Source organism: Balaenoptera musculus, chromosome 16 (assembly GCF_009873245.2).
Source record: "Balaenoptera musculus isolate JJ_BM4_2016_0621 chromosome 16, mBalMus1.pri.v3, whole genome shotgun sequence".
NCBI lineage: Eukaryota > Metazoa > Chordata > Mammalia > Artiodactyla > Balaenopteridae > Balaenoptera > Balaenoptera musculus.
In genome coordinates this window covers 55,577,277-55,648,239 of record NC_045800.1, presented here as the reverse complement: position 1 = coordinate 55,648,239, position 70,963 = coordinate 55,577,277, and the positions used below count along the sequence as shown (strand labels likewise).

Sequence of the window (70,963 nt, the reverse complement as noted above, 5' to 3'; positions counted from 1 at the left end):
CCCATTTACCACTGCAACAAAAAGAATAAAATACCTAGGAAAAAACCTACCTAAGGAGACAAAAAACCTGTATGCAGAAAACTATAAGACACTGATGAAAGAAATTACAGATGATACCAACAGATGGAGAGATATAGCATGTTCTTGGATTGGAAGAATCAACATTGTGAAAATGACTATACTACCCAAAGCAATCTACAGATTCAATGCAATCCCTATCAAACTACCAATGGCATTTTTCACAGAACTAGAACAAAAATTTTCACAATTTGTATGGAAACACAAAAGACCCTGAATAACCAAAGCAATCTTGAGAAGAAAAACAGAGCTGGATGAATCAGGCTCCCAGACTTCAGATTATACTACAAAGCTACAGCAATCAAGACAGTATGGTACTGGCACAAAAACAGAAATATAGATCAATGGAACAGGATAGAAAGACCAGAGATAAACCCATGCACATATGGTCACCTTATTTTTGATAAAGGAGGCAAGAATATACAACGGAGAAAAGTCAGCCTCTTCAATAAGTGGTGCTGGGAAAACTGGACAGCTACATGTAAAAGAATGAAATTAGAACACTCCCTAACACCATACACAAAAATAAACTCAAAATGGATTAAAAACCTAAATGTAAGGCCAGACAGAATAAAACTCTTAGAGGAAAACATAGGCAGAACAGTCTATGACATAAATCACAGCAAGATCCTTTTTGACCCACCTCCTAGAGAAATGGAAATAAGAACAAACATAAACAAATGGGACCTAATGAACCTTAAAACATTTGCACAACAAAGGAAAACATAATCAAGATGAAAAGACAACCCTGAGAATGGGAGAAAATATTTGCAAATGAAGCAACTGGCAAAGGATCAATCTCCAAAATTTACAAGCAGCTCATGCAACTCAATATCAAAAAAACAAACAACCCAATCCAAAAATGGGCAGAAGAGCTAAATAGACATACCTCCAAAGAGGATATACAAATTGCCAACAAACACATGAAAGAATGCTCAACATCACTAATCATTAGAGAAATGCAAATCAAAACTACAATGAGGTATCACCTCACACCAGTCAGAATGGTCATCATCAAAAAATCTACAAACAATAAATGCTGGAGAGGGTGGGGAGAAAAGGGAACCCTCTTGCACTGTTGGTGGGAATGTAAATTGATACAGCCACTATGGAGAACAATATGGAGGTTCCTTAAAAAACTAAAAATAGAACTACCATACGACCCAGCAATCCCACTACTGGGCATATACCCTGAGAAAACCATAATTCAAAAAGAGTCATGTACCACAATGTTCATTGCAGCTCTATTTATAATAGCCAGGACATGGAAGCAGCCTAAGTGTCCATTGACAGATGAATGGATAAAGAAGATGTGGCACATATATACAATGGAATACTACTCAGCCATAAAAAGAAATGAAATTGATTTATTTGTAGTGATGTGGATGGACCTAGAGTCTGTCATACAGAGTGAAGTAAGTCAGGAAGAGAAGAACAAATACTGTATGCTAACATATATATATTATATATATATATATATAAAATCTAAAAACAAAAAGGTTCTGTAGAACCTAGGGGCAGGACAGGAATAAAGACACAGACATAGAGAATGGACTTGAGGACAGGAGGAAGGGTAAGGGTAAGCTGGGACGAAGTGAGAGAGTGGCATGGACATATATACACTACCAAAAGTAAAATAGATAGTGCAAAGCAGCTGTAGAGCACAAGGAGATCAGCTCGGTGCTTTGTGATCACCTAGAGGGGTGGGATAGGGAGGGTGGGAGGGAGATGCACGAGGGAGGGGATATGAGCATATATGTATACATATAGCTGATTCACTTTGTTATACAGCAGAAACTAACAACATTGTAAAGCAATTATACTCCAATAAAGATGTTTAAAAAATTATACCAATTATATTTTCTGACCACAATGGTTGGAAACTAGAAATCAACAACAAGAGGAAAGCTGGAAAATCTACAAATATGTGGAAACTAAACACCACCTTTCTGAACAACCAATGGGCCAAAGAAGAAATCAAAAGGGAAATAAAAAATTATCTCCAAACAAATGAAAATGGAAACACACATATTGAATCCTAGGGGGTGTGGCAAAATCAGTTCTGAAAGGGAAGTTTTAGAGATAACTGCAAATATTAAGAAATTAGAAAGATCTCAAATAAACAAGCTAACTTTACACCTCAAGGAACTAGAAAAGAACAAATTAAGCTCAAAGTTAGTAGAAGGAAGGAAATAATAAAGATCAGAGCAGAAGTAAATGAAATAAAGACCAGAAAAACAGTAGAAAGGGTCAACAAAACAAAGATCTGGTCTTTCAAAAACATTTAAAAAAATCAATAAACATTTAGTTAAAGAAAAAAACGACTAAACTTATAAATGGAAGAGAAGACATTACAACTGACACTATAGAAATACTTAGGATCAAAAGAGGCTATAAACAATTATATGCCAACAAATTAGATAACCTAGAATAAGTGAATAAATCCCTAGAAACACACAACCTACCAAGACTGAATCACGGGGCGGAGGAGAAGATGGCGGAAGAGTAAGATACGGAGATCACCTTCCTCCCCACAGATACATCAGAAATACATCTACATGTGGAACTGCTCCTATAGAACACCTACTGAACGCTGGCAGAAGATCTCAGACCTCCCAAAAGGCAAGAAACTCCCCACGTACCCGGGTGGGGCAAAAGAAAAAAGAAAAAACAGAGACAAAAGAATAGGGACAGGACCTGCACCAGTGAGAGGGAGCCATGAAGGAGGAAAGGTTTCCACACACTAGGAAGCCCCTTCACAGGCGGAGACTGTGGGTGGTGGAGCGAGGAGCTTCGGTGCCACGGAGTAGAGCGCAGCAACGGGTGCGGAGGGCAAAGCAGAGAGATTCCCGCACGGAGGATCGGTGCCGACCAGCATTCACCAGCCTGAGAGGCTTGTCTGCTCACCCACCGGGTTGGGCGGGGGGCTGGGAGCTGAGACTCGGGCTTCGGTCGGATTGCAGGAAGAGGACTGGGGTGGGCTGTGTGAACACAGCCTGAAGGGGGCTAGTGCACCACGGCTAGACGGGAGAGAGTCCAGGAAAAAGTCTGGACCTGCCAAAGAGGCAAGAGACTTTTTCTTCCCTCTTTGTCTCCTGGTGCGCGAGGAGAGGTGATTAAGAGCGCTGCTTAAAGGAGCTCCAGAGACCCACAGCTATCAGCACGGACCCCAGAGACTGGCATGAGACGCTAAGGCTGCTGCTGCAGCACCAAGAAGCCTGTGTGCACGCACAGGTCACTATCCACACCGCCCCTGCCGGGAGCCTGTGCAGCCCGCCACTGCCAGGGTCCCGAGATCCAGGGACAACTTCCCCGGGAGAACACACGGCGCGCATCAGGCTGGTACAACGTCATGCTGGCCTCTGCCGCCGCAGGCTTGCCCCGCATCCGTACCCCTCCCTCCCCCCGGTCTGAGTGAGCCAGAGCCCCTGAATCAGCTGCTCCTTTAACCCCGTCCTGTGTGAGCGAAGAACAGACGCCCTCAGGTGACCTACACACAGAGGCGGGGCCAAATCCAAAGCTGAACCCCGGGAGTTGTGCGAACAAACAAGAGAAAGGGAAATGTCTCCCAGCAGCCTCAGAAGCAGCGGATTAAATCTCCACAATCAACTTGATGTACCCTGCATCTGTGGAATACCTGAATAGACAACGAATCATCCCAAATTGAGGAGGTGGACTTTGGGAGCAAGATATATTATTTTTTCCCCTTTTCCTCTTTTTGTGAGTTTGTATGTGTATGCTTCTGTGAGAGATTTTGTCTGTATAGCTTTGCTTTCACCATTTGTCCTAGGATTCTGTCCATCCGTTCTTTTTTCTTTTTTTTTTTTACTTTAAAAATTTTTTTTCATAATAATTATTTTTTATTTTAATAACTTTATTTTATTTTATCTTACTTTATTTTATTTTATCCTCTTTCTTTCTATTTTTTCTCCCTTTTATTCTGAGCCATGTGGATGAAAGGCTCTTGGTGCTCCAGCCAGGAGTCAGTGCTGTGCCTCTGAGGTGGGAGAGCCAAATTCAGGACACTGGTGCACAAAAGACCTCCCAGCTCCACATAATATCAAATGGTGAAAATCTCCCAGAGATCTCCATCTCAACACAAAGACCCAGCTTCACTCAACGACCAGCAAGCTACAGTGCTGGACACCCTATGCCAAACAACTAGCAAGACAGGAACACAGCCCCATCCATTAGCAGAGAGGCTGCCTAAAATCATAATAAGGCCACAGACACCCCAAAACACACCACCAGACGTGGACGTGCCCACCAGAAAGACAAGATCCAGCCTCATCTACCAGAACACAGGCACTAGTCCCCTCCACCAGGAAGCCTACACAACCCACTGAACCAACCTTAGCCACTGGGGACAGACACCAAAAACAACGGGAACTACGAACCTGCAGCCTGCGAAAAGGAGACCCCAAAAACAGTAAGGTAAGCAAAATGAGAAGACAGAAAAACACACAACAGATGAAGGAGAAAGGTAAAACCCCACCAGACCTAACAAATGAAGAGGAAATAGACAGTCTACCTGAAAAAGAATTCAGAGTAATGATAGTAAAGATGACCCAAAATCTTGGAAATAGAATAGAGAAAATGCAAGAAACATTTAACAAGGACCTAGAAGAACTAAAGAGGAAACAAGCAATGATGAACAACACAATAAATGAAATTCAAAATACTCTAGAAGGGATCAATAGCAGAATAACTGAGACAGAAGAACGGATAAGTGACCTGGAAGATAAAATAGTGGAAATAACTACTGCAGAGCAGAATAAAGAAAAAAGAATGAAAAGAACTGAGGACAGTCTCAGAGACCTCTGAGACAACATTAAACGCACCAACATTCGAATTATAGGGGTCCCAGAGGAAGAAGAGAAAAAGAAAGGGACTGAGAAAATAGTTGAAGAGATTATAGTTGAAAACTTCCCTAATATGGGAAAGGAAACAGTTAATGAAGTCCAGGAAGCACAGAGAGTCCCATACAGGATAAATCCAAGGAGAAACATGCCAAGACACATATTAATCAAACTATCAAAAATTAAATACAAAGAAAACATATTAAAAGCAGCAAGGGAAAAACAACAAATAACACACAAGGGAATCCCCACAAGGTTAACAGCTGATCTTTCAGCAGAAACTCTGCAAGCCAGAAGGGAGTGGCAGGACATATTTAAAGTGACAAAGGAGAAAAACCTACAACCAAGATTACTCTACCCAGCAAAGATCTCATTCAGATTTGATGGAGAAATTAAAACCTTTACAGACAAGCAAAAGCTGAGAGAGTTCAGCACCACCAAACCAACTTTACAACAAATGCTAAAGGAACTTCTCTAGGCAAGAAATACAAGAGAAGGAAAAGACAATAACAAACCCAAAACAATTAAGAAAATGGGAAGAGGAACATACATATCGATAATTACCTTAAATGTAAATGGATTAAGTGCTCCCACCAAAAGACACAGACTGGCTGAAAGGATACAAAAACAAGACCCGTATATATGCTGTCTACAAGAGACCCACTTCAGACCTAGGGACACATACAGACTGAAAGTGAGAGGATGGAAAAAGATATTCCATGCAAATGGAAATCAAAAGAAAGCTGGAGTAGCAATTCTCATATCAGACAAAATAGACTTTAAAATAAAGACTATTACAAGAGACAAAGAAGGACACTACATAATGATCAAGGGATCGATCCAAGAAGAAAATATAACAATTGTAAATATTTATGCACCCAACATAGGAGCACCTCAATACATAAGGCAAATACTAACAGCCATAAAAGGGGAAATCGAGAGTAACACAATCATAGTAGGGGACTTTAACACCCCACTTTCACCAATGGACAGACCATCCAAACTGAAAATAAATAAGGAAACACAAGCTTTAAATGATACATTAAAGAAGATGGACTTAATTGATATTTATAGGACATTCCATCCAAAAACAACAGAATACACATTTTTCTCAAGTACTCATGGAACATTCTCCAGGATAGATCATATCTTGGGTCACAAATCAAGCCTTGGTAAATTTAAGAAAATTGAAATCGTATCAAGTATCTTTTCTGACCACCACGCTATGAGACTAGATATCAATTACAGGAAAACATCTGTAAAAAATACAAACAGGACAGACTCTGGGAGGGCTCACACCAAGGAGTATTTCCCAGAACTTCTGCTGCCAGTGTTCTTGTCACCACGGTGAAACAGAGCCACCCCCCGCCTCTGCAGAAGACCTTCCAACACTAGCAGTGTCTTCCTGTCAATGACTGTCCAGCAGCTAGTTGTGATTCTGGTGTTCTCGCAAGAGGGAGTCACAGCAACAATCAGCTCTACCCACCACCAGAGCCTCCCATCAAGCCTCTCAGATAGCCTCAACTACCAGAGGGCAGACAGCAGAAGCAAGAAAAACTACAATCCTGCAGTCTGTGGAATAAAAACCACATTCACAAAAAGATAGACAAGATGAAAAAGTAGAGGGCTATATACCAGATGAAGGAACAAGATAAAACCCCCGAAAAACAACTAAATGAAGTGGAGATAGGCAACCTTCCAGAAAAAGAATTCAGAATAATGATAACGAAGATGATCCAGGACCTCGGAATAAGAGTGGAGGCAAAGATCGAGAATATGCAAGAAATGATTAACAAAGACCTAGAAGAATTAAAGAACAAACAAACAGAGATGACCAATACATTAACTGAAATGAAAACTACACTAGAAGGAATCAATAGCAGAATAACTGAGGCAGAAGAACGGATAAGTGACCTGGAAGGCAGAATGGTGGAATTCATTGCTGCAGAACAGACTAAAGAAAAAAGAATGAAAAGAAATGAAGACAGCCTAAGAGACCTCTGGGACAACATTAAATGCAACAACATTCGCATTATAGGGGTCCCAGAAGGAGAAGAGAGAGAGAAAGGACCAGAGAAAATATTTGAAGAGATTATAGTCGAAAACTTCCCTAACATGGGAAAGGAAATAGCCACCCAAGTCCAGGAAATGCAGAGAGTCCCATACAGGATAAAGCCAAGGAGAAACATGCCAAGACACATAGTAATCAAACTGGCAAAAATTAAAGACAAAGAAAAATTATTGAAAGCAACAAGGGAAAAATGACAAATAACATACAAGGGAACTCCCATAAGGTTAACAGCTGATTTCTCAGCAGAAACTCTACAAGCCAGAAGGGAGTGGCATGATATACTTAAAGTGATGAAAGGGAAGAACCTACAACCAAGATTACTCTACCTGGCAAGGATCTCATTTAGATTTGATGGAGAAATCAAAAGCTTTACAGACAAGCAAAAGCTAAGAGAATTCAGCACCACCAAACCAGCTCTACAACAAATGCTAAAGGAACTTCTCTAAGTGGGAAACACAAGAGAAGAAAAGGACCTACAAAAACAAACCCAAAACAATTAAGAAAATGGTCATAGGAACATACATATCGATAATTACCTTAAACATGAATGGATTAAATGCTCCAACCAAAAGACACAGGCTTGCTGAAGATACAAAAACAAGACCCATATATATGCTGTTTACAAGAGACCCACTATAGACCTAGGGACACATACAGACTGAAAGTGAAGGGATGGAAAAAGATATTCCATGCAAATGAAAATCAAAAGAAAGCTGGAATAGCTATACTCATATCAGATAAAATAGACTTTAAATAAAGAATGTTACAAGAGACAAGGAAGGACACTACATAATGATCAAGGGATCGATCCAAGAAGAAGATATAACAATTATAAATATATATGCACCCAACATAGGAGCACCTAAATACATAAGGCAACTGCTAACAGCTATAAAACAGGAAATTGACAGTAACACAATAATAGTGGGGGACTTTAACACCTCACTTACACCAATGGACAGATCATCCAAAATGAAAATAAATAAGGAAACAGAAGTGTTAAATGACACAATAGACCAGATAGATTTAATTGATATTTATAGGACATTCCATCCAAAAACAGCAGATTACACTTTCTTCTCAAGTGTGCACGAAACATTCTCCAGGATAGATCACATCTTGGGTCACAAATCAAGCCTCAGTAAATTTAAGAAAATTGAAATCATATCAAGCATCTTTTCTGACCACAATGCTATGAGATTAGAAATGAATTACAGGGAAAAAACCGTAAAAAACAGAAACACATGGAGGCTAAACAATACGTTACTAAATAACCAAGAGATCATTGAAGAAATCAAAGAGGAAATCAAAAAATACCTAGAGACAAATAACGATGAAAACACGACAATCCAAAACCTATGGGATGCAGCAAAAGCAGTTCTAAGAGGGAAGTTTATAGCTATACAAGCCTACCTAAAGAAACAAGAAAAATCTCAAGTAAACAATCTAACCTTACACCTAAAGCAACTAGAGAAAGAAGAACAAACAAAACCCCAAAGTTAGCAGAAGGAAAGAAATCATAAAGATCAGAGCGGAAATAAATGAAATAGAAACAAAGAAAACAATAGCAAAGATCAATAACACTGAAAGCTGGTTCTTTGAGAAGATAAACAAAATTGATAAACCATTAACCAGACTCATCAAGAAAAAGAGGGAGAGGACTCAAATCAATAAAATCAGAAATGAAAAAGGAGAAGTTACAACAGACACCGCAGAAATACAAAGCATCCTAAGAGACTACTACAAGCAACTCTATGCCAATAAAATGGACAACCTGGAAGAAATGGACAAATTCTTAGAAAGGTATAACCTTCCAAGACTGAACCAGGAAGAAATAGAAAATATGAACAGACCAATCACAAGTAATGAAATTGAAACTGTGATTAAAAATCTCCCAACAAAAAAAAGTCCAGGACCAGATGGCTTCACAGGTGAATTCTATCAAACATTTAGAGAAGAGCTAACACCCATCCTTCTCAAACTCTTCCCAAAAATTGCAGAGGAAGGAACACTCCCAAACTCATTCTATAAGGCCACCATCACCCGGATACCAAAACCAGACAAAGATACTACAAAAAAAGAAAATTACAGACCAATATCACTGATGAATATAGATGCAAAAATCCTCAACAAAATACTAGCAAACAGAATCCAACAACACATTAAAAGGATCATACACCACGATCAAGTGGGATTTATCCCAGGGATGCAAGGATTCTTCAATATAAGCAAATCAATCAATGTGATACACCTTATTAACAAATTGAAGAAGAAAAACCATATGATCATCTCAATAGATGCAGAAAAATCCTTTGACAAAATGCAACACCCATTTATGATAAAAATTCTCCAGAAAGTGGGCATAGAGGGAAGCTACCTCAACATAAGAAAGGCCATATACGACAAACCCACAGCTAACATCATTCTCAACGGTGAAAAACTGAAAGCATTTCCTCTAAGATCAGGAACGAGACAAGGATGTCCACTCTCACCACTATTATTCAACATAGTTTTGGAAGTCCTAGCCATGGCAATCAGAGAAGAAAAAGAAATAAAAAGAATACAAATTGGAAAAGAAGAAGTAAAACTGTCACTGTTTGCAGATGACATGATACTATACATAGAGAATCCTAAAACTGCCACCAGAAAACTACTAGAGCTAATTAATGAATTTGGTAAAGTTGCAGGATACAAAATTATTGCACAGAAATCTCTTGCATTCCTATACACTAATGATGAAAATCTGAAAGAGAAATTAAGGAAACACTCCCATTTACCATTGCAACAAAAAGAATAAAATACCTAGGAATAAACCTACCTAGGGAGACAAAAGACCTGTATGCAGAAAACTATAAGACACTGATGAAAGAAATTAAAGATGATACCAACAGATGGAGAGATATACCATGTTCTTGGATTGGAAGAATCAACATTGTGAAAATGACTATACTACCCAAAGCAATCTACAGATTCAATGCAATCCCTATCAAATTACCAAGGGCATTTTTTACGGAACTAGAACAAATCATCTTAAAATTTGTATGGAGACACAAAAGACCCCAAATAGCCAAAGCAGTCTTGAGGGAAAAAAACGGAGCTGGAGGAATCAGACTCCCTGACTTCAGACTATACTACAAAGCTACAGTAATCAAGACAATATGGTACTGGCACAAAAACAGAAACATAGATCAATGGAACAAGATAGAAAGCCCAGAGATAAACCCACGCACCTATGGTCAACTAATCTATGACAAAGGAGGCAAAGATATACAATGGAGAAAAGACAGTCTCTTCAATAAGTGGTGCTGGGAAAACTGGACAGCTACATGTAAAAGAATGAAATTAGAATAGTCCCTAACACCATACACAAAAATAAACTAAAAATGGATTCGAAACCTAAATGTAAGACCGGACACTATAAAAGTCTTAGAGGAAAACATAGGAAGAACACTCTTTGACATAAATCACAGCAAGATCTTTTTTGATCCACCTCCTAGAGTAAAGGAAATAAAAACAAAAATAAACAAATGGGACCTAATGAAACTTAAAAGCTTTTGCACAGCAAAGGAAACCATAAACAAGACGAAAAGACAACCTTCAGAATGGGAGAAAATATTTGCAAACAAATCAACGGACAAAGGATTAATCTCCAAAATATATAAACAGCTCATTCAGCTCAATATTAAAGAAACAAACAACCCAATCCAAAAATGGGCAGAAGACCTAAATAGACATTTCTCCAAAGAAGACATACAGACGGCCACGAAGCACATGAAAAGATGCTCAACATCACTAATTATTAGAGAAATGCAAATCAAAACTACAGTGAGGTATCACCTCACACCAGTTAGAATGGGCATCATCAGAAAATCTACAAACAACAAATGCTGGAGAGAGTGTGGAGAAAAGGGAACCCTCTTGGACTGCTGGTGGGAATGTAAATTGATACAGCCACTATGGAGAACAATATGGAGGTTCCTTAAAAAACTAAAAATAGAATTACCATATGACCCAGCAATCCCACTACTGGGCATATACCCAGAGAAAACCGTAATTCAAAAAGACACATGCACCCCAATGTTCATTGCAGCACTATTTACAATAGCCAGGTCATGGAAGCAACCTAAATGCCCATCGACAGACGAGTGGATAAAGAAGATGTGGTACATATATACAATGGAATATTACTCAGCCATAAAAAGGAACGAAATTGAGTCATTTGTTGAGACGTGGATGGATCTAGAGGCTGTCCTACAGAGTGAAGTAAGTCAGAAAGAGAAAAACAAATATCGTATATTAACGCATGTATGTGGAACCTAGAAAAATGGTACAGATGTACCGGGTTGTGGGGCAGAAGTTGAGACACAGATGTAGAGAACAAACGTATGGACACCAAGGGGGCAAAACTGCAGTGGGGTGGGGATGGTGGTGTGCTGAATTGGGCGATTGGGATTGACATGTATACAGTGATGTGTATAAAATTGATGACTGATTAAAAAAAAATACAAACACATGGAGGCTAAAAATACACTACTTAATAACCAAGAGATCACTGAAGAAATCAAAGGGAAATCAAAAAATACCTAGAAACAAATGACAATGAAAACACGATGACCCAAAAGCTATGGGATACAGCAAAAGCAGTTCTAAGAATGAAGTTTATAGCAATACAATCCTACCTTAAGAAACAGGAAACATCTCAAATAAACAACCTAACCTTGCACCTAAAGCAATTAGAGAAAGAAGAACAAAAAAACCCCAAAGTTAGCCGAAGGAAAGAAATCATAAAGATCAGACCAGAAATAAATGAAAAAGAAATGAAGGAAATGATAGCAAAGATCAATAAAACTAAAAGCTGGTTTTTTGAGAAGATAAACAAAATTGATAAACCATTAGCCAGACGACTCATCAAGAAAAAAAGAGAGAAGACTCAAATCAATAGAATTAGAAATGAAAAAGGAGAAGTAACAACTGACACTGCAGAAATACAAATGATCATGAGAGATTACTACAAGCAACTCTATGCCAATAAAATGGACAACCTGGAAGAAATGGACAAATTCTTGGAAATGCTCAACCTTCCGAGACTGAACCAGGAAGAAATAGAAAATATGAACAGACCAATCACAAGCACTGAAATTGAAACTGTGATTAAAAATCTTCCAACAAAAAAGCCCAGGACCAGATGGCTTCACAGGCGAATTCTATCAAACATTTTGAGAAGAGCTAACACCTATCCTTCTCAAACTCTTCCAAAATATAGCAGAGAGAGGAACACTCCCAAACTCATTCTACAAGGCCACCATCACCCTGATACCAAAACCAGACAAAGATGTCACAAAGAAAGAAAGCTACAGGCCAATATCACTGATGAACATAGATGCAAAAATCCTCAACAAAATCCTAGCAAACAGAATCGAACAGCACATTAAAAGGATCATACACCACGATCAAGTGGGGTTTATTCCAGGAATGCAAGGATTCTTCAATATATGCAATCAATCAACGTGATACACCATATTAACAAATTGAAGGAGAAAAACCATATGATCATCTCAATAGATGCAGAGAAAGCTTTTGACAAAATTCAACAGCCATTTATGATAAAAACCCTGAAGAAAGTAGGCATAATGGGAATTTCCTCGACATAATAAAGGCCATATATGACAAACCCACAGCCAACATCATCCTCAATGGTGAAAAACTGAAACCATTTCCACTAAGATCAGGAGCAAGACAAGGTGGCCCACACTCACCACTATTATTCAACATAGTTTTGGAAGTTTTAACCACAGCAATCAGAGAAGAAAAAGAAATAAAAGGAATCCAAATCAGAAAAGAAGTAGTAAAGCTGTCACTGTTTGCAGATGACAAGATACTATACATAGAGAATCCTAAAGATGCTACCAGAAAACTACTAGAGCTAATCAATGAATTTGGTAAAGTAGCAGGATACAAAATTAATGCACAGAAATCTCTGGCATTCTTATACACTAATGATGAAAAATCTGAAAGTGAAATTAAGAAAACACTCCCGTTTACCATTGCAACAAAAAGAATAAAATATCTAGGAATAAACCTACCTAAGGAGACAAAAGACCTGTATGCAGAAAATTATAAGACACTGATGAAAGAAATTAAAGATGATACAAATAGATGGAGAGATATACCATGTTCTTGGATTGGAAGAATCAACATTGTGAAGATGATTCTACTACCCAAAGCAATCTACAGATTCAATGCAATCCCTATCAAACTACCAATGGCATTTTTCACAGAACTAGAACAAAAATTTTCACAATTTGTATGGAAACACAAAAGACCTCGAATAGCCAAAGCAATCTTGAGAACGAAAAATGGAGCTGGAGGAATCAGACTCCCTGACTTCAGAGTATACTACAAACCTACAGTAGTCAAGACAGTATGATACCGGCACAAAAACAGAAATATAGATCAATGGAACAGGATAGAAAGTCCAGAGATAAACCCACACACTTATGGTCACCTTATCTTTGATAAAGGAGGCAATAATATACAGTGGAGAAAAGACAGCCTCTTCAATAAGTGGTGCTGGGAAAACTGGACAGCTACATGTAAAAGAAAGAAATTAGAACACTCCCTAACACCATACACAAAAATAAACTCAAAATGGATTAAAGACCTAAGTGTAAGGCCAGACACTATCAAACTCTTAGAGGAAAACAGGCAGAACACTCTATGACATAAATCACAGCAGGATCCTTTTTGACCCACCTCCTAGAGAAATGGAAATAAAAACAAAAATAAACAAATGGGACCTAATGAACCTTAAAAGCTTTTGCACAGCAAAGGAAACCATAAACAAGACCAAAAGACAACCCTCAGAATGGGAGAAAATATTTGCAAATGAAGCAACTGACAAAGGATTAATCTCCAAAATTTACAAGCAGCTCATGCAGCTCAATAACATAAAAACAAACAACCCAATCCAAAAATGGGCAGAAGAACTAAATAGACATTTCTCCAAAGAAGATATACAGGTTGCCAACAGACACATGAAGGAATGCTCAACATCATTAATCATTAGAGAAATGCAAATCAAAACTACAATGAGATATCATCTCACACCAGTCAGAAAGGCCATCATCAAAAAATCTAGAAACAATAAATGCTGGAGAGGGTGTGGACAAAAGGGAACCCTCTTGCACTGTTGGTGGGAATGTAAATTGATACAGCCACTATGGAGAACAGTATGAAGCTTCCTTAAAAAACTGAAAATAGAATTACCACACGACCCAGCAATCCCACTACTGGGCATATACCCTGAGAAAACCATAATTCAAAAAGAGTCATGTACCAAAATGTTCATTGCAGCTCTATTTACAATAGCCAGGACATGGAAGCAACCAAAGTGTCCATTGACAGATGAATGGATAAAGAAGATGTGGCACATATATACAATGGAATATTACTCAGCCATAAAAAGAAATGAAATTGAGTTATTTGTAGTGAGATGGATGAACCTAGATTCTGTCATGCAGAGTGAAGTCAGAAAGAGAAAAACAAATACCGCATGCTAACACATATATATGGAATCTAAGAAGAAAAAAAGTCATGAAGATCCCAGGGGTAAGACAGGAATAAAGACACAGACCTACTAGAGAATGGACTTAAGGATATGGGGAGGGGGAAGGGTAAGCTGTGACAAAGTGAGAGAGTGGCATGGACATATATACACTACCAAACGTAAAATAGATAGCTAGTGGGAAGCAGCCGCATAGCATAGGGAGATCAGCTCGGTGGTTTGTGACCACCTAGAGGGGTAGGATAAGGAGGGTGTGAGGGAAAGAGATGCAAGAGGGAAGAGATATGGGAACATATGTATATGTATAACTGATTCACTTTGTTATAAAGCAGAACTAACACACCATTGTAAAGCAATTATACGCCAATAAAGATGTTAAAATAAAAAGACTGAATCAGGAGGAAATAGAAAATTTAAACAGACCAGTAATAAGAAATTGAAACAGTAATTTTAAAAAACCCAACACAGAAAACCCCAGGACCAGATGGCTTCACTGATGAATTCTACCAAACATTTAAAGAATTAATGCCAAATCTTCTCAAACTGTTCCAAATGATTGAAGAGAAGGGAATACTTCCAAACATATTCCACAAGGCCAGCATTACCCTGATACCAAAGCCAGATAAGGACAGTAGAAGGAAAGAAAACTATAGACCAATATCCCTGATGAATATAGATGCAAAGAATATTAGTAAACCAAATTCAAGAACACATTAAAAGGATTATACATGATGAGCAAGGGAGATTTATCCCTGGGATGCAAGGATGGTTCAATATATGCATATCAATAAATATGATACATCCCATTAATAGAATGAAAGATAAAAATTACGTGATCACCTCAATAGATGCAGGAAAAGCATTTGACAGAATATAACATCCTTTCATGATAAAATCCCTTAACCTACTGTGTATAGGAGAAACACACCTCAACGTAATAAAGGCCAAATATGACAAACCCACAGGTAACAATCTACTCAATGGTGAAAAATTGAAAATTTTTTCTCTAAGATCATTTTCAAGACAAGGATACCCACTCTCATCACTCTTATTCAATACAGCACTGGAAGTCCTAGCTAGAGCAATTAGGCAAGACAAAGAAATGAAAGGCTTCCAAATCAAAAAGAAGTAAATTGCCACCATTTGCAGATGATATAATTTTACATATAGAAAATCCCAAAGAGTCAACCCAAAACTGTTGGAAATAACAAAATCAGTAAAGTTGAAAGATAAAAAAAGAAAAAAAAATAAACATACAGAAATCAGCATTTCTATATATGAATAATGAAACATCTAAAAAAGAAATGAAGGAAACTAGCCCATTTTAATAGCTTTAAAAACAATAAAATGCCTAGCAAAGATTTTAAGCACTTAAGTGAAAGATCTGTACAATGAAAAGTACAAGACTTTGTTGAAAGAAATCAGAGGCAAAAACAAATGGAAAGACGTTTGATGTTCATGAACTGAAAGATTTAATATTGTTAGAATGGTCATAGATTTAGATATAGATAACAGATTTATAGATATAGGTCACCATCGATAGATTCAATTCTATCCCTATCAAAATTCTAATGGCATTCTTCACAGAAATAGAAAAAAGAAATCCCAAAATTTGTATGGAACCACAAAACACTCTGAATAGCCAAAGCAATCCTGAGAAAGAAGAACAAAGTTGGAGATATCACACCTCCTGATTTCAAAATACACCACAAAGCTATAGTCATAAAAACAGTATGGAACTAGACTAAAAATAGACACACAGACCAGTAGAGCAGAATAGAGAGCCCAGAATGAAACCCTCCTAATATGGTCAAAATATTTGACAAGGGAGCCAAGAACACTCAATGGGCAAACGAAGGTCTCTTCAATCAGTGGTGTTGAGAAAACTGGATCAACACATGCAGAACAATGAAATTGGACCCCTATCTTACAACACTCACAAAAATTAACTTGAAATCAATCATAGACATAAGACCTGATATCATAAAACTCCTGGAAGAAAACATAGGGTAGAAGTTCCTCAACATCGGTCTTGGCAATGATTTTTTAGATATAACACCAAAAGCACAAACGATAAAAGCAAAAAAACAACCAATGTGACTACATCAAACTTAAAAGCCTCTGCACAGCAAAGGAAACAATTAAATGAAAAGGCAACCTACAGAATGGGAGAAAATTTTTGCAAACCATGTATAAGGGTTAATATCCAAAACATATAAAGAACTCATACAACTCAATAACAATCTGATTTTAAAATAGGCAAGGGGATGAAAGAGACATTTTCCCAAAGAAAACATGCAAATGGTTAATAGGTACATGAAAAGATGTACATGAAACATGTTAATAGGTACATGAAGAGAGAAATATAAATCAAAATCACAATAAGCTATCACCTCACACCTTTAAGAATGGCTATCACCAGGAAGACAAGGGATGGCAAGTGTTGGCAAGGATGAAGAGAAAAGGGAACACATCGTGGACACTGGGAATGCAAGTCAGTTCAGCTACTATGGAAATCAATATGGAAGTTTCTCAAAAAAATAAACAGATCTACCCTATGACATAGCAATTCCATTTCTGGGTATATATCATAAGGAAATGAAAAGAGGTTTTTTAAGAGATATATGCACTCCCATGTTTTTTATAGCATTATTCTTAATAGCTCAGATATAGAAACAACCTAGGTGCCCATCAGCAAATGAATGGATAAAGAAGATGAGGTACACACATATGTGCAATGAAATACTATTCAGCCGTGAGAAAGAAGTATATCCTGCCAATTGCAACAACATGGATGGATCTTGGGGACATTAGGCAGAGTGACATAGTCAGACAGAGAAAGACAAATACTGTATGATATCACTTCTACATGGAATCTAAAAAAAGCCTAACTCATAAAAACAGAGTAAATGGTTACTAGGGGATAATGACGGGGGAGTTAGAACATGTTTTTTTAAGTGTACAAACTTGCAACAAGCAGTAAATACGTCCTTGAGATCAAATACATAGTATAGTGAATATAGACAACAGTATATTGTAATCAAACATGCTAACAGACTAGAACCTAATATTCCATCCACTATAAAGAAATTATAATTATGGTTTATGTTAAAGGAGCTAATTATCACTACAACGGTAATCATATTACAATATATAAATGTATCAAATTAACATGTTGTACACCTTAAATTTATACAATGCTGTATGTTAAGTATATTTCAATTTAAAAAAAAAGAAACTGGCATTCCAGAAACTAGAATCCAGGCATGATTGAATTTCTCTTTCATTATCTCTCAGGGTCAAGATAAAGAGACAATCTGGGCTAGCAATTTTGACTCAATACCTTATATCAGGTATTTTGCTAAGAAGTTTTTGCATGTTATATCATACAATATGAAGGATTAAATACAAAAAATAAATTTGTCTATCTCTTCTACCAATGGAGGAAAACTTGGTTTGGGGCATTCACTGATGGGGGAAGGGAATTGTACTGGATATTCACTTCACAATAGAAAATTAAGTCACATGTGGACACTGTAGAGAATGTAAGCAATAGGGTCAACTTGATCATGGTACATTGTCATTGATCACTGCAATCAATATTACAGATTAATGAACAATATATAGTATAAGGACTCTGGATGAAAATAATACCCATATTCCCAGTTTTCAGACCAGGATTCCTTTTTTGTACTACTTTTTTGACAGAGGACAGTTTACAGACCAGTAGAATAATTTTGAGTGGAATAATCAATATAAAAAAGAAAGAAAACAATGCATCTAGAGATCAAAGAGACAGCTGGAAAGAAAATAGTTATTCTAGGAGAAGCCATATTCAGACTACCAACAAATAAAGTAAAGCAACTTATTAGAGACAGGGTTTTTTCAAATGTTATAGTTCCCAATAAGCTACGGGTTACAGGAACTTCAATCTGAGGGCATGCTGGGCAGAAGACGTTTCTGGTTTTTGTTTTTTTTTGGGGGGGGGAGGTGGGGATGCACCACGTGGCTTGTGGGATCTCAGTTCCCTGACCAGGGGTTAAACCCTGGCGACGGCAATGAAAGCCTGGAATCCTAACCACTAGGCCACCAGGAAACTCCCAAGATGATGTATTTCTCTTCATGCTCCCCTTTTGTGTGTCCGAGACAGCATTTACTCAAATCCTAGTAGTGAATGTGCATCCCTTGGGAACACGTGGCCATAGGTGGCTGAGTGGCTCCAGGCCCATTTGAATGGATGGTCCAAAAGGAAAGTCCATGAACTAATGAAGGATTAGGCTGGTTAGGAATAAAGAAATAAACAATATGCCCATCTCCAAGGTACTACCTGTGCTGAAGACTGCATCTCTGATAAGTTCTGAAGTAAGTTATTATGGAAGCAGAGGTAACATTTGTTTATCAGCATCTTGGGCCTGAGGGGGCCTAGGGGTCCATACAGACTCTGCCCAAAATCCACATCCATCCTCCCCTACCCCTAATAACCTAATCATATAGGGTCATTGGCCTTATCCTTGGTTGAGGGTGGAGACACAATTGCCCCTGGTTGAGAACTGTTGTTCTCCATAAGTTATGAAGATAGTGGTTTTGGGTATATCAGAGTCTCGAAAGACTCATTTGTATCCAAGAACCTGTGATTCTGCTTCAACTGGCTTGCAAGCCCCGGTGTTCTTACCTCTGTTCTCCATGGATGGAGAGGAAATTCAATCTCATCAGGAGAGCTCCTTTCCTGATACAACCCTGAAAGAAGAGTGTTGATTCTAGACTCAGGTGTTTTTCATCTGGACTTGGTGGCTGCCTGTGTCTGAACGTCTGTCCGTAAGAGATGGGCTTGTAGTCATATCAAGTGGGCACATTCACTGAAGGCATGAATTTCAACCATGCCTGAACCGGGACATCCTTCTGAGCCAGAGAAGGTGATTTTTCATTTGGATCACAGCTCTTAGCAGACGGGGGAAAAGGTTTTAAGGAATGCTTGTATACTTGAGGACTTGAGTATTCTGGGTAGGGAAGGGGAAGAAGATCACTATTTGCCCTAGGACTCATTAAGTGGGAGATATTAAGACATCAACTTTCAAGAAATGAAAGGGCAAGAGAGGTAATAGTGTATGAGGAGCCCGACATTCTAGCCAACCAACGTAGGAGCCACTCCTAGCCAGGTGTGGAGAGTTGCCCTGAATTTGCTCCTAGTTTGCAAGGACCAGGTGAAAGATATAAATAGGATCCCCAAGATTAGGCCTACCAGACATTGCCCTCTGCCTGACAGATCGGGGGGAAACTGAGCTGGAATCTTACTTCTTCTGAGGTCCATGCCTCCTTTTTTCTACCCTAGATATGGGTTTAGAACCAAAGAGCTCAGCACCCAGAGCAGAGCAGAAGTGGGTCCGTGAATGCCCCGGCAGAAGGCCGCAATGCCAGACCTCCCCCAACGGTTCCCTGGGACCAAAACCAAAGCAACCTGTCCACCATTGTTGGGCTGTACCTCACAGGCCTGCAAGCCTTGTAGATACCCAGCCTTGAGACTGAAGAAAGGGCCAGGGACAGTGACAAAGACATCAATGGTTTACTGGACAGGGGATCTTACACATCCAAAGCAGAAGAGTCCTAGAGCAACACCCCCACCATGTAGGGCAGCAGGACACGGCCGCAATCTTTGACACTGGGGGAGAAGGAGGCTACCATTTATAGGGGGAATTGACGTCAGGTTGGCTTATCAGTTACCATGGAAACCAGCAGCTGGGCAGGGGCAAGCATGTAGGCAGATACTAGTTAAGCCCTATAATTAAGAGGATTGGATAGTCATGTGAGTGAAGCAGGGCCTGTTGGAACGGGGGGATGTAGAGAGAGCAAGAGAACAGCCATCTTGAATGACCTGACCATACACTGCCCCACTACATATCCCACATGACCCTTGTAATCTTGGCCCGCCCCTCTTCCACGATATCCCTGGAGTCAGGTATGTGGAGGTGCACTGCCACCAGATACCACAAATTCAATACAGACAACAGCAGCTAGAGAGTACTGAGAGTCCAAAAGGTGGGTAAACTTTGGGGCCAGGCGCTCATCGGCTCAGTTGTTCATGGAATTCCAGAGGAGGACAACAGTGGTATCTCACTGTAGACCCACCAATCAGACTCATTCTGCAGTGAGGCCACCGCTGTCACCCAGCCTGCAAACAGATTCCCTCCGCCCAGACTAGAGACGAAATGTAAGATGTCTGACCAACTCGATACAGGGAAGATCATGACCATTAAGCAAAATACAAGCAGTAACAGCATTCTGACATAACACCACCCCTGCCTGTGGTTTTTCTCCTGGGCTGCAGTACCACACCGCCTGTCCCCCCCTCAGTCCCCACGGCCGGTGCCAAATACCGGAGAGGGGGTTCAACAGACCATAGGGTTAATATAATGGCGCCTTTCTACAGTAAGGGGCCTGGATTTATTACCTTAGTAGTCTTAGGTGGGGCTGGGTAGAAGAAAGGTGAAATCTATAAATTCCTTTCTAGTCCTAATCTCCATGGGACGGCAAACCCAAACCACCGGGGACTCACCTGCCAGTCCCAGGGCCATTTATAATATGTTCCCCTGGGGGCAGATCCCATGGGGAGGGCAAAAGTGAGATACTGTCCTGCTGGCAATGGTCCTGGGTGCTCAACAGCTGAACTCGGATAGTGTCGACTAGTTGCCTCTGGGTTAACACGGCATAGGCACTGGGATGGTTGCTCCTGGGATGCTTCGCTATAAATTCGTATGAGCTGAGTCAGCCTCCTGGTCCACAGGTTGAGACAGCAGGTCTCCTGTCTCAATTGTTGTTTAAGTAGGCCGCTCATCCTTCAATTAGCCCGGCAGCAGTGGGGTTGAAGAGCAGGTGGAAATGCCAGTGTACGGCATTTTATCGGCCCAGTCCTGAACTTCATGGCCGCTAAAGCGGGGTTTGTTGCATTGCTTGACAACTCGGGTAGGCCTTTTGTAATATCTTCCACCTGTTGTAAGGCCTTGTAGGCTGCATATAGCTTTGCTCCATCACACTGTATCGCTGCTCTGCCCCCTGCCATAGCTGGGACCAGAAGCCCAAGGGTACCCTTATTGTTTTGCCATTGTCACAGGCCCCAAACAAACCCTTCAGGGTAACTGGCCACGTCCAATTCACAAGCCTGTCCCTCAGTTAATATCCTTAAAGCCTCTGTCTGTAATTGTTTGCGGGTGGCAGATCAGGGGTATGTTTGTATTTTGTAGACAACAACAACAACAACAACCACCCAGAAAGGCTCTTGCGTTTTGTCTGTATCCACCAGCCCTCCGCATGCAGTCAGATGAACTAGCACTGGGCCGCTGCTTTTAAACTGGAAAGGGACTCTGGGGTTCACAGGAAGTCATCAGTACAGTGGAACGGAAAGACAACTCTCACAGTAGTCAGCTGCCACGGGGCCCCACATGCTGGTGGACGGCCACCCCAGGATCACCCCCGCAACTTTCCATTCCCCGTCCTCATTCCCCAGTATCTCGGCTCTCCCGGGAGTTTCCTCAGCGTTTTGGCTGAACTCACCATTTGTTGGGCTGCACCCCGCAGGCCTGCAAGCCTTGTTGATGCCCGGCCTTGTGACCGAAGAAAGTGCCCGGAGATACTGACAAAGACGTCAGTGGCTTCTCGGACAAGGGATCTTACACGTCCAAAGCAGAAGGATCCTAGAGCAACGACACACCACGTTCGGCAGAGAGCAGGAAGGACGTAACAAGCCTCACTCGAGGGAGGAGGCTACCATTTATAGGGGGAATTGATGTCAGGTTGGCTCATTAGTTACCAAGGAAACCAACAGCTGGGGCAGCGGGTAGGCAGTTACTAATTAAGCCCTATAATTAAAAGGATCGGATAGTCATGTGAGTGAAGCAGGGACTGGTCGAGCAGGGGGATGTAGAGAGAGCAAGAGAACAGCCATCTTGAATGGCCTAACCCTACACGGGCCCACTGAGCTGGGTGTTTCAACAGTCATGTGGACAAGCAGCCGGTAAAATACCAGAGGCTACAGCTTAGCTCTGACAGAAGTGCAGCTGATGAAGCCCACCATGGGGTGCAGATATTTCTGCGGCTGCAGTACAGCACCAGTGACCAGCTGCCAAAGAAACTGTGCAGTCATCCTGGACTTTGTATTGGGAAGAGAGCGTGGTCCAGTGATCCTCTGCATGAAAGCCATTGTGATTCTTCTCACCTGCGTTGATGGAACTGAGAAAAGCAAAGGTTATCGTTGCAACACGAGTGTCTGGGCTGGATCATAAATAGAACTGGATTCTGTTGGAATGTGAAGTTAGACAAAGGAAACATCATATTCTGTGCTATAATGGGGCCTGAGGGCATCATGAGGGATGTATTTGACAGTCTAGGAGGTGGCAGTTAATAGAAGCCAGCTTGCAGGAAGAGACAAAGTATAGGACTCCTGAAATAAAAGTCACCATAAATTAGGAGAGTTTGTCTAGCCACCAGGATAAGACTTGACAATTAGGCTTTGTGTGGAGAGGAGAGCAAGTGTTCAGTTCAACCTCCATGCTGACCTACATCTCTAGGGGGCACATGAACATCCTAGAATAGAGAGGGCTGTGAGTTCATAATGGAAGAGCTCCAGCATTAGGGGCCCAGGTTCTCTACTATGGGATCCTCCTTCAAAAAATTGCAGTATGGAAAAGAGAAGACCTTTCCCTACCAACTGAGGAAAGCTGGCATTATAGATTCCACAATATACAAGGATCATCAAAACCCAGGAGCAAGTCAGCACCGCCAGTGGGGTGGCCAAAGGAGAGGATTGGAGACTTGGGGTTGCTGGTGTGTAGACCTAGGCGAAGGGTTGATGGAAGAGATAAAGTCACAGGGATCTAAAAGCAAGCAGAGATGCCAGCAACTGCCCCACAGTCACTGGAAATTAGAGTTTCCTTGGGGATGGTTACAACAGTATATCAGCAGCTCAGGAATCCAAACTGGCCACTAGAGCCATGTAATGGAGAAACACTGGCTAAAAAGTTGGAGAGATTCGGGCAAGCAAGTTAAGGGAAGGCCATCCCGTAAAAGGCAAGTGGGAGGCTGTCCTACATCTAGAGCAGGAAGCAAAAGAGTGACCCCTGCCGGGTGGCAGCTCTCCCAGCCACTGGCTCCCACAGGCTGCTGCCTTGGCAGCCCTTCCACCTGCCCCAACCCTGCTCCGATGTGCCAAGGAGCTCCCACCTCTTTCCTAATATCTGAGCCATAATGTGGACATGAAGGAGGAAGAGAAGTGGGCACAGCAGGTGCTGGCTCTTGGACTCTGTAGATGCAAGCTGCTTTTGTAAGAGGTGGAGGTCATTGTGCAACTTGCTGGTCTTCTCTAGACCTTGGATTCCTGGACATCTGTGAAATACAGACACTGATGCTGCCCCGTAACTCACAGGGCTGCAGTGAGGTGCAGATGAAATCGTGGGCTGAGGGTGCTCTATGAACTCTAAGGTGATGTGTGTGTGGTTTTATGAACATCAGTGGCAGGTGTCCAGACGCAGGTGGGGTGAAATTGAGTGAGTCAACAAGGAAGGAAATTGCCCTACTTCTTGATGAGAGTTCTCAGGAAACCAGAGCTGGGAGGTTTACTTCACAGGGCGTGTATAAATAGCCAGTGCCTGCCAGGAAACTCTAATTTGCCTGGAGATTCTAGAGCCCTAGAGGAAGCAACTGTGAGTGTCTCTGTCCTTGCCTCTCATTCTGTTTTCCCAATGTCTGGTGAATATCTCCCTGCCTGTCTGGGTGGTTTACCCTAGTGGTGTTGAGGAAGGCAGGTCTGTGTAGCTGCTGCCGTCTCGGAGGGTAGCTGCTGGAGGTGAGAGCACAATGGAGTACTAAGGAGCGCTCTTCATTTTGCTCCCTTTGCTCGGTAGGAGGTGTGTTTCCTGGGCTGGGAGAGGGTGGGTGAGTTGGATGTGACATCCAACCAGACCTCAGACGCCATTGTCTGGAAGCCCCTGTGAAAAATGCAATTCATCTTCCTCTTGGAAGGGGGCACTTCTCTGGCCAGGAAGCCTCTCCCCTCCCACTACCTCAGCCTGCCTGGTGACCCCCTGTCCTTTGCACAGGTCTTCAGCCTTTGTTCTCAGCCTCTGCAACTCCCATGAGCCCTTTCCATGCTCGTAACTTTACAGTTTCTCTCTGAGAGAGGAAAGAAGCCCAATATTGGGAATGAGCCAGGTCCTGCACCCACCCTGACCTCACTTAGCTCCTGAGTCCCTTTCCGATGGTAACCGGATGCGCTCTCGGACATCTGCTCTTTCCTCCCCCAGACTAGCCTTCCCCTGACTGTGCCCGTCTCACACATCCCCTTCCTCCATGAGGTCCCTGTTCCAAGTCCTCTCAGGAGGCCTGGACAGGACTCTAGGTGTCCCAGGGACTTTCCTCATGGAGCCCAGGAACGGCAAATCACCTGGCAAACATGCAGTCATGCACCCATCCTGTGCTCAGGACTCTGGCTTTTTCCCAGGCAGCACTTGAGACCACCTGTACTAGTCCATCCAAGGCAGCAAGTGAGAGGAAACGAGTTTGCCTTGTCGGAATTAAGTCAACCAACTTACTGGTACAGAAAGGGAGAAAGAGGTCCAGAGATGGGAAGGGTCCCACCCGAGAGCTCTCAGTGAGTCCTTCCTGATGTGACAGATGGCCTCAGTGAGGAATTCTACATCCTTGCCACAGTGCCCATGGCAGTGCCCAAGGGGAGGCACAAGAAGGGATGACACAGAGCATCTAAGAATAGGTTCGTGCTGCTGGTCACCCCTGTGGTCACCCCAGAAGTCCAGCTGGTCAACTCATGCCCTCTCAGGCCAGACCTTATGCCCACCTTGTCCCTAAACTGCTTTCAGAGCCCTGCTGCTCTTGGCCCCAGAGCAGAGGAGAGGAGGTGGAGGAAGTGCTTCTCCTCACCTCCGGGAGCTAGGCCAAGCCCTAATCCACATCCTCGCACCAAGAGCGTGTCCCCTTTCTTTCTGTTCCTCTGCCTAGGACATGCTTCTCCTCCCTCTCTCCATGCTGATCCTGCTCTCATGGCCCCCAAGGTCTCTGGGGGCAGAAGTGAAGACCTATTCCCAGAAAACACTGGCCAACGCCTGCACCCTGGTCGTGTGTAGCACCCCGGAGAATGGCCTTCCTGGTCGTGATGGACGAGATGGGAGAGAAGGCCCCCAGGGCGAGAAGGGGGATCCAGGTAGAGCTGGGACCATGAGCTTGTCCTGGTGGGAAGGGGTGGGCATTGGAATTGTAACCAACCCAGAAACTCTGGATTTTCTGCTGTGTAAACCTTGGAGATGGTCTTCTTCATCCCGCATGGGTGGGTTTCCCCCAGATATTCAGCCCACTTAAAACACAGCCTTACTGGTTGGCAAAGATGGGCTGCCCCGAGCCCCCAACTCCATCAGCAGCTGCCCTGATTCCTCCCTTAGGATCTTGACTCCACCCACCCCAAGAATGAGCAAACAGTGAGTAAATGACTGGTATTTGGGGTCCTCTAGAACCCTGCTCCAGAACTTAACTTGTTCATTCTGATTAAATGGTGCCTCTGCAGGATGTTAAATATTTTTAATATGTAATTAAACTGTACTCCATGAGGGGCGGGAAAGGATGAGGCTCTGCGGCCACATACTCAGGCCCGGTCAAAAGGATTTTCCCTAAATACATTATGGAGAGAGGAGAGAAGGAAAGGCAGCTGACATTCCTTTGTTCAGCCTGGTGCTTGGGTGTTCACTTGAGTGGTTTATTTAATCCCACCAAAAGTCTTACAAGGGATGTATTAATCTCATTTGATAGGTAGGAAAATTGTGACACAAAGATGCTATGTGAAACCCAACCTGGAAGATGAAAAAGACATGGGCTTCTGCATCAGACACATCTGTGCTTGACTGCTAGCTCCAGCTCCACAGCAGGGACCCCCGGAGACAAGGCACTCAGTGTCTCTGAGTCTCAGTTTGCTCATGTGTAGATGGGAATAATATCTACCTTACAGTGACAAATAATTGAGCCAAGGCTTCATTTTCCTGTTGAGTCTTCAGGATAAAGTTGCATCTTCTTGCTGTACCAATCAGGTGAATTCTCCTGAGGTTTCCAAAGGTACTGATCATTAAGGGAATTGTCCGAGAAACACTGCCCCACAGGGGAGGATCTGGATCTTACCGGCAAGAAGTGAGAATTCAATGAACCAGCAACAAGAACAAGGGGACCACCATGGCGCTAGGCCAGGGCTATGCAGGCATCAACTGAGGTCTTTATCTTTCTGGAGTTTGCATTTTGGTTGGGGAGGAAGAAAATGAACAACATTTAAGCTGGAGAGAATAGGTAACATCCCCAGGCTTTGTAGGATAAGGGACAATTATTGGTCTGTCCTTAACAGACAGAAAGTAGTTCCCAACATAACTGGGCTGGGGCTTGGAGAAGGTTGTCTGGAAGTGAACTCGGGAGAAGGGTGGTATTCAAGGTGCCAGCTCTCTGTAGCTCCCAGTGGGGCCCTGAATTGAATCCCGGGGCAGGGTGTGGGGTAGGGAGACTTTCCTACAGTGGCCCTCTGAGCAGCACGGATGTGGCTGAGCCCTCCCCTTCTTGTGCGTTCCAAGCCTGGCCTTGGGTCGGTGCTTGGAGAGAGAACACTACACAGCTGGACCAAGGGCCAGGCTCCACTCTGGCTCCTCAGTTCCAGGCACTTTCGTTATTCAACTGTTATGGATCTGAGGATTTCCTGGAGATCAGAGCATCCTCAGAATCCTGACCCAGTAGGTCTGGGTGGGGCCAGAGTCTGCACTGGTGACAAGATTCTGATGCACGTGGTCCCAAGAACCTGCTGTAAAGGACAAGATGGGCCTGAGAGGAGAGACCCTTGGGCAGAGGTAGAGGGTGGAGCTGGGTCACTTGGTGATGCTCCAGACATTTCATGCAGGGCCAATAAGACCTGGACCCTGCTTGGGGGGCTGAATTTCCAAGGACAATTCCCTCATTCCTCAGCACCTCCAAGACCCCCGCCCGAAAGGATTCAGTGAGAGAGTCCCTCCAGGGGCGCACATCTCCCTTGGAGTAAAACCTCACACCCCACAGCAGTCCCCAAGGCCACTCTCCACCCCTGCTGATATCTCTGATCTCACTTCCTTCTACTCCTCCCACACTCCCTGGGCTCTGACCACACTGGCTTGTCGCTGGTCCCTAAGCACGCTTGGCCCCCTGCCTCCTCAGGGCCTTGCTCTTTCCATACACATCCCCATGGCTCACTCCTCACCTCCTTCATGGCTTTAGTCACAGACAGAGTCCTTCTCTGGCCCTCCTGTTGGAGAGAGAACACTGCACAGCCCCACCAATACTCTGTGCTTTGTTTTTCCTCTGTGGCACTTATTCTGATCTGATAAATCATCATATGTTGTACATTTTAATTTTGATGATCTATTTCTATGCAGTTGAGTTTAAGTTCCATGAGAAAGGGATTTGGTTTTTGTCTGTTTTTTTTCACTAATAGAATCCCAGCATTTAGGACAGTGCCTTGTACCTAGTAGAAGCTCAGTGAATACTTGTGGAATAAATGAATGTAAATTGCCAAGAGAGGAGGAATTTTAATACAGTTAAGACTGGCCAAATCACTGGTGCATAAAGCTTCACTTCGGGTGGCAGTAAGGTACAGGGCTAGGACTTCGTGGGGTGCTAGGATGCAAAATGTGTGCTTTGGCAGGCACGGTGCTTGCTGCTGGAAAGGGTGCTCTCATGGCCTCCACGGTTTGTGCACAAGGATAGGCAACCTCTAACGCTCCCCTCTAAGGAGTGGCTTTTTTTCCCATGTACCTGCTGCCACCCCGGCCAGTGGGGAGCCCAAGAGAGGCTTGGCCTGGGGCCAGGATGTCTCCGCCTGAGCACGGCGCACTGTGGGATTGGGATGCGGGGCCCATCCTCTATGCTTCCATTTCACGCCCAGTGAGGATCGCAACTAAAAGCAGAACACAATGCCCAACACAGAAGCTCTCAGCCACCCATCAAATGCACAGTCTCTCACCACCAGCACATGCTTGGCCCAGGCAGGCCCTGGCCTTTCTTACCCTGGAGCACGGTTTCCAAATCTGAAATGTCACCTCTCTTCTCCAAGTCTCTCTAAATCCTCTTCAGCCTTGAAGTCCTGTTTCCTCCGACTATGTGTGTGTGCTGGGGTTGGAGGTGCTGGGATGGGACGAGGGACATCTCATAAACTGTCTTCCTCGCTCGTTACCCATGCCTCACAGTTTAAAATTCAGTGACAAATCCCTTTGCAGACCAGGACGTGGTGCTAACATTTACATCCTGCTCAGTGCTAAGCAGAAAGTTATGTGCCATTGTTCGTTTCCCGGCGAACAAATAAATGAACAATGAGGAAATGAACAAATAAGTGAATGAGTAAGTTAGCAGCCCCTGACAGGTGTCATTTCTTCTCTTGTCTTTTGCACGTGAACGCTTTATTCACAACAGCCAAAGGATGGAAACAACCCATGTGTCCATCAGCGTTTATCCGTGGTGAATGGATAAACGAACGTGTTGTGTTCAGACACTAGAACATTGCTCAGCCACACAAAGGAATGAAGTGCTGAGACTGCTACGAATTGGATGAGCTCAAGAATGTCACTCCGAGTTAAAAAAGCCAGACACAAAAGCTCATATACTGTATGTATTTACATAAAATATCCAGAATAGGTAATAGAGACAAAAGCAGAATAGCGATAGCCGGGCCTGGGAAGAAGCAGAGACAGAGTGATTAACGAGATATGAGGTTTTCTTTGGGGTTGATGAAATATTTTTGAAACTAAATAGAGGTGGTAGTTGCACAACGTTGTGAATGTTGCTAAACGCCACTGACTTGTTAAAATTTAAAAAGGTTAATTTTAGGGAATTCCCTGCGGTCCAGCGGTTGGGACTCAGCCCTCTCACTGCCGGGCCCCAGGTTCGATCCCTGGTCGGGGAACTGAGATCCCGCAAGCTGCACGCGCAGACAAAAAAAAAAGGTTAATTTTATATTATGTGAATTTCATCTCAATGAAAAAATAACCAAACTCACAGAATTGAGTGTAAAATTCTTAAATCGAGGTAGATCTCATATAATTTCAGACTTAGGCAGTCCGTTCTTGAGGTAACAAGTTTAAATGTTCGGTCATTTTTCCAATAAAAAATAATATGTGTAAAAAATAATAATAATATGTGGTCACTAAAGATAAAAGGAAGGAAATTTAAAATGCCTTAATTGCACCACTTAGAAACAGCAACTGTTAACACTTTTGTATGTGCGTTCTTGTGGTTTTCCAATGTGTTTTACGTGTGCACACGCCCTACCTACCCATTCATGGACATATTTAGGAACAGAATCGTATGAAATAGAGTTTTTATAGCATACTTTTATCACTTAATGATGCATAATAATTGGTTCTAATTTCTGTAGCTTTGAGAGCATGTCACATAGCTTTTTCTCTTCTTTTTATTACCAATATAATGATATATAATATTATATGACTTTTCAGGTGAACAACATAATGATTTTATATTGTATATATTGTGAAATGATGATGGCCCATAAGGCTTATCAAAATCCATCAACACACATAGCTACAATTTTTTGTGTGTGTGATGAGAACTTTTATGATCTTACGCCCTTAAAACTTTCAAGCATGCAACACAGTATTATTTATTATAGTAACCTCGCTGTACATTACATTCCTAGGACTCATTTATTTTATAACTGGAAATTTGTACCTTTTGACTACTTTCACCCGTCCTGCTCACTCCCCAACCGCACCTCTAGCAACCACCAATCTGTCCTCTGTATCTATGAGCACGCTGTTTTGTCATTTGTGTTTTAGATTCTACGTATAAGTGAGATCGTATGGTACCTTTCTCTGTCTGACCCATTTCACTTAGCATAATGCCCTCAAGGTTCACCCACGTTGTTGCAAATGGCAAGATTTCATTCCTTTTTACAGCTGAATAATGTTCCGTTGTACATACGCCTTGCATTTTCTCCATCCATTCATCTATCCATGGATACTTAGGCTCTAGGCCACCTCCAGGTCTTGGCTACTATAAACAATGCTGCAATGAACTTGGAGGCACATGAATCTTTTTGCGTTAGTGTTTTCATTTTCTTTGGTTAAATACTCAGAAGTGGAATTGCTGGACTGCATGGTAGTTCTATTTTTAATTTTTTAAGGAACTTCCATACTGTTCTCCATAGTGGCTGTACCAGTTTACATTCGCACCAACAGTGCACAAAGGTTCCCTTTTCTCCACATCCTCCAACACCTGTTATTTGCTGTCTTTTTGATAATAGCCATTCTCACAAGTGTGAGGTGATAGCTCAATGTGGTTTTGATTTATATTTCTCTGGTGATTAGCATCAGGTGCCATTTCTGATATAAACTTTGGTTCTGGGAAGGGGGAGGGCAAGGAGTCCATGATCAAGGGCAAAAGCTGACAGACTTGCCTGCTATAAATACTGTGGCCTTGGGGCAGGGGAAGGTGCATTGTATGGAAAGTCAGGCAGGTTTTGGTTTGATCTGCCTCCAACTCTGGCAAACCTGTTTCTTCACCTGTAAAATGGGGATGTGGACACCCATTTCCTGGATCACCACTGGACCGGGTCTTGTCGAGGTGAAGTGTCTACACCTTATAGAACCCTGAAGGAATGCCATCTGGCTCCTCCGGGGCCTGGGGCCAGGTTTATGCCCATTTCTTCTGCTGCCACAGGTTTACCAGGACCTGTAGGAGGAGCAGGGATGCCTGGACCAGCTGGCCCAGTTGGGCCCAAAGGGGACAATGGCTCTGCTGGAGAACCCGGGCCAAAGGGAGACACTGGACCACCTGGTGAGCAGCTGGGCATGGAATGCAGAGGTCTGCAGGTGGTGTGCTGTCGCTAGGACATGCCGGTAGGCATGCACAGATTCTCCCCCAGGAAGGAGGCAGAAGGTTGTTTTCAAGGTGGCACTGGGTTATTTCAGGGAAGACTGGAGCTGCTGTGGGGTGACACCTTTAGGAGGATGCCGCCTCTCAGACTTCTATTACTGCCCTCATCTTTTATGCACGCCCACTTCCAAGGAGATTCGGTGTCACTAACCGGGCTGGTCCTTTTCCCCAGGGCCTCCAGGACCTCGAGGTATGCCTGGTCCAGCTGGAAGAGAAGGTCCCTCAGGGAGGCAGGGGAACAGAGGACCTGCAGGTGCACCAGGCCCCAAAGGCGAGACTGGACCCAGTGGTAGGTGGCTGGTGTGTGATGGGTGTGGGAAGGAGGCGTGGCAGTCTGTGATGGGGCCTAAAGCATGCGCACAGTGCCTGGAAAAGCCCGGACCATCTGCACCAGCTAGGCCTTGCCTGGGCCTCTCCCCCCAGATTCCCACACTGACCGTATTTCCCCGATACCCTCCCCAGAGGAGACCAGGCACTAAGGAGCACCGTCTCCCAGTTCCTTCTCTCACCTGGAGCTGTGGGTGAAAAGCTCCGCTTCTGAGGCAATGATAAGTGCTGAGCGCGCTCTCAGCCGTGTTCGTCCCAGTTTGTTCCTTCCTCAGGAGAAGTGGGTGCCACAGGCATGCAGGGCTCCCCAGGGACAAGAGGCCCCGCAGGTCTTAAAGGAGAGAGAGGTGCCCCCGGTGAACGCGGAGCCCCTGGAAGTGCTGGGGCAGCAGGTGAGCGATGGAAGCTGGGCTGAGCTCCTGTTCCCCTGTACCCACCATCATCACCCGCCAGGTCAGAGCTAGCACTCCAGGGCGACAGCCAGTGTTGGGCTCTGGGAACTGTCTGTCTCTAGGGAGAGGGCAGGGAGAGTAGCAGGGACCGTCTATGTACAGGGAAGGTTGGTTGTTGGGTGACAGGGACAGTCAGTATACAGAGAGAGGATGCAAGGCTGGGTTCAGGGCACAGAGGGACATATGTATATGGGGAGGGCGTATAGCTGGGCGATAAGATAGTCCATGTACTGGGGGAGGTAAAAATGCTAGAAAATGCGTTCAGAACTCACCCAACTCTTCTCTGATCCCAGGGCCTTCTGGAGCCATAGGTCCACAGGGACCTGCAGGTGCCAGGGGCCCCCCAGGACTGAAGGGGGACAGAGGTGCTCCTGGAGAAAGAGGAGCAAAGGGAGAGAGTGGACTCCCAGGTAAGGAAGCTCTGGGGGCCCCCAATGGGGCGCGGGTGGGGATGGAGGGTGGGAGGAGGCCCTCCCAGGCCCTCCTCTCAGGCGTCCCCCTTAGTTACAGGTGGGGGGCTGGAAGTCAAAGTGGACGCTGGTCTTAGCCTCTATGACTCCCTGGAGGGCAACCTGAGCAGTTTTTCCATCTGATCTTTGGGACGAGCACACCTCCCTTCCCAATTCATCAGATAGCTTTGAACTTCAAATAACCCAGTGGATGGGAAGGTCTCGAGCTACGTGTATTCCTCTACTCCCACCCTGCAAAAGGAAGTGTTATCAGGTTCCTAGAATTTGGAATTACAGTGCCACCTGGTTCAGTGTCAGTGTGGTGCAGGGACCTGCTTAGGGGATAGTGTTCATAGCAGAACCACAGGAAATCCTGTGGGCAGCAGAGGCCACCTATGTCAGCAGATGTGGGCTTCCTAGGGGTCCGTCCCAGCTCCTTACCCCCACCCCCAATATGCGTCTGCAACTGAGCACCGTTCCCTTGAGGCCCGGGCTCTGAGCTGATCCCAGGCTGTGCTGGACCTGTCTTCACTCGGCCTCTCTGCCTTGCAGACATCACTGCTCTCCGGCAGCAGGTGGAGACCTTACAGGGACAGCTAAAACGCCTCCAGAATGCTTTCTCTCAGTATAAGAAAGGTGAGTTCCTGGACCTGAACCTGAGCCAGACACCAAGGTTGGGCCTCATACTAGGTCTGGGTCTTGGCTTGGAGTTGGCTGGGCTTGGGTCTAAAATTGAACTTGGCTGGAACCATGTTTAGGACTGGACCTGGAACTGGGGCAGGGAGTGGGGCTAAGGATGGGCTGGGACACAGCAGTGCAGCCACGTGCTCCAGGAGCTGCAAGGAGATGCAAGGGACAAGGAGGAGGATGCAATCCTTATCACCAGTGCAGCAGACCTTCGCCCCTGCCTACCCTGGGCAGGTCCCTATGATAGACAAGGGGACACCCAACCCACGATGCATTTCTTCCCTCTGTGGAGCCAGGTATGCAAGTACCCGGAGATGCAGCTGCACAGCCCAGGCAGCAGAGAATCCAGACATAGTCCTGTGAGCAGGGGCTGGGATGCCGCTCATGGGGTTCAAGTCTGGTGGGGGCCCAACCTTGCTGTGTGGCCACCGAGTATCTCACCCTAAAGATGCCCCTGGCTCTGGCAGGGGCAGGCTGCCTCCAGTCTCTGGCCAGTGCTGGACTCTCCCTGCATCTCCTTGGGTGTTTAAAGCAGAGATTCTTCCCTAAGCCTGGAGTCCTAAGGAGGCAGAGGCCTCCTGGAGTGCGCACCTGAGTGCCCGGTGCCTTTGGGACTCTCTGCCTCAGTCCCCAACTGCCCCTCCCCCTTCTCTGCTCTCCCTGACATCAGCTTTGAGTCCACATCATTCATCAAACCTCATGATCCAAAAAAAGAAGAGTTTTCTGAAGGAGTAGAGCATAATGGGGTGAGATATAGGGTTGGCTCCTAAGGACTCAAGCCAACTAAGTACCTAAGTAGTAAGGATGAGTTGCCAGCATGTGATGTCTTCCTCCTTCCACGAACATATTTGCATACCCATTCACTTGCTCGTATGCCACTGATGCAAACAGAGAACATGGGCATATGCACGCGGCCACATGTGTGGGTACTTAACACCATCGCTCACTCCACACCATCTACATACATGAGCACGCATGCACACGTATGCACACACAATATGCACACCCATCCAGATGGACCTTAAGTCCACCTGTGTACCTTCAGATTGGATATATGGACATATTCACGCATACACATGCATACCCACCCAGGTGCATGGGACATAACCCAATTATGGCACATGAAACTTGCACTGACCTTGTCCAGGGCTGCTCTGGGTGCCATCCTGACCCCTTGGAGAATCTGGCCCCTGAGTCCTTGTTGGAAACTACTCAGAGGAGAAGGGCAGTGGGTCAGGGTGTAGTCTGGGTTCCTACCCGGTCCAGTGAGCCCTCTTAGGAGCCCTGAAGATTTCCATGCATGACCCTAGAAGTCAAAGGGATGGGGAGAGGATGGAGTAATGAGAGATACTTAACATGTCACACAGGTGATGCCTTATGTAGTGTACACCTACTTTAGAATAAGGAATGGGAAACCCTGAAAAGGGAAGTGACTTTCCCTTGCCCACCTGGACCGTCATTGTCAGGTTGGGGCTGAACACGTGGCCTTCTGACTCCCAAACAGGGGTCTCTCCAGCGCCGATCCCACTCCCGCCCCCCACTCCCACACACACCTCTCAGATGCCTTCATCCCCTGCCCAGCGGTCCAGGGAGGCTGACTGGCTGGGGCATCACCCGTAAGCATATCAAGAGGCCAACACTGGGCTGCCCCCAGTGCAGAGATTAGCATGTCGCTGCTCTCAGATGCCCCACCCTCTCCTCTCCTTTCCCCTCACCCCTTCACACAGCACAGACCCCCCTCTGACAACCCCACATGCCCAGCCATCATGCAGGGGTGAGAGCGAGCCCCCTGCATGGTGTTTTCCACACTCTCAGGAACTGCCCTGGGCTGCACCGTGTCATTTTCCCTGGCCAAAGTCATTCCAATCTACACAGTAAATTGAAAACCAATTCTGGCATACGACATGGGGAGGAACAGAAAGTGCACGTCTAAGCTTTAGTGTCACATCCAGCAAGGTGTGATCCTCACTATACATTTGACAGTTGTGTGACTTTGGGGCCTCTTATGTAAGCTCCCTGAGTTTCCAGGGTCCTCACCTGTAACTGGAGACCACAGCACCACTCACAGGGCGCATCGTGGAACCAGGGCTGCTCTGGAATCAGTGCCTCGCTTTCATCCTATCTGGTGCCCTGGTACCCTGGTTGGGAGGCTGGGGGGCTCTGTTTGGAGCACAAAGGTCCAGGTGCTGCCACACCCCAACCTGACTCTCCTCTTCCCCTAGTGGAGCTCTTCCCCAGTGGCCGGGGTGTCGGGGAGAAGATCTTCAAGACGGGAGGTTTTGAAAAAACTTTTCAGGAGGCACAGCAGGTATGCACACAGGCCGGGGGACAGGTGGCCTCCCCACGCTCTGAAGCCGAGAACGAGGCCTTGAGACAGCTGGTCAATGACCTGAACAAAGCTGCTTACCTGAGCATGACCGACGACAAGAGGGAAGGCAGGTTCACCTACCCCACAGGGGAGCCCCTGGTGTATTCTAACTGGGCCCCCGGGGAGCCCAACAACGACAGAGACGCGGAGAACTGTGTGGAGATCTATCGCAATGGCAAGTGGAACGACAGGGGCTGCGGAGAACAGCGCCTCGTGATCTGCGAGTTCTGAGCCCCCGGGGAGGGTGGGGCATTGCCCAGAGCTGTGTGCTGCCAATGTCCCAATAAAAAGGTGATCCTCAGGGCTTCCCTGGTGGCGCAGTGGTCCAGAATCCGCCTGCCAATGCAGGGGACACGGGTTTGAACCTTGGTCCGGGAAGATCCCACGTGCCGCGGAGCAACTAAGCCCGTGCGCCACAACTACTGAGCCTGCGCTCTAGAGCCCGCGAGCCACAACTACTGAAGCCCGCGTGCCTAGGGCCCTTGCTCCGCAACAAAAGAAGTCACCGCAATGAGAAGCCCACGCACAGCAACGAAGACCCAACGCAGCCAAAAATAAATAAATAAATAAATAAATAAAATTTATAAAAAAGAAAAAAGAAAAGGTGACCTTCTGCTGGCCAGGGCTTCTCCACAGAGCCATGGGTGAGGCCAGAAGGCAGGGCTGCTATGGAACGCCTCCCTCAGAATAAAGTTTGAAACTGGCTTCACACCAGGAGGACCTATCAGAGGAAAAGGAGGCCAGCCTGCTTTCCCAGGGCAAGGGCTAAAATGAGGTCTCCAAGAACTCCCTGTTGCAAAATCCAGCATCTCCTCGTCAGCCCTCCACCTCCTCCAGCCATCGGCCTCATTTGACCCAGCTGATCACTGCCTCCTCCTTCCCTTTTCCTCTTCTGCTTGCAATTTTCTTATCCTTCTGGCTGCTCTGCATCAGTCTCATCCCTCCTCCTCTCCTGGACTGCTCCACAGAGGGGCACGGGAGCCTCAGCTCCAGTTCCCCTCTCTCCTTATTCTCGCTCCAGGCTTGGGCTCATTCTCTCCCATGGTTTCAAATCCTTTCTATTGACGCCTCCCCCACGTAGAGCCCTGTTCAAGACCTCTCCCCGAACCCCAGACTCCTCCAGCCAGTGCAAGCTGGAGGCCCGGGCCTGGGAGGTCTCAGTGTCTGCCTCTTGCTTCAAGCCCTGAGCCTAGGAAGCTGCACAGTTACAGAGGGATGACCTGGCAGGGAAGCACCTGCCTCTCTGGCCAGACTGAGTGGCCTTACACCCAATAGACTCCCCTCATCCTTGACCGCCCAGGATCTCTCTCTACCCATGACAGTGTGACTGTGGTTGGCTCAGGGGAGAACATACCATCTGCACAATCCTAATCCCTTCTGAAATCTCAGGCACAGAGGGTGCCCAGCCATGTTCAAATTCATCCCCAAACCTCTTCCTGCCTGGCAGTTCCGGGGATGTTCTTCTCCACTCTTCTTCAGAGATAATCTACTCAAACCCTTCTCATTTTACAGACATGGAAACTAAGACACAGAGACGGAGGAACTTGCACAGGTAGTACCGGTGCTACAGCTCGCTCATGAAAAAGGCCATCGGACCCCAGAGCTTATACTTCTGGCCTGTAAATTTTTAGGCCAAAGGCCTCTGTATATTTAGTTGATCTTATTGACACACTGCTGCAAAGAAAGATTTAAATGACGTCTGTGCTTAAGAAATTGGAATGACACCTGGATGAACCATAGGCTCATTGGAGGGGGCAACGAATACCCCTCCCCCAGACAGGAAACCTACCACTCTTCCCTTTGTTCCCAGGGACCAGGAGGACTGCCCTCTCTGGCCCTTTCTGAATGGGACCCCCGAGCCCTACCCCTCTTCCCAACACTCTTGCAGCCACACTTCATATATGGGACAGCACATCTGAAAACAAAAGCCACACACACGTCTCAGCAGCATGAAGCTCAGCCTCCCTGTTCATATCTTTTCCCATTACTTGAAAAAATCCCCAATTCCTGGCAGCTTCTGCAATATAACAGTTAAGCAATAATGAGCAAACAACTCTCCAGTACAACTCTCTGGAGCTTAGAACAGACTGCTTTTATTGCAAATAAGAAAAACAATTGGATCTAGTTAAGCCAAAGAGGGGGTGTTTTTAAAGGACAGAGAATTCTGAATTGGCTTACGAAGGACTGGGGGTGCACAGGCACCGCTGTGCACCTCCCTGGCTTCTGCCTCTCTCTGCCCATCCTCACCTCTTTCCCTCCTTTGCACACCGGCTTCCTCTGCGTCCAGGTCTCTCGTGTGTCCCAGAGATCAGAAACTCTTGCTTGATAGCAATTCAAAACTATGTAGAAATGCATCTACTTGTCTCAGATGCCCACCTCTGATCCAATCAACTCACCTGGGGGCGGGGGAGGAGCCACATTGTACAATATGGCCACTGGGATCCTTGCGAGGTCATGGTGGTCTGGACAATGCTCTATGGTGATGACTACTCATCCCAATATGTAAGCCAAGCCTATTTCTTGACAAGAGGGAAGGAAAGAGTGGCAGAACTATGTGACTCCATAGAAGAAAGAAAAAATCTCCTGTGTTGGTGAAGGCCGGGAATGCTGAGACCCCAAACCCTAGGAACAAGCTTCAGATCAACCTGCACCATGGTCCACGGGGGTCTGGTTTGCTTTCCAACACGGAGAATAAGTAAGGAGGGTCGTTTGGGTTCTGCAGACACAACCCGATTAAAGCAGAGGACCGAGGCAAGTATTTCAGAAAATGCAGGTCCTTACCCATTCTTGAGCACAGAGGTCTCTCCTACACCATCATTCATGGGCAAAGGTCCACATAGATCTTAAACAATGTCAGCCCCACCCCAACCATAGTAGCCATGTCCCTAGTTTGGTAGCCTAGGTGCCAAATGAAGCCAGAGCTGTGTGACCCTTATCCTCAAGAGATGTTATGACACTCACAATGCCAGGTGATATCATGGGAGCAAGCTGGGAGCCTTCCATACCTGGAGAGGGGACAACCACACAAGGAAGTCCCTGTTTTATAGTATATTCTCAAGTTGCCTCCTGGTTTTCAACCCTCCTGTTACCAGATGGGCCCACATCCCATACTGAACAGCCTATGGGAAGCCCTCTGATGTTTACTTTTCTAGGATTCTATCTTTGTTCTGAATTCCACTGACATAAAACACTGGTATTGGGATTTCCCTGGTGGCACAGTGGTTAAGAATCCACCTGACAATGCAGGGGACACGGGTTCAATCCCTGGTCTGGGAAGATACCACGTGCTGTGGAACAACTGAGCCCGCGAGCCACAACTACTGAGCCCACGCACCGCAACTACTGAAGTCCAGATGCCTAGAGCCCATGCTCCACAACAAGAGAAGCCACCGCAATGAGAAGCCCACGCACCACAATGAAGAGTAGGCCCAGCTCGCCACAACTAGAGAAAGCCCGCGTGCAGCAGCGAAGACCCAACGCAGCCAAAAAAATATATAAATTAATTAATTTAAAAAATACTTAACTTTAAAAACAAACAAATAAATAAATAAATCACTGGCGTTTGAGTTGCTTACATTCAGAGCATTCTCAATCACTATTACCTTCCAGATGTCCTTAATTCAAGTGTAATGGTGTACTGGACCTTTTTGGGTTACTTGTGTTTTATATAGTAGGGCAAAGGTACCAGGTACCTATCAGAAGAAATAAAATATTAATTTATATGCCAAATACTTATCCAGGCACTGGATACACAGATGGAAACAGCTGGTCATGCCCTCACATATGCTACAGCCCTGCACTTCCTTAACATTAGAGATCAGCTGTAGAATTGTGCTTCAGCAATGGGCAGTGAAGGTGCTCAAGGGCTAGATTGGGAATGAGTGGATGGATTATAGAGCCTTTTAACCAGGAGAATAGAGGAGAGCCATCTTCTTGTGAAGGCACCAAGATACTCAGAGACCAAGACACTCATTATTGTTCAATCTAATTGCCTGTGACTCTTAGGCCTCTGTATAGCTAATAACTGGTATCTTTTGGTAGATTTTATTGTTTTTCACTGTTTCAATAAGAGAGGCCTTATGGAGGCAGGCATTACCCTGTGACATGTATTCCTTCTGGATGGGAGCAGTTGAGGGCAAGTGCACATTTCTGAAATGCCCAATTTTCTGCTGCCCTGGTGAGCACAGAAGTGTTGGTGGTTATAAGGTTGGACAATCCAAGATGCTTGACACCTGAGTGAATGGATGGAAAACAACTGCCCTTGGGGATCACCCAGATCCACTTGGATTTTGACTGGGGTTTGGGGGTTGTTACTGCAGCATGTGTAGCCCATCCTTACTGGATACATTTTGAATATTCACATATTTGATCTCCATTTACTTAAGCAGTATAGTCTCTCTCAGACTGCCTGGCTGAAACAACTTGGAGCCACAGAAGGACTCAAGAGGGCCCTGCCTGAGCAAAATGGTACTTTTCATATTTATTTAGTAAGGAGACAGAATGAATGAAGTGAATAAGTAGAAGAGTTGAATGAATGAAATCCTTAATTCCTACTTATAAATCTATTCGTAGGCCTGAAGAAAGTGCCTTCAAGATGTTTCCAGGCTCTTTGACATGAGGAAATAGCACCATGACCTCACTGCCAGACTTTCTGCACATTTATTAATTCCCTGAATACTTCATTCATTTCAGGGGTAAGTGGCTGGGGCCAGGCCAGGGCCAAAAGGTCAGATGACAACTTCAGGCCAAGCAAACACATCCTGTGACCAGAAAGATGGACCAGGGCAGGAAAGGGAAGAAAACCAGTGGTGGCTTTTGAGCAAGCCTGGGATGCCTGGTCCCCAGAGGGATGAGAGGGATGTGAATTCTCCAAAGATTCAATCCCCCAGAAAAACAGTGATTGAGGCTGTGAGGACTTCATCAAATGATTCCAAAGCTCTGATGAAAGAATAAGCATCCTAGAATAGTCATAAACATTAATTTAAAAACATAAGGAGAATGGACGTGGTCATTTTATTTTAAAGGGTTTTAGAAAGCTAACATAATTACAACAGTGTATTACTGACACAGGACTAGATAAAACAATGTAAAAAACCACAGACTCCAAAAAACGGGTCCAAATATACATATATATACATATATATACATATATATCTTATATATGCATGATAAAAGATAGAAATAGAATACCCAAATTGTAGGAGAATAATGAATTGTTCAATTAGTAATGCTGAATTAAAAAGTTAAGCATTTGGAAGAAAAACAAAATCAGATTCTTTCAGTTATATATAAAAATCAAAATCAGAAGAAAATATAAGTAATGATTTATGTAGTCTTAGAAGGGAAAAGAGCTAAGACTATCAGAGAAGAAAATCCAAATAAAATATTGATATATCTACACAAAAAATATATAAAACATCTCTGCCAAAAAGTAAAACACAACATAAAATCAAAATTAAAAGTCTGATTTATTTGCAAAGTACATAACAGATAAATCAATAAGAAAATTAATATCTAAGTAGAAAAAATGGGATAAGTAAGAATGAGAAGAGGGAATTCATAAAAGAAGAAATACTGATGGCCAATAGTATGGAAACATGAAAAAATGCACAATCTTAGTAGTAATTAAAGAAACTCAAATTAATCAGTAATAAGTATCCAAAATCTATGGGCTATAGTTAAAGCTATAGTCAGAGGAAAATACACTTTACTTTTGTTATTAAAAATTTAAAAACCATAAAAAAGTGTGCTGAAAATAATTGAATTGAATGTTCATCTTTTTAAAACAAATTTTAAAAACAACCAAAAATAAAGGCCAAAACAAATAAATATAAATATAATATTTCTTCAGGCCTACGAATAGATTTATAAGTAGGAATTAAGGATTTCATTCATTCAACTCTTCTACTTCCAATGCAATATAAATATATGTACGCCTTAAACTTATACAGTGCTATATGTCAGTTATATCTCAACAAAAATGGAAGAAAAAATATACAGAGTGAAGCAGGACGCCCTTCACCTCATGAAGGGTCTACAAGGAAAGGAGAAGCCTGGCTTCCTGGTTCTAGGCCCTCCTGCAAAAGTGAGGGGGAGGCAGAAAGCAGCTATGGTGACTATATTTCTTAGGGCAGTCGTTTCCCAAACTGACAAAAAACCCAGGTCACCTCGGGGCCTCGCGAAGGTAACAGATTTCTGAGATTTTGATTCACTGGGAGCAGAGTGGAGCTGAGAGCCTATGACTTTGGCTAGCATTCCAGGCAATTCTGCGGGTCGCTGCTCTGAGAGCTGCATGAGGTGGCATAAGCGCTGTGCTTGCCAGGACAGGGCAGGCTGGATTTGGGGTCGGCGGCGGCTGGCCCAGCCCAAGGCGTTTGTTAGGCTAATAAATGGTTACTTGCATTTCACTGGCTTTTGAGCATGACACTTGTATTTGCTTGGCAAACCACGGGTCCATAGTTGGAGATACTGTTCTCCTCCCCACACAGGTTGCCACCAGGGCTAAGAACATCCCATCCAGGTGGACCCCCGCCCTGAGATCCTCCTCGTTTCCCAGCACCCCACCAGCCACTTCAGGTTAGGAGGACAGCATCAATTTTCAAAGTCCACTTCCCGGCATCTCCAGCCCACACTCCATGATAATGTTCAATCCCTTCCTCGTTAATGAGAAAAGAAAAGAAAAAAAAAAATATCCCTGATTCCTGGCAGGTTCTAAAGCATAGTTCACTTACACAATAATGAGCAAACAACCTTGACAGCAATGAGCAAACTGTGAACCCTGGTTCCCGCACACCTCTGACAGCCAGAGAAGGGAGGCAGGCTGGTCCTGGGCAGGAAGGGGATTCAGGAGTGTGAATGCTAGGCCTTCAGCTGTACCCCCAAACCCCTGTCCTCTGGCTTGGGCATGGCTAAAAGTGAGAACAGTAGAGCTGGCAGACTCCAAAGAAGACTGTCCTGTCCTGTGGGAACAAGCCCTTGCCGTACCAGGATCCAGAATCCAGGCCAGAGCCCGGGCCTTGTATGTTGCGAGTTTTGGTAGTTATTTTCATTCTAGTACAGGAAGCAAATTGCAATCACATTGGTTGTATCTATACCTTCATGGGAGACTGTTGACTTACAGACATAATTTAAACTCAGAGTCCCCATCTCAAGAGCAGGGTGTGTTTGCCATTCTAACTCACTCAGTCTGACTTTCTATGGAACTGAGAAATTGGTGATAAGTGTTCAGGGCACAATGAGTTTGGAAAAAATTGGCAGGTAACAAAAACGGAAGACAGTTCTCGGATCCTGCAGCTTTGCCCCTGGAATGGGCCCTGCAGGTCTGCATCTGTGTGTGATCATTGATTCATCCAGCTTTAAAAGGGAGAAGCCATTACTGACCAATTTACAGATAGGGAAACTGAGGCCCAGGGAGCCAGCATGCCATGGCGAAGACTCCTATTCCATGAGAACAAACAACGGGGCTCAAGAAGTTGCTCAGAGTCCTGAAGTCCCGAGGGAAATGTGCTGCTCGAGGCCCCTGAGGTCTGTCCTTGGAGCACCTGGCTTCATTAGGTCCCCTGTGCAAGAGATGTCAATCATCATATGTCCCTTAGTAAAGGAAAACAGCCTGCCCTCAGCCCTTGAGAGAGTGAAAGAGATGATCTAGACAGTATTCTTGAATCCATAATTTCCCTCTTGTTTTAGGTCTTGGGAAGCCTGGATGAACTGTAGTTTCTATCCTTGGACTCTCATGAGAATCCATTTTTAGGTTAACTCCACCTTCTCTTGAGCTGATGTGCCTGGGGCCCCACTGCTTGCTGATAAGAATTGGAAGTGAATATAGGGAGGTTGTTGCCTCAATCCTAGACTGAGGGAAGAATGCCGGCCAGGGGATACATTTAGAGAGAGGAGATCTGAAAAGATGATCAGGTGCTCGATCAGGGGAAGAACCAGCTCTACATGTCCAAGAGCCTGGGGAGAAAGTTTCATGTCCCCTGGGGATGGCTTAAGGGTAGGGGAGCAGGGGCAGGTCTTGGGTGGCATAGAAAGCTCTCAGAGCAGGAATGTGGGGCTCTAGTGATTGAGGGATGAAGGGGGAAGGGAACACCGTGGAAGGACTAGAAGGAGAAGACTGAAGGGAAATGGAAGAATTTGAGCTCATCCACAGATTTTTATTGCATTTCCCTGACTGAGGGGGCACTCATTACATGCTGGGAAACAATCCTGTGAAGCACATGACTGCATCTTGTACACTGACCTTTATGCACAGTATAAAACAAAGGAGACAATCATCTCAGGGTAGACATGGTCCCCGCCCCCACCTTACATGAAATAGAAAGAATTATATAATGGGTACCTGTCCATTTCTCATTTTGTCTTGGCAATGAGAAAATTCAGGTGGAATTTTCATGCTTGGTTATGATAATTCTCTTGTTCTGGGTTGTCTTACATGTATCTTCTTTCTTCTAAAAACTTTCTGGTCTTTCCTTTTTCCATTTGCCATAACCTACGTACCTAGGTTTCATATGTGCCTCTAATTTTAGGCAGTTTCCCATTCCTTTGGCAAGCAGTCTGGATTTGAAGTGCAAATAGTGAATTGTTCTGTACATCACAAAAGTACCCTTCTCACTGCCCCCAAGTTCAGTGCCTGAAGAAAAGCTTCATGAGGTTGAAAATTCAGTGATGTGACAGTCTAGGTGGGCCAGAGGCTGAGCACACAGGTGCTGTCTCCCTCACCCTGCCAGCCCCAATGTCTTCAGCACATCCCACACCTACCCCGATAGCCTCACAGAAGAAGCACACCTCAGAGAGAACTCTACCCTATAATATTCAATTCGCGTATCCCACCCACTCGTCCCATTGGTAATTCTTTGGGCACCCATACAACAAATACTCATCAAGCACTTACAAGTGCGAGGCGCTCCCTCTGGTAGTTTGGATACAAAGAAAAATAAAATGGAAAACTAATTTAACAAAGATATTTCATTAAGTTAAAATGGCCCTTAGCCCATTCATGAAATATTTTCAACCTCCTTTTGTGATTGGCATACAGCTGGAACCGGAATTCACTCTCGTCCCCCAGTTTGCTGCCTGGGCTCCGTATAATCCCAGCTCCATCCACCCTGAGATTGCTCAAGAACATCCACGGTCATGAGCTTGATTGTGGGCCAAGATGGTGTCAGAACTCTGCTCAGAGGGAGGTTTTATTTGCTCACTGGATGGTGCTGCATAATTTGCCCCCCAGTGTGTGAAATGCACCTTTAGGGAGATTTTCCCTCTTGTCTCTATGAATAATGGACCCATTGACCTATAATGGGATGAGGATGTCACAGAAGAAAGGGGATGTTGAACATGGAGGCATTAAGACTGATGATGCCCGTAAGGAAGGACCCAGCCTGCCTGACCATTTGCTTCCTCCCGCGATACTGGCGTATGCCACAATATCAAAACAGTCTCCTAAAAGTATGCGGGGAAGGGAAGGCTGCCCTTTGTCCTCAAGATCACCCTAGTGACTATAGCGAGGCCACAGCCACTTGGGCAAGTGAGGGGATTCCTAGGACTATTCACTGTTACCCGTGTAGGACATGGCCAAGTGTTACAGTTTAGGGTATAGCTCATGAACAACTAAAAACAACACTCATGTCGTAGACACGGCTGGGCTAGCCATGGGAAGGAGACTTTGGCACCAGGTAGTGGCAACTTGGAAAAATGGGAATTGGATCTCTTGGAAGCTGAGACACTGCCTGCTCGGACACAGATGTGGTCCTCCATTGATCCGTCTGCTGGGCTGCAGTGTCCTCACTAAAAAAAGGAGAGGGTTTGAAGGTGCTTTTTCTGAGATTGACTCTGACCCAATGCTGTGCTCTTTGGCAGGACAGAAGGTGTCCTTTGCCATGGACTGGACTGGACCAGAAACCCTCATGCCCCACGGTCAGTCTCTTTTCACTTCATCCTCCCACAATCAAATGTGTCCCCTTGCTTTTCTCCCATCCCATGAAGGAATGATCAACACTGGACACGGGGAAACTGGCACTGAATTCTCTTTCAGAGCAGCAGGGACCTCAGCAGGGAGCCAAGGAGGGGGCGGAGGAACCTGCCTCTTCAGGCTGGGAATTCACAGATGGCCAAAGAAGGAGGAAGAGCAGGAGATGTCATTCCAGAGCCCCGTCTCTCAGGAGGAGGACACAGTCCTCCCCTGAGCCATGGTTATTCGGCTCACCCTTCTTCCAGTTGCTGTAGCCCATCCTCCCTCCTGTTACATACATAAACTGGCCTTCGGTCACCTCATCTGTGATGCCAGGAAAGCTATGTCAGGGGCCATGTCCTGGATGGCTTTGTTCTCCTCAGCATTCTTGGGGGTGGCCACGGTGGCCCCAAGCTCAGCGCACAGAGCCTTCACTTTGGAAAAAGGCATCTTTTCACCATTGGTCACGTAGAGCATCTTTCCAGACTTTTTACCCAAGGAGAAGCTTTGCACTGAAATCACAAAATGTAGGTGAGGTTGACTTGGCTTCAAGCCCAGCCTAGGACAGCAGATGAAAAAACCCTTCTCTGGGAACTTGGGAGTCTGGGGTTGAGCCCCATTCTCTACCACCCCTGGTGAGATCCTAGTAAGAAGGTGGAAGGCAAGTCCCTGGCAGCAAGCCGGGGCTCTCCTGGCATGTCCCATCCTTAGGACAAATATCTGTTGAAAACTGTCCCAGTACAGGTAGGCCTAGGGAAACATGCTTGAGCCCCACTGCCAGACGTGGGCACCAGGATGAGAAAGAGTCGTGGACCGCCATCTGAGGCCCGTGGGTGCTAAGGAAGGAGCAAAGATTCCAGAGTCAGCAGACCTCCACGCCATCCTCCTTCCCACTTCCTAACTGTAGGCTGTTGAATGAATTATCTAGACTTCCTGGACCTATTTTTTTCTCACCTGTAAATAAAATGGGTGTAATACCCACAAATAGGGATGGCAAGAGGATTGAATAAAACCACATTATGAGAAAATTCCAACCTAGTATATAATAAGTCGTCATAAATGTAAGTTCTTTTCCACCGTCCCCCCAAACGTAGAGCACTCTGGAGAAAAAGTTAGAGTCAAGAACACACTGGGACAGAAAAAAAGCTTACACTTTTTGATGTGATCCAGTTGTGATTTCAGGCTCCTTATCTGTCCCTCTAAGTTAGCCAGCTTAGCCTCGGCAACTATAAAGCAATAGGGAGAGGATATTTATTTAAAAGAAGACCCTCATTTGGAGAGCAGAGTATTTTGGAAAAAAAAAAATTAGCTACTAAAAAGTATTCTTATTCCAGAAAAATAAGAAAACAAAAAGAAGCAAAAGGAAAAACACTGTATTCCTGCCTTCTCAGATATACTTAGTAACTATTGTAAACCATAACTCTGGAAATAATAATAATACCATAAACTATAGCTCTGGATCCTTTTCTTCATATACTGCTTAAATATTGCAATATTATAATTATTTATAAGAAAAGGCCCAGCTAATTATTCTCCTTTCTGAAAATTTTTCTTAACCATATTTTCATTTCCTATTCTAGGCAAACTCTTTAATATGTTTATTATTTTGATAGGCCAGTGGACAAATATAAGAGGTCATCATTTTGGTTTTGTTGTTACTGAATTTATTTTACTCTGAACTAAGTTGCTGTGATGTTCCCCATTATCCAGGGGTCCTATGAGGCCAACCCTTTTCATGCCACTCTTGTGACAACAGACATGATCCAACAGCAGAGAGGACCAATTTCCTCCCTTGCAGCCTGGAACCACGCACTGGACTGTTGCAGCTGAAGTAGGGCCAGGGCACATGTCCTACAGAGGTCTGCTGAGGGAGAGGCGGGCAGGGTTCGGAAGTCTATACCCGGGCACCAGTGGGAATCCCCTTGGGCCCCAAGGAGCTGAGAGGAATGAGGGTGCTGGGTCAGGAAGCAGAGCTGAGCATCTTCCAGTAGGGCAGCAGGAGACGGGGCACCTCCCACCTGGCCCTGGAGTTCCCAGGTCCTGGATCCCCTCAGCCCACATCACTTGCTGGGGTGAGCTCCTTACCCGAACTGTCTCCACGATCTCCTTTGTGGCCCTTTGGTCCTGGAAGCCCAGGTTTCCCTATGTTTCCTTGAGGCCCCATTTTCCCTGGAGGGCCCTGCAAGCCTCTGAGCCCTTGCCCTGTTGGAAGAGGAAGGAAATGTGACCCAGTGTCTGTCACTCATTCTCTTTCTCCAAAAGCTCAATATTTGATTGACCCCAAGAAACCACCACTCAGCTAGTAGTGATCCAAAGAAGAAAGATCCTCCTGCATCTCAGGGGATGGCCTGTCCTAAGGTCCAGCTCCCTGAGCAGAAAAGACACCCCTTCTCTAAGGACAACCACACATCACCAATTCCTGGGTGGCAATGAGGGATCCTGGAGAGCCAGAGAAGCATCTTTATTTTGGAGAGAATGCCCTTTTACAGGAATTTTTCTCAGTGAATCATCACCTACCATAATGAAAGGTGAGCCTCCTCATGTCTCTGTGCTAGATCCCTTAGAGAGAAAACTCTCCCGTTGGGGTAAAAGATTTAAGAAGTCACAGCAGCCTGTCCTATACCTGGCTCTCCCTTTTCTCCCTTGGGTCCATCTCGCCCATCTCTGCCTGGGGTGCCGTTGGTGACCGGGATGCCGCAGGTCACCACTGAACAGGTCTTCTGGGCATCCTCACAGGCTTTTGTTTCTGAGCAGGATGCTGTCACCACACACAGAAGGAGGACAGGAAGTGACAAAAACAGGAACATGGTCCTTACCTTAGAGTGGAGAAAGTCAAAGAAAATAATTCCATCTCATTTGGTTTAGTCAACATTTGCTACCATCTCTGATGTGTTGGACCCTGTGCTCAGGGCAGCTGACACAGAGGGGGATATCACAACTCTTGGCCCTGAGTTACTTCCAGGCTACTAGGAAAACTACTACTAGCACAAGCAAAATGCATTAGAGTTAGATCAGTGCTAAAACAAATATAGATGCAAGAGTAATATAATAGGGGCCCACTTTCCCTGGGGTTCTCATGCCCTGTGGGCCCAAGGCTTAGTTGGTTAGACAGCCCTAAGCACAAAAGCCCACAGGGTCTACAAATGACACACAAGCCCTGTTCCTGATGGCCCGGCAAAGAGGGCTCATTTCTTGCATGACCTTTGGCTGCTCTCTTCTCAACTCCCTTTCTTGAGGGCCTAAGTAGCCTAAATTTCCCTCTTCTTCTCCTTCCTTATGGACGCTAAAGGTAGACTCAAACTATAGCATGTGACCCATTGCTTGGCGGGACCTGTTTTACAACATCCATTGTCTCATGTCACATAAAAATCTCTGTTTTACACCTCAGGGCCCCAACCACCCCCAGAACCACAGCTGTTTCCCCAACAGCCTGTCAATCATCCTGTTTAATAAAGTCTCTACTTTGTGACAGGCACTTGCTGGGACTCGGGACCCAGAGTACCCTGAGGTATGGAAACTTATTCTGACCCTGAGAATGGAACCTTCTTTGGTCATTGATCCTGGCCAGTTGACACTTAGATTTACCTCCTTCCCTTGGTTTGAGATTTTCCACTGAGAGGCCATTTTTCCAGCCAGAACCCAGGCTCCTAAAATTTCTGTTCACCCTGGGCCCAGCAGGGTCAGCTCATACTTCTCCTCCTGGCAGGATTCTCTGCATGCTTCCGAGACGCCTCTCCGGCTCTGTGCCCCCATCCAGCCACCAGATTCCCATCCAGCTTTTGCTCGAGCTGGTCCCCTTCCAGGAAGCCTCACAGCCCAGCCCCCATGGGCCTATCCCTCTGCTCCTCTCTGGCCTCTAATTCCAATGTCCCTGCCTTTGCTGCATCACTACTGCATCTGTCCTTGGCCACCCTGGCCTGTCAGCTCCCTTAACCCTTCCTTTCCTCCAGGACTCAGTGAGAAGTAGCAAGTTGGGAGGGAATTTTCTTTCTTTCCTTTTTTCTTTTTTTGTTTTTAAGATTTTTAATTTTTTTAATTTATTTTCTCTCTCTTTTTTGTTTTGGTTTTTTTTGTTGTTTGTTTGTTTATTTTGTTTTGGCTGTACTGTGTGGCACGTGGGATCCCAGTTCTCTGACCAGGGATGGAACCCATGTCCTCTGCCGTGCAAGCACGGATTCTTAACCACTGGACTGCCAGGGAAGTCCCGGAAGGGAATTTTCTTTATCAAATCTTCTCCACCTTCCCTCTTTCTTAACCTCCCCTGATTATGTGGGAGGCCAAAGCCAGAGCTAAACACGTTGCTGGCACACACACCCGACTTCCATTCTTCTGTTTGGCTGAAAAGACCACCTTTAGCTTGCAGATGGTAACCTGGATCCAGGAAGGGCACAAGGCCCCAGGTCAGAGAGACAGAGGCCCTCAGGGGGCCTGACAACCCCACCACAGCCCCTGCCTGGAACTCACCAGGATCAAGCCGAGTGGCCAGACTCTTGGCCAAGGCCTCCTCTTCTGTCCTCAGAAATGACTTACTAGGGGCCTCCTCAGAGCACAGAGGCTATGGCAGGGAAGCTGGTCCTCCAGCCTAGGCCTCTGGCAGATGCCTCAGCAATGTCAGCCCCAATTAGTCTGGTGACCAGGGACAGTGCTGGACTGGCCTTCAACCCCAGATTAATAAACAACCATCCTTAGAACCGCTGTATGCTGGGCAGTTCTCCAGGGCTGCTGGTGGGGTCTCCAGCTTAGCACTGGGCAGCTCTCTACTGCAACACCCCAGACTCCTCCCACTGCTCCCTCCCGTGCATCTCTCTCTACAGCTCGGCTATCTGATCCTCTAGAATCACAGATTCCCAGATCATAGATCAGAATCCCAGAGGATAGTTCTTTCCAAATATTTGTCTCTGGAAGGGACGTGCATAGACATCCTACCAAACACATGCTCATGCATACACACATGTACATGCGCACACCTGTGTACCAGTTGTTCTGCCTAGTTCCCCCTTCCATTCATATTTAATTTACTAGGAGCAGGAGGGAAGGGGTTAAACACCTACAACACTGAGTCACCTCATTCCTCCCTTGTCATTCAGAACATTCGTCAGCTGTCCTCTCTGGGCGCATCGCAGGGCTAGACACAAGGAAAGGAAGTGTTTGTAGACAACTCAAATTCAAAGCTGAACATGGGCATTTGCACTAGCTCTTCCAGCCTAGGACACTTCTCTCCATCTTTGCATAATTGCTTGTTGTCATTCAGATTTCATCTTAAATATTATTGCTGGAGAAAGGGCTTTCCCTAACCATTCTATCACAAAATTATAATTCTCTGTTTTAGTTACCTGCTTATAATTCTTCTCTATGTAAAATTGTCTTATTTCTTTGGTTGCATATTTATTGACCATCCCACTCCTTTAGAACAGGAACTTCATGAGAACAGGCATCTTGCTTCCCCACCTCTAAGAGGGCCTGGAAACGGAATCAATGCTCAAACATTTGTGGAACAAAGGAATCCTCCAGCATCGTGTCCTTAAAGTGGCCCTCTTGACTTGCCTCCAGCTAGAGCTAACATCTGTGCCCACTCTCCCAGTGCTTTTAATACTTTTCTAGGGCAGGAGCTGCATTTGATTCACCTCCTTGTCTCCAGGGTGTAACTCAGGGCTGGGCACGTGGGGAGGATCCACTGAGAGAGTGAGGAGGGAAGCAGAGACCCTGAGCAGGGCAGACACCAGATCAGTCTGTGGCTCCTCCACGCCTGGGTTTCCAGGAGTGTCCGGTTCTTATCTCCAGAGCCTGATCAAGTGGCCTTTTTCAAGTCCCTGATATAACATTTGATTCCTGCCTTCCCCCAAACTTACACCCACTCTTTGAAACACTTAGTCTCACCAAACAACTCTAGAGGTTTGCTTTTTCCCTGTGGTGGAGCAGGGGTAGGACCACTTCCCTTTGACTCTGCCTTGTGATTGGTGCTTTGGCCCCTCAAGAGTCATCGGCCGTTGTGTACTCAAGTCAATGTGCCCTGTTCAGCAAGCCTCCCAGATTCCTGTTATCAAGGAGGCTGCCAGGCACTGAGAGGGGCCCATTGTAAAGAAGACCCCTCCCAGGGCTGTGTTTACTGATGCCATTGTCACAACTCCGAAGGGCCCATAGGCTCAGAGGACAAAGAATTCTCAAACCCTACGGCAAATGAGCAGACCTCCCAGAAAGGTGGAAATCTGAAGCTGAGAGATTTACATACAGCCAGGACCCTACATGTCCTACAGACTTAGAGGAAAGATGGCTTTAGAAGGAAGGAAGAGGATAGAACGGGAGGAGGGAGGGATATGCGCTGTGAGCAAAGGGACAATAAGAAATACTTGACTCTGGTGGGAAAAAGACCCCCGTCGAGGATGCATATCCATTGAGTCTGTCCTCTCATAGATCTGGGGTTTGAATTTATGCTTATTAGTATTATTTTGCTATTATTATTATTATTAAAATTTTCCCTTCATGCCAAGATGAAAAATTGTTTTTCAAGTGTCCCAGCTCATCACAATCTAGTGTACCATGGGGACGTAAAAGCAATGGAGGACCTTACCCTTAACCCAGGCACCTCAGGATTTTCTCAGGAGATGAGGTAAATTTGAATTCACCTTGTAAAAACTACCAAACACAGTAAAAAATAAGTAGAGTGAAATCTGACTGATACAAGACTCAAAAAACAGGCCTCGGAATGCTGTCAACTCTAGACAACAGATAAATTGATAGTTTTAAAAAGACAGTATAGGGCTTCCCTGGTGGCACAGTGGTTAAGAATCTGCCTGACAATGCAGGGGACACGGGTTCGATCCCTGGCCCAGGAAGATCCCACATGCCGCGGAGCAACTAAGCCCGTGCACCACAACTACCGAGCCTGCGCTCTAGAGCCCATGAGCCACAACTACTGAAGCCCGCACACCACAGCTACTGAATCCCGCAGTGCCTAGAGCCTGTGCTCTGCAACGAGAGAAGCCACGACAATGAGAAACCCGCGCACCACAAGGAAGAGTAGCCCCCACTCGCCGCAGCTAGAGAAAGCCCGCTCAAAACAACGAAGACCCAACACAGCCAAAAATAAATAAATAAACTTATTTTAAAAAAAAAAAGACAGTATAAATAAGGAATAAATAAAGAAGGAATAATAAATAAATAAGGAATAAATAAAAATTAAACAGTGAAACTTGAACTAGAATAAGGAAATAGCTATAGAGCTATTAATAAAATTTCAGAAACGCCCATTCTTTGCAAAAATAAACAAATTTGGCAAACATAACCCTGGTGGTTTGAATTACTGTCCTGATTTCCACATTTTCTTTTCGTAGAAATATATATCCACGCCCTTTGTCATGGTACTGTGCAATGCCTCCCACTGGAGCATGTGGAGTAAACACCCCAACCCCTTTGATATTTGGCGTGGCCATGTGACCGTGAGCAGACACTAAGGGAGCAGCAGCTTTAAATGTGGGAAGAATATGTCCCTAGTAGCCACTAATATCAGAATAATGAAATGATGTGGAACGAACAGGAACTCCCTTGAATGCTTGAAGTAAAAAAATAGCTATTAAAGTCCAGCCATGCATCCATGGTTAATAGCACAGTCCCTGGAATCTGACTTCCTGTATTCATAGCCCACTTCTGCCATGAACTGGCTTCATGATCTTTGGAAAATCACTTTAATCTCTACGTGCCTCAATATTCTCATTTGTAAATTGGGCGTAATAATAACGTCTACATAATAGGGTTAACGAGGATTATATGAGTTAATGGAAGTATAATACCTGGCACACGGTAAGTGTGATGAGAGTATCAGCCATTAGACCAAGTAGGGTATCCCAGGAATGCAAAGATGGTTCAACATCAAAACATAGGCCAGTTAACTCACTAATTTAATATATAACAAGTTTAAGAACCTTAATGCAGATATGTACAATCTTGAAGCTTGAAGCTCACCCTTTTCTCGAAACTAATACATGGTCTCAAAACTCTTCATACATATTCTTCCCTTGGAATACAAACTTTCTAGGGTTGAGTTAAAATATAGTCCAAATGATTATTGTCCCTTAGTTTTGTTATTAAAATCTGTTTTATCTCCGATTCATCACCACCCTGGCCATAGACTGGTGGCTTCTTGAAGTGAAGGGTGGACAGTGCCTTCTCTCTTATTTTTTTTTGCATGTGCGGTTGGTAGAGAGAGTGATGGTGCCCAGGGTGGCAATACCTGCTCACAGGAGGCACCATATGTCAGTGGGAACACTGCTGCTTCTCGGCCCATCCTAACTGGTTGTTGGGTCCCTTTGTATGACTGATTATAAATGACAGCTCCTCTCAGGAGCTGGTCCTTCAGATAAGGGCCTCTGTAAAAGCCTCCAGCTGCATGCTCCCTACCCTCAACATGACATCAGTGAACATATCACTTCATAGTCTCTTGCTCGTCAAGTCCCTGTGTTCCAAGAAGCAATCTGCTCATGAGTAGGGCTTAAACTCTGGCTAGCTTCCATGACATCGACATTGGCAGCCCCTGGGAAATTCCATCCAAGTGGTGGAAATCCATGTTGCCCCAGAACACACCTGCTCACAGTTCTATTCTCCCCCTTCTCCATCTCCCCATGCCTCCGCAAGATCAGGCCCTCTGCTGGTTCAGCTCTTCAGCAATTTTAGAACAGAAGATTCCTGCCTTAGGTGACTTAATCAGGGAAGGAAGGCAAAGTAATTTGGGCATCCCTATTTGCAAAGATTAGGAGGAGGATAGGACAGTCCCCTCCCCCATGCCACAGGGAGAGGAGAGGAAGGGATAAATTCCATTGTGAGAGTACAGATGTCACCCACGGAAGGTCAGCTTGCTTTCGCCTCTTTAGTCTTCCTTATACTGAGCAACAGAATGCGAATTACTAAACCACTCATGTTGAATGGCCCTCACCTTGCAGGTTCCATGGTGGGGTCCCTGGAACCCCCTGGAATCACTAAAAGATGACCCTTTTACTCTCATCTGTGGGCTCTAGATGCCAGTGCCCAGGAACAGGAAATGACTCAACTCACACTTGACACCCGTTGGATGTTAACAGCTTAAAGGAAATGCCAAAAAAATCATCTGATAAAGCTCAGTACACATTCATGATGAAAATTAATCTCAGCAAACTATGAAAATAAGGGAACTTCTTTGCCTTGATAAAAGGCATCAGAAACCTAAAACAAGCAACTCAATGCTGAAATACTGGAAATGTTCTCATTATACATTCAATGACCCCCTAAAGATAACATTTATCACTGAGTGTCTTCAACAATATATAGGGTCTCCTGGCCCCTATAGAAAGAAAAGAATGATATATAAGAAATATAAATACCATAAGGAACAGGCAAAATTTCTGTCATTTGTAAATATGAGCATATATTTATAAAATGTGAGAATCAATTATTAGAAATATTAGGGGGAAAATGAGAATCCAAAATGATGGTTGGATATACAATCAACCAAAAATAAATCAATAGTTTTCTTATAAACCAGCAATAGTTAATTTAAAATGTGATAAAAATAATAACAATTGCAAATAACACCATAAAGGAAGTAAAAATAAAACCTAACAAGAAATGAGAAGACAAAAATTTTCAGAGACTTAGACTGTTCATCTGTAAAATATGGGAAATATGTTTCTCCTTACTTTTTTGAATTTTGGGGAAGGCTCAATAACTTGTGTGCTGGGCCCTAAGCTCATGTGGCAGGGTGACCAGATTAAAAATTGACATTCATAAAAGAATGAGAAATATTTCTGCTCATTCCCATCTGGTTTTGTGGATTGTGATCTAGAACTTCCTCTTGTCCCAAAAAAGAAGTATATGCAGTGAGGGAGAGCATTATGTGAAGGTGGGAGAAGTGGGGACCTTTCTGGAAATGGGACATATATATGGTTGCCTCCTCAAGCAAGTAGAGACATGATCCAATTCCCACACAGCCTTGGGACATGGGGGCCATGGTCCCTTTCCATGCAGACCTGAGACTGAGGTGGCTCACAGAGCCCTGAATGCCACCAATGTTGGGCTATGGAAAACATCCAGGGGGCTGAGTGGGAAACGGAAGGCATGATATCACCACCCACAAATGGAACATGTAGACTTAGATCAGGAGCTATCTTGATGCCAGCCATCAACACTAATGCTCATTTGTTCCTCCAGACATTTCTGTAACTCCCCATCTGCCCATACAACCTGAGGATGGGAGCAGGTTGCCCCTTCCACCCAACAAAGAAAGCTTAACCTGAGATTGAACTTTCCACTTTTCCGATAAGTGGGGCCTCAGAGCCAGAGTTAACTTGATTTCTAAAAACACAGAAATATTTCTTGAAACCAAAGCAATGGAAACTCATGTTAACATATTCATGATTTATTATACTTGAATCATCTCTGTTCAGTGAGAGGGTGGGGTGGTGATGAGCACAAGCTTCAGGTTCAGGTAGATGGGTTTGAAACCAGCCTCTGTCACTTGCTCCGTGTAACAAAACTCAAAACATTTAACTTCTTTAAGTTTCAGTGTTCTTGTATAAAAACTGGGGAGAATAATTCTTGTTCCATGGCACCGTGTGAAGATTAAATCATAGTTTATAAGATGTCTTAGAAGTGCTTGTCAAGGTGCTTGGTATATAGTATATGCTCAATAAACATCTCACTGAGGTCTGAAGTGGTGGGGATGTGTTCGTCAGCAGGAAGTTACTTGGGTAATGTCTGAGGTGGGGGGTGAGATCTTCCCTAGAGGCAAAGGCTGGCTGCTTTTAGGTCAGGGAGTTGAGTTGGTACCCCAAGAGTCAAGGGAGTGGATAATACATGCCAATCACCAGGGGTGGGTTGGCCTCCACCATGCTGGGGCACCACCCGGCCCTCTGACCTCATGGAGAGCCTGAGCAGATGTGCCCCACAGACCTCAGGCTGCCAGATAATCCCAGATGTATCCTTAGCTCCACACATTTGGAATTTCCCAGAAGTCCACCCGTCTATCATTATGCTTGAGCAGCACTGACTGCTACATCTTGAGAAGGCTGGGCAGGCAGTGGGTTGCAAAGAAAGAGTAGAGGGGCCAGGAAGCAGGCACCCTGTGTGTGCTTTTGGAGGGAACCTCCATCCCAGGACCTCACTGTTGCCATCTATAAATGAAGGAGTTGGACAAGAAGAGGAAGAAAGAAGCCTCCATCTCTTGCCGAAGGGCAAAGTTAGAGTGGCTGTCTAGAGTGCAAAGCTGAGAAGGGGCTCCAGGGGGAGTCAGACTGATTAGTAATCAAGGGGGAGGAGTCAGGGCCCACCTGGGAGTGGAGTGGCTAAGACGCCTCCAACTCTTATAGCCACAAAGGTGTTACAGCACCTCACAGACCAGGTGGATTCCCCAGGATGTAGGCTGAAAGGCAAGGCAGGACCCTCTCCATCCTGTGGCCTTGGTGCCTGCTCAAAACTCACAGATGGCCAGTCGGTACTTCAGGCAGTTCTTGTCATTCCACTGGCCATCTGTGTACATCTCCACACACTTCTCTTTGCCCTGACCCCCGGGCTCCCCTGGGTACCAGTTGGTGTAATTCACAGGGGTTCCATCCAGGTAGTGGAAGTCTCCAGCAGTGGGACCCTCAGCCAGGCCCAGGTAAGCATAAGTATTGTGCTTCCTCACGATGCTTGCAATGGCCTCATTCTCTTCTGGACTCCTTGGGGTAGCAATGCGTCCACCTACTCTGGCACACGACTCTCTAATGGCATCAAAATTGACCGACTGCCCATTGGTGGAGAAGACCTTCTCTCCCACTGCCAGCATGGAGCCCTGAAAACTGAGGACTGACAGCAGAGGAATCCGGGTCAGGCCACAGGCCTCTTTGTTTCCAAGTCCTTTTCCTTCCCTTTATGCGCTCTGCCTTTATGCGCTTTCCAATCTCTTCACCTCTGCCTCTCTCTCTTTCTTCCCTCCCTCTTCCAATCCTAGTCTTTCTGGATTCCCCTCCATGCTCCCATCATTTAATTATCCATTCACCCATTGAACAATTACTTATTGACTGTCTATTATGTGCCTGAAACTGTGCAATTTCCTGGGATTCAATAGAAAGCAGTATAGCCAGGAACATTGCTTCCCCAGGACATAGGGAGATAATCCATATCTACTTCGGTCTCCTCTGAGCCGTTGAAGAACATCTGAAAGAGGACCTCCATGTCCACACTTGTTGGTCAAGTCTCTAGATTCTGGAGCCTGATGCTGAGGATGAGGAGAACTTATGGGAACCCCTACCCTATAAGGCCCCAGGGATCCCCTTACCGCGCATCGACTGCAGGATTTGATGGCTGACCTCACGGAGCGTGCTCTGGAGCTCCTCGTCTAGGTAAGTTGGAAGCCCTGTAGAGAGATCCCCAGCAAGAAGAGGGGCAGGCCAACAAAAACCCCCACTTGTGCCAAGCAGGTGCGAGGCCAGCGGCAAGCCTGGCATTCTGCCCTTCACTTGTCTAGAGCCACTGCCCAGGCCCCAGGTCATAAGGGTCCACGAGGGTGGAGTGTGTTTCCCACTCCCTACACACTTGTCCTTTAATGCAGCCTTGCACTTGCTCAGCCCCATCTCTGCTCTTCTTTCCTGCCATATCCTTTCATGGCTCTGTCTGTCCACTTCTGTGGGGTTTTCTAGTTTCTGGGCAGGGCCCCCTTCCCCACCCTCCATTAAGAGCAAATCTGGTTCTCTCTGACTCTCCTGATGGATCTTGATTACTGCTCAGAGCTCCAGAATTCCCCTGGACATGCAGGGTTCCCAGTTATATCATCTGTCTGGTCCTTGGTCCACATAACCCCCTACACCCTCAGAATGCCCCTATGCCTCAGCACTAGGAAGTGCCTCCCCTCCTCCCAGTGCTGTTCCATTTCCCACACCTGATGCCCTGTGTCTCCCCATCAGCTGCTGTGATGCGTGGAACACTTCCAATACCCACCAGTCCCACGACCCAGACCCCTCTGATTTCTCAACCTCATATTCTCTTATCTAGGTTGAAAAATATACCCTTTGGGGACTTCCGTGGTTTTGTCTGATCCCCGTCATCCCTCATGTAACTGACCACATGGGCACAGTGTCCAGTTGCTTCTGTACACTGGCCACATCCTGCTCACCTGGGGGGCCCCTCTCACCAGGCTCTCCCTTTTCTCCACGCTCTCCAGTGAGGCCAGGGGCTCCAGTCATCCCATCACGCCCAGGGAGGCCTGGCATTCCTCCAGGGGGGCCCATGGGGCCTGCAGAGAGAGGGGGACAAGGATGTATGCTATCTATCACCCACAGTGGGCTGGGGCTGATGGGACTGGACCTCCATTATCAGCCAGGCTGACTCACCTGTCACTCCACAGGTACCTTGAGGGTAGATGCTCCAGGGCTGCTCCAGTCTAAGGGTCCCGGGAAACTCCCACCATCCAGCTGACCCTTGAACCCAGCCCGGAACCCTGGACAGCAAGTCCCCCTGAAAACAGGTCATTGTCCCTCAGCTCCCACTCAGTACCTGGAGGTCCAGGGTCTCCTTTGATACCATCTCTCCCATCTCTTCCTGGCAGGCCATGGGATCCAGGAGTACCAGGGATGCCAGGGCTTCCAAGACAAACTTCCTTCATGTCGCACTCAAGGCCAGAAACCACCAGCCAGATGAGGGTGAGGGTCAAAGAGCACAGCAGCATGGCGTTTGCTCCAGCGGCTCCTTCTGTAGAAGGGAAGGGCGGGCTGTGGTCCACCTGAAGCATTTGCCAAGGTCTCCCCTTGCTGTGCTTTGTCAAGATTCAGGCATGTGATGGAGCCTGAGGGCCAGGGCAGGTACAGACAGGAGCTCTGGAAAGACCCAAACTATCCTTGGAAACTCCCAGCATCATCTGGTATCTAACATGGTCTCATGCCCCATCCCTCTGGCTGGAGGTGGAGTGGTACCCGGGCAGGGGAGGAGTTGTAGAGAGCTCTGGAGACTCAGAGGACCTGGGTTCTAATGGAGTCTCTGTTTGTTCCTAGCTGTGTGACCGTGGGGAACTCACTTCACCTCTCTTGGCTTCAGCTGAAACTTCTGTCCTGGAGGCAGTCCTGGCCTGTCCCTCCCAGGCTGTTGGGAGGAAGGATGTGGTCAACATTCACTCGCTCCATCTGTCCCTCATACTCTCAGCTACCCTCCCTTTGAGTTCTAAGGGACCATGATCCTGAGGATGAGCAGAGATGACCAGGGCCCATGTCTTGGCCACCCCACGTTGGTCAATGATAGGGAGTCCCCTCCTCCCTGCTTTCTTGGGAGGCTTCCTCTTTGGCAGGCTCTTTCTCCCCCTGCCTCCACCCTGCAGGCCCTGATGAATCCCTGGGGCCAATGGGCCCGGCCCAGGAGCAAAGTGAAGTGTGAGGATATTTGCAAGCCCATCTTCCTGTACCCATAGTTAGGGTTCTGTGGAACAAGTCCCAGTGGTACCCAGGGAGGGCCCCTCCTTCCCTGCCTGACCCATAGTGAAGCCTGTGGCTGCTGGGCTGGTTCATGCTGCTGCAACCCTGGGGAAGACCCAGGGGATGGGGCTAAACTCACCCACACGAACGGAGCCTGTGTGGTTCTCTGCCTCCAGATCAGGGTGGTGAGGTGGACAGCAACATTTATACTGATGTAGGCTACCAGGCTTCCTCTCCACCCCCGAGAGGGGCCTGTCACAAGGGCCTCTACTCCAGGAGAGCCAGGCAGGAAGCTGTCATCTTGTTTACCCAGTACATTTCCCCACAGGGCACTCAGGCTGGAGGGCCACTTAGGAAACCCGTTAAAGAGAAACTCCAGATCGGTAAGAAGGGAAAATTCCCATGGACCGGAGGCCACCCGCTCTCCCTCCATCCAGTTTCCCAAAAGCAGTGAAGGATGAGAGCACTTACACGGGAACCGATGGAGGCACGTGGCAAAGGGAGCCCTCTCTCTCCTGGGCCTCGGCCTCCCGGTCCTGGCTAGTGACACGTTCGCAGCCCCAGAATCACTATCCCCCAAAAGCCCACCAGCTGGAGAGAACATACCAGCGCCGGACTCTTTTCCCAGGGGAGCAAAGAGGCAGATCAGTGACATACAGGGCTGTCTCCCGGGGCCATTCCAGCTCCAGAGCCTCTTTGGCTCTTGGAAGTGTCCATAGGGCTCCAGAGTGTGCAGAGGTCATGTCTGAAGCCAAAGGGTGGTCAGGTTGAGCTGGAACAAACTGTCTGTCATGGGGCGTGGCTCACCACTGAGCCCCCAGCTCTTGCTTCTGGGGCCTGCAGCTGAGTTGATGGACACATGGTTCACAGGTACAGGTGAACCCTTGGCGGGTTCCCCATCCCTCCGCCCCGGCAGGCTCAGAGGTGGGGAAGCAGGGCGGGGCTGGAAGGTCACAGGAGGGCAGCAGTTTCTGTCTTGGCCTTGGTGATGTCTGATGACCTGCAGTGGTGATTTCTGTAAGTAGTGGAATGACACGTGAAGCCTGAATTGATGAGATTCCCTCTTCAAGCCGCTTGATGAGGAGGGAATCTCTAACGTAGGGATGGTAACGATGGGGAACAGAGACAGGAAGAAATCGCCATGCTTACCTGTGAGTGGTGTGAAAAATCTTGAGGTCCTCAGGGAGAGGGGGAGCTCAGCTAATAGAATCCCTCTCCCAGGAGCAGGGAGCCCGTCAGAGCCTCTCTGGAGCCCGGAGTGCTTTCAGCTGCCCTGCTGCCGCCTGTCACGTGCCCTGCGACTCTGTCAGGCACAGGATGGGGAGCCAGGGCCAGCGCAGGGTTGGGGCAACTGGGGAGCAGCTCCAGCTTAAGGACTACAACTCGGCTTGGAGGGGATGCGGTTCTGCAGGTGAAGGAACGGGAGCAGGGGTCTTCTTGGGCAGATTTTAAAGGGTCTGCGGGGAGGCAGCCTGGAGGTCCGGGCCATGGTTGGTGGGGAAGGGTGTGGACTTAGGAGTCAGACGCACCTGAGTTGCACTTTGGAGCTGCCACTTGTTATCCATGTGGCCTAGGTCAGGTTATATAACTTCCTGAGTCATGGTTTTCTGGGTTTTTTTAAAAAAATTATTATTTTGAAGTAATAACAAAACTACAGGAAAGATGCAGGTGCACTACAAATTTTTTTCTGAACCTATGAGAGTAGGTTGCAAACATGATACTCCATCACCCTAGTATATTAGTTTATATTTCATATGAAGATGTTTTCCAATATAACCATCAAAATCAAGAAATTAACACTGGTTCAGATATTATTTTTATTTAAAAACATGAAAGAGTAACATGGGGTATTTTATTTAATCTTTTAAGTCACCTGTTTAACTTAAGTCACTCACATGGCTAAATGCCAATATATTAAAGTGTGTCATAAAAATTCTAATAAAATGACTAATTAATTATTTACGTGGCCTTACCTCCTTCTTCATCCTGTGTTCCACCACTCTCCCTTCTGCAGCTTCTAAGAGGATGTTCCAAGTTCACGGAACTGAGGGGTGCTTTCCATGTCACTCTTTCTCTGAGCATGATTCTTCTCTTGTCTGGAGTGTTCTGACTGCCTTTTCTGCCACACACAAAAAAAGGGTGGATGTCATACAATATTTGTCTTTCTCTGTCCGACTTATCTCACTTAGCATAATGTCCTCAAGGACTATCCATGTTGCTGCAAATGGCAGGATTTCCTTTTTTTCGTGGCTGAATAATATTCCGTTGTATGTATACACCACATCTTCTTTATCCATTCATGTATCAATGGACACTTAGGTTGTTTCCATAAACTTGACTATTGTGAATAATGCTGCAATAAACATGGGAGTGAAGGTATCTCCTTGAAAACCTGTTTTCATTTCCTTTGGATATATACCCAAAACTGGGATGGCTGGATCATATAGTAGTTCTATTTTTAAATTTTTGAGGGACCTCCATACTGTTACCCATAGTGGCTAGACCCATTTACCAGTTTATAATCCCACCAACAGTGCACAAGGGAACAAATAATTTTTTACTGTAGGTATGCAACATTTGGGACGTACTTATACTAAAATATTATTCATTGTTTATCTGAAGTTCGGGTGTAGTTGGGCATCTTATATTTTATCTGGAAAACCTACCTTCAGGGACCATCAAGCAGAGGCTTTGGGTGAGGCAGGAGAGACGTCCTTCGGCTTGCTGTCATCTTATGGGTTTAGTCTGGGACCACGTTGTCAAAGTTGCTGATTTTTGGCTCAGATACAGATGAAAAGTCTTCCTGACCTCTGTGTGGCTATTGAGCAGGGGCTGAAGTGTGGAGTGTATGGGTTACAAATGGGGCTGGTATTTAAAACAAACCCCAGCTCTCCTGAAGTGGCAGGGAACATCCAGGAGCCGGGGGTGAGAAAGCTCAGGATTTGCTTTATCCCTGCCTCCACCTGGACTAGAATGACTCTCCCGAGGGAGTTTCCATGGCTACATTGGGAGGGAGGACAGCAAGGTAAGACACAGTTAGGACAGAGCAAAGGAAGGAACCAAGTGTGGCTGGAGCTCCTGACCAGCCTTCCTGGGGATGAGTGTCCATCAAAGCAGGGATGTTGACCAAGTGCAGAGGTTTCTCACAGAGTCTGTGTCCCTTTCTCTGGGGCAGTGGGCTCCAGACACCTTGCAAACCACACGTGCAAAGCCCAGAGAGGAGGCACCAGCCAGGGCTCAGGCTCTGGTGGTTGTTTACATGAGGCTGCCTGGTGGAGACAAAGCCGAGAGCAGCCGGTGGGACAGGACAGGACAGGCAGACAGCAGGGGCGGGGGGGGCGGGTGGTTAGCAGCAAGCAGGCTGGGGTTCTCCCCAGGAAAGATGCAGGATGGGCTGCACCTGGATTCCAGCCTGAGGGAGTTAGAGAAACCGTCTGCTACCTACACTGTGACAGGAGAGAACTTTCAATGGCCTGCAAGCTTCTTCATGGACAACACTTTAGTTTAACTCTAGTGCATCACAGGATCAAGGAGGCCCTGGTCTTCAGAATCAAACATGTACATTAACATGTGCTCTACGCAGTCACAGCTGTTCCCCTGGGAAGAATTCCAGGCTCAGGACAACATGGGATTCTCTTTTCGCCCTGCTTCACGGAACAACCAGCTTCTGGTCTGATCCCAGCCTCGTGTTTACACTGGAACTGAAGAGACTTTTCCCGTCATGGATCTCCCCATTCCTCCCCCACATTCACTACGTTCATCCGGGGCCTCCACTGTCCTCAGAGAACACCTGAGTCCACATCCTGACACCCACGTGACCCTCCCGTGTCAGCCTTGGCCCCCTCCTGGCTCACCCAGGAGCCAGGCCCCGGAACACCGTGGCATCAGCTGTGGGAGTGTCCACAGAGCTCTCTAAAGAGGCTCCTTCTTCCTGGTCCTGCAGCCTGGATGTGTTCTACTCCCTCGTGTGCAGTGCCCTTCTGTGAGCCCTCCTACATTTAATTAACCTCAGATTACAGCAAGAATACCTCAGTACTTTCATTCTAGACTTTTGAAAACATTTCAGAAGGGACCAAAGCCTCTCGGCATTTAGGCCTGCAATCCTTGTCCCAGTGATCTGGGATGTCGGAGCAATGTCCCCTCAGGCCAAGTTGTGGGCCTAAGACTGGCTATGATCTGGGTTTCATTTTCTAAAAGACCTGAATGTTCAAGAAGAGAGGGCATTCTCTGGAGCTTTCAGCTTAAAAGGGGCTCAAGAATGGGGCCGAGAAGGAGGTCTCAGCACCGCCCACCCTGCTCCCTCACGGCATCCTGAAGGGCAGCCAGACCACAGGCTACTCCACCCCCTTGGGCTGAAGAGATGATAAAAGATGACAGTTCAGGTAGAGCTCCTGGCAGGGTGACTGGTGTGGGGAAAATCTGATCCTTGCTGGAGTGTCCCACATCTGTAGAGGGGAAGATACCAGCTCCTCAGGCACCCGTCCAGTGCCCGCCCTCTGCGGGAGCAGGCAGGGCTTCCCTGGCATCTGCATCACTCCTAACTCTAGGGTCTTCTTCCGAAACTACCCCCTGGCGTGTGGTTGCTGCTTTCCAGTCCCCTCGTAGCAGAGGATCTGTTGGGTGGGTGCTGGAGTTGCTACTGGTTGACCCAGGAGAAACTGACTAGGAACAAATAAAGACTCCAGCTTCCAGTCAACATGTATTTAAAACAGCTTCGACCAAACACATCTTGGTTTACTGGGAGATGGTGTTAATATAAAAATTATGACTATGAGTATAAATATAAAAAACTGAATTTGTGCTTCATATATGACCCGAGCCAGAGGAACTCAGCCCTCTGCAAAGCAAGCACAGTCCCACCATGTGCCAGAGCTGGGACTCTCCTAAGCTACATGGCTGTGCCCCAATTCAAGACCAGAGGGCACATGCTGGGCCACGGACCCCGCAGTGCCCCAGGCCAGGAGCCAGGCCTGCAGGGACATTCAGAGCGGCAGGGCCTTCAGGAGTGCAACTATGGCAGGTGACCACTGCCTGGCCACTGGCCACCAGCCACGTCTGCTTCCACCACAAAGCCTTGTCCCAGCAACCCAGCAGTAATGTCCTGGGGCTGTGCCCACTGCCATGGCTTGTCTGTACACAGCCCTGCAGACACCCATAGGACAAACACGGAATCTGCATGAGATCCTGACCCAGCATCCAGCCTGGTCCGAGGAGCAACAGGGATACAGAAGCTGGAGGAGAAAGAGCCTCCGCCTGTGAAGTGTGGAAGGGTAACCTGAGGATGAGTGTCTCGGATAAACATGAACCAGGGAAGGGAGCAGGTGACTAATCACAGAGACCCACAAGGACGCAAGCACGCCCTGCGAATGCGGAGGGAACTGAGAGACCAGCAGAGAGCCGTTGCACACAGCTTGCGGTCCACCCCAGAGAACCAAGGAGAACCAAGGAGAGTTAGCCAGATTGGGAGAGACACATGAGAGGAGCAGAGGGGCCCACGGGCGGAAGGAGAGCCAGGTTGTCACAAAAGGCCAGGGAGTGGTAGGACACAGTGCCACGAACGCTGCTGCCTGTGCCTCAGACCCTAATGACCCTGGGGAGAATCCTCACTCAGGAAGCCCGCGGTTCCCAGCTGTGCCCCTGAGGCCTGGCTCGCTGTAGGGTGGGGGATGGCGCCTGGGCCCGGGGCTTCAGTGTCCTTGATCAGGAATTCCCATCCCCTCCTAAGTTCCACTTAAGAGCAGACACAAATGTTGGACGGCATCTGTGTCCCCCATGGTTTCCTGAAGAACCTGAGGGTCAATCTCTCATGTGCATAATCCTTCCCCCCCCCCCCAGAACAGTACACCCCTAACAAAGGAGAAAGGAGGGGGTACTCCCTGGGATGAGAGGGGGCACAGGCACAGCAAAGCCCTGAGAAATCTGGTCAGACTGACACCGGAACCTTTGCCTCAACTGGACTTTTTTGTTCTAGAGAGATGGAATGTTGAGGAAAGGGTTCTGACCTCTCAGGGGCTGTGAATGGCTTCTGTACCTACAGAGAGGAACGGTGGTCCCTGGGTTCTGAGGCTTATCGTCCCCGACAGAACTCACAAGAGGGAACCTGGCCTCGATCCCACAAGGAATGTATGGGTCAGCTCTGCCCTCTGGTGGCTGCGTGAAAAACTGCAGTCAAAGGAGAGGATGTGCGGACAAACATCACACATCACCCTTCATGTTCATTGATTCCACCTTCACGGAGGGCTACTTTGTATCAGGTGCTGTGATAGGCCCTGACTTAATCCTCTGACTCCCCTGGATGTATCCATGAGGATTATTCCCTGCTTCCCCATGACCTAGTCTGATACAGAGTCTTCACCCTTGTGCGCCTCCCTTTGTCAGGGCTCTCCTTGCTAATCGTCCCATCCCTGTTTGTCCACAGAGGTTGGCTCAGTGCTGTGTCCCAGAGAAGGCTGATATAAACCAGTGTCCATTCCTGAGCACCTGCTAGGTACCTTTACATCTACCATATCCCTCCCAGGCTCACTGGAAGACAGGGCCCATCTTTACCCCCTTATAACCGAGAAGGAAACTGAGTCTCAGTGAGGTTCCCATAACTTACTAGAAGTGGCACAGCCTGCAGGTTCTAGAGCCTGGTTTAAACGTCTTTCCATCTGATCCCACAGCATCTTAGGCATGGTTTCCCTGAAGATCCAGTGCATTCTTTGCCCACAGCCATGGCTCAGGCCCTGGATGGGCTCCTCTTGGACTGTCACTCTGGCAAGGTGGACCTCATCCAAGCCTCAGGTGCCAGGACGGCTTACTGTATCCCCCAGAAGCTCCAGCCTTGCTCTTTGCCTAGAATCCACATCCATCCCTGGACGTGCTTGATCCTGGCTCAGCTAGACTGAGCTCAGCAACTTATACCCCAGCCTTCAGCCCCAAGGCTGCTGGCCCAGAGCTTGGTACAGGCTGCCCCCAAGGCCCTCAGCAGGTGCATTGCACAGCCGGTGGTACCACTGGGGCAGGCTCTTCGCTCTAGCTGAAAAGACCCAGATGCCCTGGAGAGGTGGAACAGAGCTGAGAATCCCAGCCTGTACCCACCTTCTGCAGCCCCGAGTGACTGAGTTCAGTCCAGCCCTGGCCAGGGGCCCTGACAACCAGAGGGCAGCAGCTCTACTGGGCCCAGAACACCAGGAGCCCCCTGGGCCCCTCCTTCCACACACCTGCTCCCCACACAGTCAGCACAGCCCAGCCATTCTTTAATCAACTACTGTTTACAGAGACCATGACATCATCCCCACCGTTCTCTTATTACCCGGCAACATAGAATCATTGGCAGAGAGAAAGTGTTCTGATATTTCTAATGTCTCTGGTGGTTGAACTCCTCCCAGAGAATAGTTGTTTAAGAAATAGTGAATTGTGTCATCAACTTAAATTTAACCCGTTATATTTTCTAGAAATTAAAATATGAAGAGAATCATTTAAAAAAACCACTACTTACTAAATACTATCCGGAAGTTTGTTTATAATACTATTGAGATACAATCTGAGAAAGAGTAAAAGACTTACGTAAAAAGAGTTCTTTAAACTAAAAACAAATATAGATAATTCAAAAATACATTTGGACAAAGGTGAGCTATTATAGTGGGCCTTGGGGTGATTTGGGATTTGGTCACGAAGCTAGGAGGTAACTCATTTCCATGTTCTGGATGACCGTATTCAGGGAAGACCCAGCCCCTGAGGGAGAACGACGGGGAGGACCAAGACCTCTTGGTGAGAAGCCAGCTCAGGGGCCCGCCTGGGCTTCCTGGAGGAAGGGGTGGAAGAGAACATCCTCCCGCCATGAACTCCACATGTGGATTCACTGGACAACGTGGAGGAAGAGGAGGGGCAGGGAACGCCTGGCAGCCACGGAGGGAAAAAGTGGGGGGAGAAAAACAAGGGCCCAGGGCTCGGGTAGCATGTGCTCCCTGATAAGTGCTCCATCTGGATCATCAGATGTGTGACCCAAGTCTAGAAGCTCTGTTTGTTTTTTTCTTAAATTATAGTTGATTTGTAATATTATATTAGATTCAGGTATACAACAGTGATTCAATATTTTTATAGATTATACTCCACTTAAAGTTATTATAAAATATTGGCTATATTCCCTGTGCTGTACAATATTCCCTTGTCACCTATTTATATTAAAGATAGTGTTTTACCTCTTAATCCTGCCCCTATCGTGCCCCTCCCCGCTTCTCTCTCTACTATGGTAGCTGCTAGTTTGTTCTCTGTATCTATAAGTCTGTTTCCTTTTTGTTATATTCATTAGTTTTGTTTTTTAGATTTCAAATATCAGTGACAACATACAGTATTTTTCTTTCTCTGTTTGATTTATTTCACTAAGCATAATACTCTCCAGGTCCGTTCATGTTGTTGCAAATGGCAAAATTCCATTCTTTTTTATGGCTGAATAATATTCCAGTGTAAATAGGTACCACATCTTCTTTTCCATTCCTCTGTTGATGGACACTTAGTTTGCCCCTTATCTTAGCTGCTGTAAATAATGCAGCTATGAATATTAGGATGCATATATCTTTCTGAATTAGTGTTTTTGTTTTCTTCAGATAAGTACCCAGGAGTGGAATTGCTGAATCATATGGTAGTTCTATTTTTAATTTTTTGAGGAACCTCCATACTGTTTTCCATAGTGGCTATACCAATGTACATTCCCACAAATGGTATATATACTAGGGTTCCCTTTTCTCCACATCCTCACCAACATTTATTATTTGTTCTCTCTCTCTCTGTGGATTTTTTTTTTTTTCAGTCATGCTGCGCAGCTTGCGAGATCTTAGTTCCCGGACCAGGGGTTGAACCCGGGCCATGGCAGTGAAAGCACCGAGTCCTAACCACTGGACTACCAAGGAACTCCTTATTTATTCTCTTTTTGATCATAGCCATTATGACAGGTTCAAGGTGATATCTCATTGTGGTTGTGATTTTCATCTCCTGATGCTTAGTGATGTTGAGCATCTTTTCATGTGAATGTTGGCCACCTGTATGTGTTCTTTGGAAAAATATCTATTCAGGTCTTCTGTCCATTTTTTTTTATTGGGTTGTTTGGGTTTTTTTATATTGAGTTGTAAGAGCTCCCTTCTGGCCTGTGAAGTTTCTGCAGAAAAATTGGCTGATGAGGGTTCCCTTGTATGTGAATCTTTTTTTTCTCTTGCTGCCCTTAAAATTCTCTTTAACTTTCACCATTTTAATTATCTTGATATACCTTGGTGTGGGTCTGTTTGGGTTCATCTTGTTTGGGACCCTCTGTGCTTTCTGTACCTGGAAATCTGTTTCCTTCTTCAGCTTTGGGAAATTTTCAGCCATGATTTCATCAAATACATTTTCTACCCCTTTCACTCTCTCTTCTCTTTCTGGGACTCCCATAATGTGAATGTTAGTACACTTGATGTTGTCCCTAAGGCCCCCTTAAACTATCCTCCTTTCTAAAAAATTTCTTTTTCTTGATCTTATTGGTTGACTTCCGTTATTCTATCTTCCAGATTGTTTATGCGTTCTTCTGTATCGCCTAGTCTGCTGTATCACCTAGTTTGCTGTTAATTCCTTCTGTTTTTCATTTCAGTTATTGTATTCTTCTCTGACTGGTTCTTTTTTATATTTTCTGTTAAAATTCTCACTGTGTTCATCTCTTCTTTTCCCTAGTTTAGTTAGCATTCTTATTACTAATGCTTTGAACTCTTTATCTGGTAAATCTCTCTGTTTCATCAGCACTTTTTTTCTTGTTATTTTGTTTGAAACAAATTCCTCTGTCTTCTCATTCTGTTTAACTGTCTCTATAAAATTAGGTGACAGTTAGTAACCTATCCCCATCTTGAAGGTGTGACCTTGTGTGAGAGTGCTCCTAAGCAGTGTGCGTGTGCCCAGTGGTTCTGGTGGAAGTGAGCGTGGGTCACATCTTCCCTCAGGGTGTGCTGGCAGCTACCGCCTCGGTGGGGGGTAGGGCTGGAGAGGGAGGGGCTAGAGCTGGAGCCAGTTGTGAGCAGGGCTGTCTCCTCTGCTCAGTGGCCATCAGTCCCTACTGGGGTCACGGTCAGGGCCCCAGGTGCTGGTGCAGAAGCCCTGAGGGTCAGGTCCAAGCTGGTTCCATTCCCTCTAAGTGTGTGCCCTCCCCCCAGCAACAGCACCTCCACCCTAGTGGAGAGCAGCACTGCAGCAAGACAGGCTGGAGAAGGTGCCCGCTGTGGGCTGGGGTACGCTCTGGGACAGTTCCAGCAAGCCCGTCAGAGCCCTGGTCGTTGCTGATCTGCTGTCTCTGCACGCTCGCCACCTACAGAAGCCCTCACCCTATTGGAGGCAGGGCCAGGTTCAAGCCGTCCTCATCCCCCCAAGCGTGCTCTCTCCTTAGCAATGGCAGCCTTTGCCCTGGGGGACAGCTGCGCCAGAGCCAAGAGTGGCTGGGCAGGCTCCCGCTGTGGGCTGGGGTACGCATGAAACTGGCCAGAGCCCGGGGGAGGTTTCCATCTGCTTCCTCTGCCTTGCTCCCAGGACTAAGCACGAGTATGTGTGCGCTCTTCAAGGGTGGTGTCTAGGTCTCTTACAGCCCTCCAGTAAGTCCCACTGGTTTTCAAACCAGCCAAGGGGACTCGTCTTCCCCGCATCAGACCCCAGAGCTGGGGCGTGCAATGTGTGGCTCAAACCCCTCACTCCCCAGGGAGTATCTCCAAGCCCATGCAATCATCTTCCTCTTCTATGTCCCCTGCTAGGGGCACAGCTCCTGACCTGATCACTTCTCCCTTCTGCCCAACTCCATGTGGATCTTTCTTTACAGCCTTGACTG

The 70,963-nt window shown here is 46.0% G+C and overlaps 3 protein-coding genes across 9 annotated transcripts; 1 reads left to right on the top strand and 2 right to left on the bottom strand.

The window, feature by feature from the left end:
* The first annotated feature begins 24,202 nt into the window (after positions 1–24,202).
* Positions 24,203–36,162, top strand: SFTPD (surfactant protein D). 3 transcript variants are annotated; one of them, XM_036829537.1, is made up of 8 exons: positions 24,203–24,261; positions 25,574–25,775; positions 31,298–31,414; positions 31,686–31,802; positions 32,116–32,232; positions 32,586–32,702; positions 33,294–33,377; positions 35,651–36,162. In XM_036829537.1, exons 2-8 carry the CDS (start codon positions 25,577–25,579, stop codon positions 36,025–36,027), a joined length of 1,128 nt encoding a protein of 375 aa, XP_036685432.1. In that variant the 5' UTR covers positions 24,203–24,261; positions 25,574–25,576; the 3' UTR covers positions 36,028–36,162. The 3 variants fall into 3 exon arrangements, with proteins under 3 accessions (XP_036685432.1, XP_036685433.1, XP_036685434.1); XM_036829538.1 differs by lacking the exon at positions 31,298–31,414; XM_036829539.1 differs by lacking the exon at positions 31,686–31,802.
* Positions 35,000–52,370, bottom strand: LOC118883020 (mannose-binding protein A-like). Of its 2 annotated transcripts, none has more exons than XM_036829542.1 (6): positions 50,207–52,370; positions 48,366–48,558; positions 47,828–47,944; positions 46,894–46,968; positions 46,062–46,254; positions 35,000–35,072 (listed from the first exon to the last, which is right to left on the bottom strand). In XM_036829542.1, the coding sequence occupies exons 2-6, from the start codon at positions 48,547–48,549 to the stop codon at positions 35,054–35,056; spliced, it is 588 nt and encodes a 195-aa protein (XP_036685437.1). In that variant the 5' UTR covers positions 48,550–48,558; positions 50,207–52,370; the 3' UTR covers positions 35,000–35,053. The 2 variants fall into 2 exon arrangements, with proteins under 2 accessions (XP_036685437.1, XP_036685435.1); XM_036829540.1 differs by lacking the exon at positions 35,000–35,072 and adding an exon at positions 44,907–45,579.
* Positions 52,371–56,105: 3,735 nt separating this feature from the next.
* Positions 56,106–60,367, bottom strand: SFTPA1 (surfactant protein A1). 4 transcript variants are annotated; one of them, XM_036827731.1, is made up of 6 exons: positions 60,287–60,350; positions 59,762–59,821; positions 59,240–59,434; positions 58,860–58,979; positions 58,026–58,103; positions 56,106–57,553 (listed from the first exon to the last, which is right to left on the bottom strand). In XM_036827731.1, exons 3-6 carry the CDS (start codon positions 59,409–59,411, stop codon positions 57,177–57,179), a joined length of 747 nt encoding a protein of 248 aa, XP_036683626.1. In that variant the 5' UTR covers positions 59,412–59,434; positions 59,762–59,821; positions 60,287–60,350; the 3' UTR covers positions 56,106–57,176. The 4 variants fall into 4 exon arrangements, with proteins under 4 accessions (XP_036683626.1, XP_036683623.1, XP_036683624.1 ...); XM_036827728.1 differs by having other exon boundaries at positions 59,757–59,821; positions 60,287–60,312; XM_036827729.1 differs by lacking the exon at positions 59,762–59,821 and having other exon boundaries at positions 60,287–60,367.
* Between the last annotated feature and the right edge of the window lie 10,596 nt (positions 60,368–70,963).

Bases quoted from the DNA above. Each gene is read 5' to 3' on its own strand.
- SFTPD (XM_036829537.1), top strand. From the start codon at position 25,577: ATGCTTCTCCTCCCTCTCTCCATGCTGATCCTGCTCTCATGGCCCCCA. The intron at 25,776-31,297 runs GTAGAGCTGGGA...CTGCTGCCACAG, and splicing joins GGGCGAGAAGGGGGATCCAG to GTTTACCAGGACCTGTAGGA. The intron at 33,378-35,650 runs GTGAGTTCCTGG...CTCTTCCCCTAG, and splicing joins TTTCTCTCAGTATAAGAAAG to TGGAGCTCTTCCCCAGTGGC.
- LOC118883020 (XM_036829540.1), bottom strand. From the start codon at position 48,549: ATGTTCCTGTTTTTGTCACTTCCTGTCCTCCTTCTGTGTGTGGTGACA. The intron at 47,945-48,365 runs GTATAGGACAGG...CTCTTCCAACAG, and splicing joins GGGAGAAAAGGGAGAGCCAG to GGCAAGGGCTCAGAGGCTTG. The intron at 45,580-46,061 runs GTGACCGAAGGC...TCCTTTTTTTAG, and splicing joins TTCCTGGCATCACAGATGAG to TGAGGACACTGCAGCCCAGC.
- SFTPA1 (XM_036827729.1), bottom strand. From the start codon at position 59,411: ATGCTGCTGTGCTCTTTGACCCTCACCCTCATCTGGCTGGTGGTTTCT. The intron at 58,980-59,239 runs GTACTGAGTGGG...CTCTCTCTGCAG, and splicing joins AGGAGACCCTGGACCTCCAG to GCCCCATGGGCCCCCCTGGA. The intron at 57,554-58,025 runs GTAAGGGGATCC...CTCTGCTGTCAG, and splicing joins AATCCTGCAGTCGATGCGCG to TCCTCAGTTTTCAGGGCTCC.